Source organism: Lutra lutra, chromosome 15 (assembly GCF_902655055.1).
Source record: "Lutra lutra chromosome 15, mLutLut1.2, whole genome shotgun sequence".
Lineage (NCBI taxonomy): Eukaryota > Metazoa > Chordata > Mammalia > Carnivora > Mustelidae > Lutra > Lutra lutra.
The window spans coordinates 56,264,536-56,325,483 of record NC_062292.1 but is presented as its reverse complement, the minus strand read 5'-3'; the positions used below and the strand labels follow the sequence as shown (position 1 = coordinate 56,325,483).

The following is a 60,948-nucleotide window of genomic DNA, read 5'->3' as shown; positions in this document are numbered from 1 at the left end:
TGGGATAAATACAAAAATGCATCACTTGATATCTTAAGTGTATACCTTCCTTTATGATAACAAGTACCAGGTCATGGACTAATTTAACCTTGGATAGGTAATACCTGTAACACTCAAATGGGCTTGTAAATATACACCTCTCCGCTCCGCATAAGTTCAAGGGGAGCATGCAAGTATGTGCAAATGAGTGTTAGAAGGGAACTATTTTTATGATGAAAAGATGGGAAAAGGAAGGGATCCCTTTTTTAAAAGGAACAGATCACAGTTATTAAACAATTCCTTTATAAACTTGAGATCTTAGACTTAGTCTCAAAGAAATTTTGGAATTATATTCAACAGTCTTACTTTCTTTTGGTTTAACATCTAGATACTAAGCCACCTAATTTAATCATCTTTACCGGGAGCGACAAGGAACCAAATCTCCAAACAGAGGAGCATTCCGACGAGACCACCTGTAGCCTAATAACTCTCCCGTTTCCCTGGTCCGTCAAACCAAGCAGGAGAATTTAAGCTAATTCAAGTGTCAGGGAAAAGCTGGGGGCAGGGGGGAGAGTCTAAAACACGTCAAATATGCTTTTCTAAGAAATTACGCCTCACTGCATAAGTTAAACATGAGAATTTCCACCTCAGTAAATCTCTCATACAAAAATAACCTAACACTTATGTATGTTTTAGCATATAAAGGACATAATAGAAAAGCAGAGATTTGGTGTGTTTCTTAAATCTTACATAGCACAAGTTCTAAAAATGAAATCATCACGCTAAATCAGAAATACTATCATGTTAAATTACACTACACAGGTTTCACAATAGCTCACCAAAACAAATACCACAAATTCCCCTCACGAAAGTACAAACACACAGAATCAGTAAAGTTGGAAACCTGAAAAATATTAACTTCAGGGAGTTCATTTTAATTATGAAAAGCACTGCATTTCTAGAAACTGCTGATACTGCAACAAAATACCATATCCATGACCAACACGTAAACTTATAATGATCTGGGCAAAATGTGCATCTCGCTAGTTAAGCAGAAATACTCCTTTTACATGTTTGAGAAACAATGCTTAAAATCATACAAGGTTTGAAAAACTTAATTTAACAAAGTTTTCACGAAAAGAGGAAAACACCCAAGTTGGTAATAGTAAAAGTCTTTTGGCTTTCTTACAATGATAGCTTCACAGCCGCGTAACTCTGAGAGCACAGAGCATTTTGCTAGGAAAAATACAATGACTGTACACTGTGTTTCCTCTACAGTCTTATGTATCCGAGTCGCTCCAGACCCTGGCTCACTGGTTATCCACGTCATCACTCTCTTTGTCCCAGTCTTCATGGATGCTCCCATCATGAAATCATCACGTAAGATTGTCCATCCAGGGCCCTCTTCTGATTTCACTTCAGTCTGAGGACAATTACAGAAACAAAATATCAAAAGGCAATTTAATCATAAGGAAATAAAAAAGCCCAAGCTACAAAACTAACTTATCAACACTTAGTTTCAGAACAGGAATGAAAACAAGACAAATTATAGTTAATTTACACACTGTGATATAAGCACAATATGTAATAGAGCTATACGTTAATAAACTATTTTTAACCCCATAAAAATCATGGAAGCAAAAAAACCTTTTATTGGCAGGGGGAGAGAATATAGTAAAATCTAGGTTTGCTATCAATTTTTAAAATCTGGCAATCGAAAAGACTTAAATATTATTTAATGTTTATGGATGATTTATTAGAAAAATTCTGGCAAACTATTTTAAAACAAATAGAAATTTAACAAAGCCTTATCATACAAAATAAGAGAGAGAAAAGGAGACTAACTTGGTACGGTGTTAGGTTTTTATAGATGTTATCTCATTTAACATTTGATAAAAATGTGAACCAAATGTTCTTTATTTAGGTTATGATCTCACTGCCTGACCTAATCATGTAGTCAAAAGACTAATCACATGCTAAAATGATAAATAACTGAAGCAGGCAATAAACATAATAGGTAGTCAATTTTGCTTATTTATAGGATTTACATAAAACAATGACAGCCTAAAACAACGACAGCCTAAGAAGTACAAACTTGAATTTCATGGTACAACAGCACCACCTTGTGGTACTAATTAAGTAATACAATATATACGACCTCAAGTTCTGGGATTTCCTTCCTTCATTCCACGAATGTGCTTCAAGCACTGTTCTTAGTGTTGGAAATACATTCGTGAACAAAACAAAGTCCCTGTCTTCTGGGATCTAACAGTCTACACCTTTCTACTTAAACCATTCATAAATACAACGTTGGAAAAAACTCCCTAAGTATGCAAGAACCCATGATATTTGGCTAGAAAATAGTGTTTATCTTTACGAGAGCTATTAAACATATAAAAAGCAATTTTTTAAGAGAAAAGATATTAAAGACATTTCCTGGGTTACAAGAGATTACTTATCTAATTCTGCTGAAGCTATCTTTTATTTTAAAAACATAGCCCCCAACAGCCATTCTATTTAGGAAAAACAAGGACACTATTACAAAACAGGAAAAATATCCTATTGGATTTACCCCTGTCTTCCTGGGATCAAAAAATCAAGCAAAGTTTGTACCTAAATGTAAAGACTAGAGAGTATACAAATTGAGCAAAGATTTCAGAATTCTCTTAAGTCAAACAGCATGCTCTGTACTTTAACTAAACCAACACAAAAGAAAGAAAAAATATCGGTGTTTTTAGAAACCAACACTAAAACAACTGCAAAGCTTCTCATGCCCACACTGATAAGGGAGTGAGCAAGTAAGAAAGGAATGTGTAACTCTCCTCACGGAGCATGCTCACACCTTCCCATTCCTCATTTCTACAGTTCCACACCTACCTTCCTAAAACTCTTCTTGCTTCTGTTCGATTTCGTTACCTAACTGGATAAAGGCTATTTTTTTTTTAATTCAGCTCAAGATTTCTTTGCCAATCTTCTCACCTTAAGAGAAAAAGCTGTTCCCTTGAAGAGAACCACTTAGATGCAACCACAATCAAAACACATCTCCCACCACAGTAATCGTTCAAAATTTTCAAGTAAATTCTAAAAAGTATATGACTCCTGGTATAGGAGTTATATGCAAGTTATATGCAAGTTACTGACTAGTAAAGACTTAACCCTGACATTGATGTTCGTGTTTACACATGAACAGGCACAATCTCTGTGGTAAGCTTCATGTACAGTGTTACACCCAATGCGCTGTCAACATGCCCCAAACCACGGGAAGGCAGACCCCTCATGACTGAGCTCAGTGTAGACTGTTTCTACGTGAGAGCGCATCCTGACAGCCCACCCTCGGCAGGACTGTGGGCTACTCCTCTACTAGGCTGCATCATAAAAGCTGTTAGCACCCGAAAGAAAAGGAAGGAAGGAAGGAAGAAGAGTAGAACAGGGACAAAGCCTTAAACAGGTAGTTCAGAAAGAAAGAAAAGAACCATAGCGGACCAACGGAAAGAACTCGCTAATTAAAATGTTGAAAGCAACTGCCCAGCATGCTTTCTTGAAAGACAATTATGCAAACATATATTTCAGGCAAAGAGAACAATCATAGTAAACTCAAAGCATCTCTCAACGGTCCAATGCAAAGGAGTAACAATGAAGTAAAGCTTTGTTGGGGGATTTTGGTTGTACTGTTGCTTTTTTTTTTTCAGCAACTGACTGTCCTATATCAATAATTTTCCAAGTGTGGTCCCCAGACACTGATACTAGCATCAGTATCACTTGTTAGAGAATGAAAATCTCAGGCCCCATTCCAGACCTCCTGAATCAGAAACACTGGGGGCTGGAGCCCGGCAACCTCTTTTCATAAGTCATCCAGTGCTTCTGACACGGCTACAGTCTGAGAACCACCGGTCTATAAAAGAACAAATAAGTCGTAGTTCATTCTCTGCTACAAGACCAAGTACACGTTATAGCTGAAAGCGAAAAGATTTCAGATTCTGGAAATCCAATGTTAGGACACCTCACTAGATGTTTTTTAAGTCGCCATCATCCAAGCTCCCACATTACAGTGCTATTTTTATGTTGTGAAGCAAAAATAGGACAAAAACACTAGAAAACTTAGTACAAACAAGTATGGGTTAATGTATTTTAAAAAGCAGGTATTTTTATAATATTTGTCCTGATGGCAGTGCAAGAAACACTCTGTTTTAAAGGCAACAGGATGACCCTTTACTTTCTATGCCTACACTTGCTAAAGTAATACACAGCCAAGAAAAAAGGCGGGGGTGGGGGGAGTCCACATAAGGTGGCAGCTTGAACAAACACAACTAGTCCTGCTCAACTGCAAAACTCACTAAAACAACAGAAAAGTGCCTTGTTATTTTAAAGACATAATTCACAAGGAAAGATCTAGAGAGACACCAGTAACAGCGTGGAAGCGAGATGGGCCAGAAGACTGTCTCGTCAAAGCCAAGAAAGCGCACTCCTAAGACTGCAACTGTCAAGACGTGACAAACCCAGTTTACACAGCCGGATCTTCAAGAAATCAATCAACCAACCAACCAACGCCCCAGGAACTAGCATTCGCTGGGTACTTTGGGAATTGAGGATAGGAACGGAAGGATCAAAATAAAGACAACTGGGAGAACCTTATGTGAGAAGCGATCAGATCTCTGGATCCCTTTCCCCATTCCACACTAGCTGGGTGGAAGGCTGAAGCTTTACCCTCCGGAGAGGTAATGGGCTACGCACGGATGAAGGCGCAGGTGCAATACCAGAAACAGAGAATTACGTTATACCCCCTGCTCCCCAATAATGAGTCTCAAACCTCTTCTCACTTTGGGCTCCCAAGAACACTGGGAGGCAAATCTTTCCCTTCAGGCAGGAAATCAGGAACAGCCTAGAGAAAATCTGGCCAGTCGCTAATAAGAGCCCACAGAGAGACACCACACGAAGGCTCCTGTCACACGCGCAACACCCGCACGCTCACTTCATTGCCTCTTTGGAATTATTTGTTCTAAATCATGAACAGACGACTAAGGACTATCAGAAAGGAAAGAGAGGATAACACAAACATTTAGAAAGCAGCTTGTAGGAAAACAGAAGTGTTCAAAGAGAAGAAAATTTGGGGGAAATACCATTAATATACTCAAAGAGTTAGGAGATGATAGTGCATCCACACAAGTGGTTGCTATTTAAAAAGAAACATTAAGAGAATAACAAGGAGCTTGAAATTAAAAACATGATGGCGGAAACAACAACATCAATACAAGGGTGAGAAGCTAAAGCTGTGGAAATCAGCCAGAAAATAGAGTAAAAGAAACAAGTGATGGAAAACAGAAGTCGGATAACTGGAGGACCAGTCCAGGAGGTTCAACATACAAATAACAAGTATACAGAGAGAACACAAATATGGAGGGGAGGAAACCAATGAAATACTTCAAGAAAATTTCCCAAAAGTAAAGGACACACACTTCCAGAATAAAAAGAGCCCTCTGAAAACACAAAAGAAACAAAAGAAAACAAAACACAAAAGAAAAACCAAGCCACATCAAGGACATCATGTACAACTTCAGAATAATAGGTACTGAAAAAATATCCTGCAAGCTTTCCGAAAGAGAACAAACAAGTCACATACTTAGAGATGATCAGGAATTAAAACAGATACAGATTTTCCTATAAGCAACCCTATAAGCAAGAAAGCACGAGACACATTCTTTCAAAATGCTGAAGAATAATTCCCAACTTAAAATGCAATACTCAGATACACTGTTAGTCAAGTATGAGGAAAAAACAGAGGTACTTTCAGACTTGTAAGGTACCCAAAAGTTTACTTCTAATTAAGCCTATCTCAGGGAACTACTGAGAACGTCCTCCACAAAAAACGGAAGAGTAAACCAAGAAGACAAAGACACAGGATAGAAGAAGTAGGCAGTCCAACAGAAGAAAGAGAAGGGAAGTTCCAGAGTGACAGTAAATGGAGACTCGAGAATGGTAACTGAGCATCGGGCACACAGACATCTCAGAACATGGCATGATACCTTAACCTGACAAAAACACTGAAGATATGCTTCACCAAACAGTGGGAGTAAACAAGAAAGAAGAAATGTGATCCAGTAAATATGAAATCCAATCCAGAAGAAATTCCAAGGATCACAAAAATGTAAGTCCCAGGATGACAACTGTGAAGCAGCCCAAGGGGCAAGCAGCCCAGAAAAAGGAGAATGGGGCAGTCTAGGAGAGAACAGCTCAAAAATACATTACCTGAGGTAATTTGATTTTGAAAAACTAAATAAACTAAGGAAGTTACATATGAAAATCAAGGCGATTATTAACTTAAGGAAAAACAAATAGAAAGGAAAAAGTTAAGAATACAGAGAGGCATAAATGCCAATGTAACGAGCTAAAGGAGTAAAAAGTGGTTGGTCCTGGGGTAGGAGCCACAGAGAGTAGGCAGGATAGGGCAGAAACCTATTTATAATAATCCTTTGGCAAAATGCGACCTCTTAAACCACATGGATAAGTAAAAATTAATTTAAATGGGGAAAAACAGGACCAAGTAATGAAAAAACAACTATCCTTGATTAATTCCACAAATTCTAAGTTTTGCAAGCCTCCTCTAAGATCTTCCCAAAAAATCTCCCCCAAGACACTCTTTCAGTTTTACTATGATTCTGTTTCCCTTTCCAACTTATTGAAATGAAAAAATGTTAAAAACATGAATTATGCTAGGAAGTTATTATGTGCCAGTTTACATAATACTGCCTTATTTCTAATTCTCTTAAAATTCCTAGCCGGAAAGCAGCTGTCTTCCTCATCTTATAGAAGGAAACGAAGGCTCAAAGAAGTGAAGGAACTTGAACTCAATCAAGTTCAGTTAATAAACGGCTGAGTCACGCTCAAGAGCATATCCATGATTCCAAAGTCCAAGTTCTTTCCGTAATACTATACTGCTCTAAAACTTACTAAGAACACTATTATTACTAAATCGCCTGTTATAACCTACAAATTATACAGTACAATGAGTACTAAAATACACTGAAAATGACTGAATATGTTTAACACAATTTCTATAAAAGTCAGAGCTTGTGGGGGGCACGTGGATGGCTCCGTTGGTTAAGCATCTGCCTTCAGGTCAGGTCAGGAATCTAGGGTCCTGGCTCCCAAATCAGGCTCCCTGCTCATCTGCTTCATCCTGTCCCTCTGCTCCTGCTTTCTCTCACTCTCCCAAATAAATAAACAAAACCTTTAAAATAAATAAAGTCAGAACTGGGAAAATTATATTGCACAACAGATTTACATAATATCAATTTACTGTATCTTTTCCATAAAGATGATTTATCATTAGGTATAAAATTTTCTGAATACTTGGACCATCCACAAAGAAAGGTCGATCAGAGATTAATAAGAAAAGAAGGGGGCTGAGGGAAATTCCAAATGTGTCATTCACTGGAAACACTTGCCTACGGTGATTCCTAAACAGATTTCATTACATGTTAAGACATCATGAGAATTAGGTTTTTTTGGTTTGTTTGTAAAATGGAGGTAGTGATAATCTGATGCATTACTTTTATAAAAGGAATGAAAACCAACAGAGTTCTGGATCTGAATCACAGTTGACTATTGATTACAACACTGAAAATCAGAAAGCTCAGAGGTCCAGGTCTTCAAAAAATGAAAGATCCTTCCCTTAACCTTGGTACAGATATACTGCAAGATACAGGTAAACACACTACCCAGGTTAGCAACAGACAGGTGCTATCATCAGGCGGAAGTGGCAGGAAGGTTCAGCACAATCAAAACCAAGCAGGTTGTGCAGCCCGTCAGTGCCGCTGCAAAGCAGTACGAACTCAGTGACCTCCAGCAACCCGCACGGCAGCTCTCTGGGCCTACATCCACCAACAAGTAACACTGACGAAATGCAAAAGTTTAATGAAAACCACATGATACAAGGAAACAAAATAGTCCCTACCCTCACCGGCCTGCTTTTATACAAATATTTAATCAAGATCATACAGAAGCAGTCCTGTGTCAATTTTGAGGATGAAGACAACCTTAAAACTGTTAATCAGCTTCCATTTCAAGATTCAACATACGCTGGCAGCTACTGAAAAGAAAACTGAAAACAGAGGTTTGGAATTATTCATTAGTCTAATACCAAATAACTAAGAGCTTAACCTCATTTCAATTCTGAAGGGGAAAATTAAAGTCAAATCCTAAAACAATAAACAGTATAATCACATCTATATTTAGCAATGAGCAGGAATTGTGATTTCATTGCTTTCCCTGAGAATGTTCAGTTTCCATTTTAATTTAGTTTTCACCTGAATTAAAAAAGGTTCTTAACACATGAGCTAAATTCACCTTAATACCTTTATTGTTGCAAATTTTTTGTAAAGCTATTTATAGGTGTAGATAGTAATCACCCTTCCAGCTGATGAAAGCCTGTCTGAAAGTTCTGGCAGGGAAATGAAGGATGTATGGGAAATCCCTTTTATAAAAAGATTAATTCTGGTAGAAATCAACAGAAATGAAACACAGCCCCCGTATTTTTAGATCTGAATAAGAACATCTTTGGCTTTCTCAATAACGCCCAACATTAAAGCATCCCACGAACCATTAAGGTTATTTATTCATTTATCTGAAAGAGAAAGCAGAGACGATAACACACGGGGTGGGTGAGGGGGGAGAAGGTGCCTCCCTTCACTTTTCTATAATTCTGTCAGAGTTTTTATTTTTATTTCTTTTTTAAAGATTGTATTTCTTCCTTTGAGAGTGAGAAAGAGAGAGCACAAGCAGGGGGTAGAAGGGCAGAGGGAGAGGCAGACTCCTCTCTTAGCAGGGAGCCCGATGCAGGACTGGATCCCTGAGCCGAAGTTAGATGCTTAATCAAATGAGCCATCCAGGCACCCCAAGGATTGAAAATTTAATCAGAAAGTATTGAAATTTTCAAACTGGAATGTACAAGAGTTCTAGTGAGAACGTACAGATTCAAGGTTATATGGAAGATCCTGTAATCAGTACACACTCAACTTTCCTCTCATTCTCAATCAGGGAATAAAATAAATAAAATATTAAAATGGTTTTTAATATTTTATTTATTTGACAGAGCGAGAGAGCACAAGCAGGCAGAACAGCAGAGGGAGAGGGAGAAGCAGGCTCCCCATTGAGCAAGGAGCCCGATGCAGGACTCGATCCCAGGACTCTGGATCATAACCTGAGCCGAGGCAGTCGCTTAACAACCGAGCCACCCAGATGCCCTGATTCCCAAAGAATTCTTAATAAGCAATTCCTAATTGTTTTGATCAATCTGTGCCTTCTTCATTTCTTCACACACTTGTTTTAGTTTGTTTTAACTGTTTTACTAGGACGGCATTCCAGCAATAAGCCCATTTGGCTTTGTTTTTGTTAACTATTGTATAGTTTTCCAGATTCTTGTACAGTTTACAAACTTAAATGGGTAACCTGTAAGATCCAAACAAGCAAGAAAAGTATTCAGTAGGCTATCCAAGGAAAAAAGACCAAGATGCTAAAATTATGTCACCTTTAGATGTAGTCCCAAGCACATGTTAAACGTAGACAGTTCTCCAAGAAAACCTAATTCTATGTAGCTTTCTGAGATTCAGGCCTAATACTCCTAAAACTCTTTGGTGTTTTTTTCCCCATCTGCTGCACTATATTTTATTTTAATTTCAACGCTGTCCTGGATTTTACCATATACTCAATACATGCGATTGCTCAACGCGGTTCTCTCTGGCGGCTTCCATTCTAACTTGCTCTCTATATATTTAAATAGACAGAGTTAAGTTTGAGGAAACATTTAAGCAACCCAGATGTTCCTCATCGTTTATATCTCTTAAGAACTCTTAATAAGTTAAAGTTGACTGAACTGCCCAAAAGATAAATATAACACCTCAAGAAGCCTTTTGACAAAAGTGCTCTATTATTTTTAGACTCAATTAGGAACTTGAAACATTGAGAATACACTCTGCCAGTCAGACGCTTAAAGCATATCATTCTTCTTTTATCAACCTCGTTATATAGTATATAGATGAGAATTCAGACTTATAAACAACTTACTAGAGCTGTGAATTCATCTATGAAACAGACACTAATTTTTAATATCATAAATTTGTTAAAAAGCTTAAGTGAGAAAACATATGTAAAAGTTCTCTGTGAAACTATGAAATGTTACATAAACAAAACTTCTATCTAGTAAAAATATGCATGCTATCAATCTACCTAAGAAAATCAACAAAAAGATTAAAAATAAATAGATTGTCCTCACGAGAGATCCCTGGAAAAAGGGTGACTCCAGCTCTGGGCCACAGAAAATACAAGGTTAAGCCTGAGAGCTTGTGTTCCAGAAAGCAAGAAAGTACTCAAAGGAAAATGAGGTTATGTCAAAAGGGCACAAGAAACCAGTCTGCATTGGTTCCTGTCCTCACATTTGCGAACTTAAGCATTAAAAAAAAGCCTAACAAGGGATGCCTGGGTGGATCAGTTGGTTAAGCTGCTACCTTCAGCTCAAATCATGATCCCAGGATCCTGGGATCAAGTCCCACATCAGGCTCCTTGCTGAGCAAGGAGCCTGCTTCTCTCTCTGCCTCTGCCTGCCACTCTGCCTGCTGGTGCACGCTCTCGCGCGCGCTCTCTCTCTCTCTCTCTGATAAATAAATAAATAAATAAATAAATAAATAAATAAATAAATAAATAATCTTAAAAAAATAAAAAAAGGCATAATGATTCTAAAATACCAAACAACTAGACATTCCTACATCCATGAAATTAAACAAAGACACAAACAAAAAGGTGGGAGTGAGGGAGGAAGGTTAACTCGCCAGCACTGGAGAGGACTGCTAAGTCAACTCCTTACTCTGAAAAGCGGTCATTCAAAGGAAAGTTACATTAACCCCGTATTTTGGAACTTAAATTTAACCCTAGAAAAATAAATAGAAAATGAATGAGAAAAGCACCAGTTTGCAAATTTCAGTAATATTTAACTGTTTTGGACAAGGATCATCAATTGATGGTAATAGGCAAAATGTAGATGGGGAAAAGTTTATTTGCTCCTTTCAAATTATTCATCCCAGAAATTACTTTCTAAGTGTAGAGGAGAAAATGCACCTTTTTTTTTTTTTTTAAAGATTTTATTTATTTATTGACAGAGAGAAATCACAAGTAGGCAGAGAGGCAGGCAGAGAGAGAGGAGGAAGCAGGCTCCCTGCTGAGCAGAAAGCCCGATGTGGGGCTTGAACCCAGGACCTGGGATCATGACCTGAGCCAAAGGCAGCGGCTTAACCCACTGAGCCACCAGGCGCCCCAAAATGCACCTTTAATGAAGAAACATTTATTACCACTTTCACCACATGAAAAACCCTCATCACTAACATGGGACATTCTAATAATGTGTCTCCTGAAGTGAGAGCATACTACGGACACAGCATCTAAGTATTACACCTATGAAACAGTTTCTGCCACAAAAAAGTTTAACCTAAATCCTAACCTTTAGTCGTAACCGTCCACTCACAGTGAAAGGGCAAAGAGGAGCAAGTTCATAGACATGATGAAACAGTTAGATTCAGAACTGGACTCATTCTTCAAGACGGCTGGTTTAGTTATAAATGATCTTCTCAATTGTAGGATATGTCAATTTTATCTCAAGAAAGCTGTTTTAAAAAAAAGAATTCCCAGGACAGTATGGGTATTAGCACCTTCAAATAATCACCCCCAAACAAACAAAAACTAGATGGAGATGAAGACAGGCAGACAACTCTATAAAACAAACACACGGACAAGGGTCAACCATTATCACACCTAGGTGACAGAAACACTGGTCTTTCATACTTTCTTCCTGTTTGAAAATTCCCATTAAGCAACCGGGGAAAAACAAGGATCCTAAAATTTCTATTAGGCAAGCAATGATTAAATACAGGATGCATCTGATACCCAATAAATTTTAATTAAGTCCCTGATAAAAGAATAGAAAATCAATTCTAACAGTGAACTTATAAAGAATTCCTTAAATGAGTTCAATGAGTTTGTTTCATGATTCTGAAATGCTTACTACAGTAATAGTTTATCTTTCTTAACAGTTTTGAGAAATGAGATTTTAAAACCCGTAAGTCTCCACGCGCTGCTACACCTCTAATGAAGGGGCTGTGAGACCCAGGCAGACTCAGACTGCAAGTCCTCTCCCTCATCATTCTCCTTCGATCCTCAGGGGGTGACACTGCGCCTCATTAGCCAGCCCCACCTCTTCTAGCTCATCTAGGTGAGAAAAGGGAGACCCAGTTTCAGTTCTGCTCTTCTAACAAAGGACCTCAGATCTTTTTTTTTTTTTTTAAAGATTTTATTTATTTATTTGACAGAGAGAAATCACAAGTAAGCAGAGAGGCAGGCAGAGAGAGAGGAGGAAGCAGGCTCCCCGCTGAGCAGAAAGCCCGATGCGGGGCTCGAACCCAGGACCTGGGATCATGACCTGAGCCGAAGGCAGTGGCTTAACCCACTGAGCCACCCAGGCGCCCCACCTCAGATCTTTTTAAGGAGCAGGCACGGATGGCTGATTTGGAGCAATGTGGACTGGGTTTTAATCCAGATTCCACCAACTACTATCAAAGTGACCTGGGGTAAGTCACTTAATATTTCTGATTTTGCGTTTCTTACCTCTAAAATGAGAATTCTAGGGAGGCCTGGGTGGCTCAGTTGTTAAGCATCTGCCTTCGGCTCAGGTCATGATCCCAGGGTCCTGGGATCAAGTCCCACATCAGGCTCCTTACTCAATGGGGAGTCTGCTTCTCCCTCTCCCACTCCCCCTACTTGTGTTCCCTCTCTCGCTGTATCTCCTCTCTCTGGCAAATAAATAAAATCTTTAAAAAAAAAAAAAAAGAGAGGGGCTCCTGGGTGGCTCAGTGGGTTAAAGCCTCTGCCTTCCGCTCAGGGCATGATCCCAGGGTGCTGGGATTGAGCCCCGCATCGGGCTCCCTGCTAGGCGGAGAGCCCGCTTCCCTTCCTCTCTCTCTCTGCCTGCCTCTCTGCCTACTTGTGATCTCTGTCAAATAAATGAGTAAAATCTTAAAAAAAAAAAAAAAAGAATTCTAGTACTTCTTAAAATGTAACTATATAAAAACACCTCTCAAAGTACCGGGCACAAAGCAAACAGTACCAAGCCCCTTCCTAGTCCTTCTACCAACATTCCCACTTCCCAATGCCTTGAATCATCACATATATGCACAGAATCCCCAACTAGGGATATCTGAAATCTTCTAATGATGTTTCTACACACTAATCACAAAGATGAGAACATTCAAATACTGTAGTACGAAAGCAACCATTTAGAAACCAAACTCTCCTTCGTAAGTAAAATCTTTAAAGTAACAGAGTGTAAGTGTAGCTTAAAATGGGGAAGAGAAAGTGGGCAATCTCCAGGTCCCCAAAACCTAGGTTTATTATTACGTAACAATTTGCATCAATAGACTAGAGGCACCTAAAATGAGAATTTTCCTAATCTAAACATAATTTTCATTAAATTATTGGATATTTTTTGGATTATCCAGTAATTCATAAAGAGAAACAGGTTCTTTCCAAATTGGTTTCCAACTTTCATCTTTGACTACTATCTGTTAAGAAAAATAAGAACTAGGGGCTCCTGGGTGGCTCCGTGGGTTAAAGCCTCTGCCTTCAGCTCAGGTCATGATCCCAGGGTCCTGGGATCAAGCCCCACGTCGATCCTCTGCTCCACGGGGAGCCTGATTCCTCCTCTCTCTCTGCCTGCCTGTCTGCCTACTTGTGATCTCTGTCTGTCAAATAAATAAATAAAATCTTAAAAAAAAAAAAAAAGAAAAATAGGAACTAAATATAAGGAACACAAAATGAAAGTACCTGCAGACATTTACATAGCACTGTGCCAAGCACTATTCTAAGGACTCTACGTATACTAACTCCCTGAGTCTTAGAGTTCTCTCTATGAGGCAGTTGTTGCTCCCAGAATGATGATCTGAAACACTTAAGGAACGTGAGGCATCGCGTGGTACGTAACCCATCCGCAGTGTACTGCAGAACAAGCGTTTCGACCCAGGCCATCGGGTTCCAGGCCGTGGCCTCTGCTACTGTAGAACAGCTCACACATCCCTCATCAACATTCTCATCTGCCTACAGCTCAAGCAAAAACCACCAACCAGCTCTTATTTGTGATTTTCAGCAAGAAACAAAATACTCCCTTGATTTTGCAAATGCGTCATCTAAGTGTAAGCGCGTAGCGTAAGACTTACTTTGCACAGGACAATTATTAAAGAAAAAAAAAAAAAAAAGCCTGAACCTCACTGATGAGAATCCTATACACACTCCACTCCAGCAACTTCAAATAGAACATTTCTTCAAATAGGGCCAGGAGACGTGTGTCACCATCAGTAAATTTTATTTCAACAGTAACTAAAGGTGCTACAGAAGCCCCGTGATTAGTTCTTACGCGTCCCCCATACCCGTATTTCCCCCATGTCAAAATGCTGCACGCACCACGTTCCAAACATACGTTTGCTTCGATTACAACTGCTGTCCAAATCCAAAACCACGCAACATTGAAGCTAAACAGCCTATTTTAAAAGGATTTGAGAAACGGGCTTTAAGCTGTTCCCATCAACAGCAATGTGTACAATCATGCTCATTCTCATTTCAAACTTTGGAGTCTCTCTTTTGTCTAAACTCCAATCTATTTAGGCATTTTCAGTAAACAAACATTAAGCTGAATTATTTACAAAGTTAGAATTCCACACATTCCAGCCAGAGCTGCTTTCATGCGAGAGTAAAACACTGTTGCCGTGCAATGCAGAAGAGCAATTTAAGGACAGTATCGTTCTCTACCCCCTTGCCTGCCTTCCACTTCCCCAACACCAGTTAAAAACTAAATCCTGAAAACTGCGGGGGACCACCTAGGGAGCTGCATGCAGAGTCCCTCCATTCTTCGGGAGCAGGAACTCAGTAGGTCTCTGAACCCTACAGAACGCACAGTTTTCACAGGATAGAGCAGTGCAAAGCTAGGTTTAGTTACTAACATACCAAAGAAGCCAGGTATTTCAAAAGTATTCCCACCACTAAATACGCAGCTATGGAGGAACTGTGATGGCCATTACTGTGTTTGAGAAACAAAGCCCCTAACTTACCCCTATGTTTGACATTTCAAGTGCTCATTATCACAAAAATCAGGAAAAAAAAAAATTGTGTGTGTGTGTGTATCTATCTATATATTCCCCCCCCCCCCCCACTCCAGCAACTTTTTCCCCTGGGAATTTTTCACTGAAATTTGTTGTCCAGCAATCACTAAAAAAATTACTTTCTAACAGAAACTAGCTAACATTTTCCCTTACTATGAAATTATTATTGTGGCTTCATTATAACCAAAGGTGAATGTGATACATAGCAATTTCAAATAAATGAAAACCATGCAAGTCTGTAATTCAAGAGTTTGAATAACATACAGTCAAAGCCTTCCTAACAGCAGTCAATATATACTCTTTTGAGATTCAGATTTAAAATGCATCCTATGCATCATATTTCCTTCAGTCCCACCTTTAAGGAAATAGACAAATTCCAAGAAGTTTGACTGGATTTAGTCAACTTTCAATTAAAGAGCAAAAGAACAACCACGACTTTGGAAAGTAAGGAAAAAAAATAACGGCTCTACATTATTAAAATCTTGATCACTCAACATACCGGGAAAACATATCACTAGATTTGTACGTGTTCTGAACGGGATAAGGAAAGAGCTATTCCTGAGGGATAAAAAAGTGAAACTTTTTATGAGACCCTTTCTTACACAAAATATGAATTATTGTTGCTTCCTTAAACACAGCGTCCTAAATACAATTTAATCTTTTTAAAAACCACTCAAGGTCAACATCACGGAATCCGGCAATGTGCCTTCTTACATGCTGGTGTGTAGCTGGTATGGGCCTTCCACTTATTTGGTTTAGGAGTGGAGTGGAATTTACAGGTTCTGGATTATAGAATTCTCTCCAAATAACTGACAATTTTTTTGACAATTTTTTAAACCTAGAAACATTATGTGAAAAACTCTCTAAAATACATGATGCATCTTCCCTGACGAGGTAAACAGGTAAATTGTTTTAGGGCCCTACAGAGACCTACAGGACTTCTGAGTCTCTGCAGCAAGCGCTCACATACACTCTTCCCCCCTGGTCGCCCTCCCCTCTGTGTCCCATCTCCTCCACTGACCAAGTGCCTCGCCCCACACCTGCTGTTTTAACCCACTCCTTACTGTCATTCTCATTTCTGATTACAACTTCATCTCACGAAAGTCCTCCTCTCTTGGGGGGAGGGAGGTGAAACAGGGGGTGGGGGTTCAGCAGTGCACTTGTGATGAGCACCAGGTAATGCAGAGACGTGCTGAATCACGACACTGTACACCCGAAGCTGACATCATACTGTACATACACTATACTGGGATATAAAATAAAAGAAGCCTTCATCCCCCAAACATGTTCCATCTTTTAAAGGTTCAATTTTGGGAAAGCTGTCACCACTTCTGAATCTCCTAAGCTGTAAACCTCACAGTCATCACAATGGCCCCTCTCCCTGAACCCTCTGAATTACGTTAGTTCCAAATCAAATCAATCTATACCTTAAAACCACCTCTCTGACCTGGTTCTTTTCCAACAATCCCCACCCCACCACATCTTAGATCAGGTTTTCTCCTCTTGCTTATGGCAACAGCCTCCCACTAGTTGGTCTTCTGACATAGTCTTTCCATCCTTCAGCATTCTTTTCCTTAAAAATAACCAAATCTGATCAGGTCATTTACCTGATGAAAAATTACAACTGGCTCTCAAATGCCTAAGAAATAATGTCCAAACGCCTTACCAGAAGACTGAAGACTTAAAAATGTGACCTACTACTTCTCCTCAGGTTCCCTTTCCCAGCCTCCCACCAATCAGCAAACACCCAATATCCCAACCTCTACAAAAGAAGGACCAGGAAAGGAAATTACAAAGGATGTGAAAAATTGAGAGCTGGTAGGCTTTGTTTCCCTGTCGTAGCACAATGATTGCCCGTTGCTTTTCCTTGGATTACCACTAGTGAAAATGTCACTCACCATTCTCTGACATTTATTTCATTTCTTTTAAATGTTTTCAAAGATTCTGTTTCAAATAGGCTAATTTCAACAGCACTGAACACTTGTTCTAATTTATGACTTTCTTCATGGAATTCTTTAGCTTAAAGGTAAATATTTCAACAGAAATGCCACTCACTGGTGCTTCCTTTCCTGTTATCATCAGAATTCACATTATAAAATGAAAACGCTTCTTTAGATACTCAAAGCACCTTTACCCAAAGACTGGATTAGTCCAGTGAAGGAACCAGTACCTTCACTATGTTTGCTTCATGACTTTTTAAAACTAAAGTTAAGCGTCTCATACTCTCCTCAAGCACATTCCTGTTGAGAGTCATATTTTCTATGAACATCCTCCCATCATTTTTCCAACTTCACTACCTTCTCCTTTCATAAGCAACATACCATCTGTACTACCTGGAACATTTGCTCAAACAATTTTCAAGTAGTTTCTCTTCTAGTTTCCACATGAAATGTTTAGTGGACTGAGTCATTCCCAAGAATCAAACCTCCATCGAACTTAACATTTAGTACTTTACCCCAAATTTCTACTTTTTTGGTTAAGAATCACTCTTTTCTTAGGCTTTCTCACTTCCACTAACTGTTTTTTTTTGTTATGGCCCTATTTCACAAAGATATACATAAAATTAAAAAAAAAAAAAGTTAACTAAGTCCCTAATATTGATTTGACAAGATTTATTGTAATATGGCATGTCAGTGACTCGAGAAAACGGACATTACTGAGAAGGAGATATTGGGCAGTGAACTCACAAATAAGTGACTTACTTCCGCACATAAGTTTTACGATATAAGGAATTTAAAAGAAAAAATGTTAAATTTGTGAATGATAGATGTGTAATATGTACATTTATTAAAGTGATGTACATCACTGTACAAATGACCTGATTTCCTATGATGAAAGAGATGTGCAACTGCTATTAAGAAAAAAAAAAAAAAAGTTAACCCTTACTTATGTAACGGAAGAAACAGCTCATTTTTTAATAGACAAAAATACTTAGAATACTACTTTCCCTAAGTTCTAGTGAGGGTTTTTTGATTTACAGACATTAGCTATCATCTCTTCAGGTATTCTTTGCTTTTGTTTTACTTTGCGTTATGTGGGTTCAGCTCCAAGAAATAAAGTATAGTAATTAATGATTCAAATGTAATTTAATGTATCAGCCTGACATCTTTTAAAATACTTACATCTTTTCAAAATCTCTTGTCTTAAAAATGATGTTTAAAAAGCGATTATATCTTTTTGGCCTCTAACGCAGGCTTTCCCAACTACTTTATGCCAGAGATCATGATTGCATACAATAAAATTAAGACAAAATACGTAAGAAAAGTACTAAGGGCAACAATAGTATCCAAAATTTAATCTGGTATCTGATTATCTGAGATCTGATAATCTGATTATCAGCAGAATCAGATTAAAAATAATCTGATAAACAGCTAATGATGTGAAAAGCCGTCTTTGGAACATATAAAAACTTTGCTCCAATCCAGGCACCAAAAGCCTTTGAAGATTATGGTTTTTAAATGGAGGAAGCAGACTTTGAATAGCTGAAGTTGTAGCTCACAAAAATAGTAAATAATAGAAATGCAAAATGAAATAAATCAAATGTAGATATGTAGGGCACAATATATATGACCCTTAAAACAGACTTAGGAAATCACAGCTACGCAATGTATAAAGGCATGATTTAGTAATTCTGCTTACCAGGTTAAAAATAAATCAACACACTAGACAAATTTTTAAAAGATCATACACTGTCTTTTCTTCATTTTCTAAGAAACCATGTTAACCACAGATATGCCAGAACATGGATCTAAGTTTCTAAAAATCCTTAAAGGATAGAGATGATCGCAAAGCTGGTTTCCAAGAAGATGCAAATACAGACAAATACAGGAGAGGCGTATATCTGCCGTCAGTGGACATTTTCCTCTTTATAAGGCTAAAATTTTAGAAAAATGTTTACAAACAAGTAATTTTTAAATAGTCCACTTCAAAACATTAAAAATGACCACTTCAGATACTTAAAGATTTATTGTTTGTGAGATACTTTATAATTTAAGGCTCCCATTAATTCCATTAAAGCAATACGAAGTTACAGTAAGATTAACCTTTTTGCTTTTAAAATAAAAAGGAAGTCTTCCAATTAAACAGCAGACACACATTTATCTCTAATTCTTATGGAAAGCCCACTAAAATTAAAAGTATAAAAAGTGGGGCGCCTGGGTGGCTCAGTGGGTTGGGCCGCTGCCTTCGGCTCAGGTCATGATCTCGGAGTCCTGGGATCGAGCCCCGCATTGGGCTCTCTGCTCAGCAGGGAGCCTGCTTCCTCCTCTCTCTCTGCCTGCCTCTCTGCCTGCTTGTGATCTCTCTGTCAAATAAATAAATAAAATCTTTAAAAAAAAAAAAAGTATAAAAAGTTATAAACAAACAAGGAAATAAATGAAAACTGGTTAGAGCTGTGATAACCAGTTAGAGAGAAGGAAAGCTAACGTTTTAAGTGAGAAACTGGATCCATGCTCAGGAACTGGAGGCAAGAGGGGAGGCAGACGTGAGGGGTGTGTTAAAAATACAAGATTTCTGACAGTCTGTGTAAGAAGCAGACTCTTCATTTCCCTTTCTGACTTATGGAGGCAGGTGACCGACCCTACCATGGACATGTAGATTAGTCTCTGAAGACATTAAACCAGAAAAGGTTTAAACGCAGGAACGCTGATTAATATAAAGAGACAGCACTGAATAAACCTATGTACTGACACTGTTTGACTTGGGGCCACGTCGCCCCAACCTCTGCCTCTGCGGTTACTTTGCCTGCCACTTCTGTCTATCAAATCTCCCCTGTGCATCTCCTGTAAGGATACTTAACACGGGACTTAGAACGTACCCAGATAATCCGGGATACTCTCTTCACCTCAAGATCCTTAAGTTAATTTTATCTGCAAAGACCCCTCTAAATAAGGCACATTTTACAGGTTCTAGGAATTAGAACACAGGCTTATCATTTTAGGGGTCACTGTTCCATCTCCTACACATAATTCAGCCAACATATCAATTAAAAATGAAGATATGCTACACCCTTTTCCAGGAAGCTACTGGTAAATGTGACCTTATCAAAATGAGAGTGAAAGCCAAGAGAAAATAAGACAGTCCTAGAAACAGAGGCTACTGCAAAGGAAAGAAGTAAAGGGAATTCCCTGGGCAGTGATAAAGCAAACTCCAAGCGCACACCAGGATAAAGAACAACCAGTCTAGATTATAGCAAGACGAACATGGAGAAAATAGGACTGAGAAGGGTTTAGAAAAAAAAAAAAAAGAGGCAACTGTTAACTCTAGGAAAATAAAAACCATAGGAAAGCTAAGTTGAAGAATAAAGTATTATCGTACCTACTTTGTTCAGGAGTAAATGATGTTCACATTGAATACTGATCTAGCTGAAAGCGTTAATATGCTACATCAGAAGGACACAGTATGGGAGGTATGGCAGCAAAGGAAAGAATGACAATTCTCTGTTCTCCATAAAAGGTATCTAATATTGACAAAAAAAAAAAATAGTCTAAATATTATTTAACATACAGAGGTCAATACCACAACCAAGATCTAAGAACTGAAAATGTTTACCTTAGAAGGGAGCAAAGCAAGGGGCCAAGAGGGATGGGGAAGAGCACTGGCAATTTCTTTGAGTCACTGGTTCCCTTTTGAAACTGTGCTCCTATTGCTTTGAAAGTAAAATTCATTTATCGCCAAGAAAGGGAAAGGTTCTCAGAAAAGTGTCTTGTCCAGGATCATAACATAGTTAAGAAACATCTATCAAAATGCCTTAAAACTTCTTGTATCCACAGGAGTATGGAAATTCTTAAAAAGGGGTTCTTAAAAATAAATTCCCAAGTTTTGAGTGTTCCCAGGAATAAAAAAACAAAAACAAAACCAAAAACCAGACACAACTATTAATGTATGTTCATATAATGGATCCAACCTCTAGTTTATATTATTACAATCCCATCCAGCTTTCTTAATATAAAAGTACTGGCTCTTCTTTGTTTTTGAACATAAGACATTAATGTCACAACTACAAATAACAGGTATAACAGGGTAAAGGAGCTGAAGACATAGGAAGGTATTTCCTGACGGCTATCCTGATAGACAGCTATCTACAGTTGACATGTGGATGAACTCTTAATAGTAAAGATTTCATAGTATTAGGAATACAAGATACGAAGGCTGTGTTCTGACCCCTTAACCCCAGGAAAGGGACAACAGGAATTTCACCAAAGCTCTTCTCCCTGATTGTCTGAGAAGGGAAGGGGCATGGAAAAGGTGCAATAGCAATGGGGCTAGGAAAAGGTAAAATATGAGAAAAAAAGAAAATTTTATTTTCTACTTAATTAATATCCCTCTTTATCCATTTCATTAATCTACGTCTCATTTCTGAATCGTGTTTTGGCACACTACTCCCACCTTTCCCTTCCCTCCTTCTCTTTAACTGCTTTAAAGTCCACCTATTCCAAATAACCTACACAGGTTTACCGATCGATGTCCTAAATTAGCATGACCGTTACATCAAAATCCGCCCCCCCCAAACAGGGCACCCACTTAACTAACCTCTTACTGTACCTAATGATAATGTGCAGTCTAGACATACTAATTTAGAATTTTTTAATCTTATTTACTTGAAGTCATCTATCTGAACTGTAAGATTTTGAAAGATAGAAGGATAGCACCAGGTACAACTAGGCAAGCATTTTAGATATTAGTAACTGACCCAATCACAAATACCATAGTACTTTAATATTATTCAGATGCAAAACCAAGTCCAATAAAAAAAAGTAAGTCTGGTGGTTTTTCCCTAAATATGAAGCCAAAGTGAAAGCAACATTTTTAAAAGAAATGTGCCAAGATATTGTTAGTATGGGAGAAGAAGCTCTAGAAACAAATTACTTTTAGAGCAAACCCATTTCGGTTTGACAGTGAAATAGGAAAAAAAAAAAAAGTCAAAGGAAAAGTGTAAATGGTAAGAAAAAAAGGCAACAATGGTATAACTCATGAAAAAAATAATACCAAAGCAAAAACAAATGCCTCTATTAAAGTCGTTCTGAAATGAACAGAAAAAAGAAAAAGAGTTAAGTCTGTCTTTCTCCATCTTGCTATTAACTCCTCACGCAATGCTGCTGGATCGTTCTCTAACTTTTAGAGTAAAATGTCCCTCGTGAGAACACAGCAGGTTAGATTTTTTTTTAACTAAAAAGTAATCATCCCCAAACACAGTATTCATGTGTTTATAATTACTTCTGACATGTTAAAACAGCAGCATCAGTGAGCATCAGTATTATGTAAATATTGAAAAATAATTTGGAGGGGTCCCTGGGTGGCTCAGTCGGCTAAGCACCTGCCTTTGGCCCCGCATCGGGCTCCCTGCTCAGCCCGTTTCTCCCTCTCCTCCTTGCTGGTGCTCCCTCTAGCTATCTCTGTCGCCATCTCTGTCTCTCTCTTTCTCAAATAAAATCTTTGGGAAAAAAAAAATTAAATAAATAAATAAATAAAACCAATTTGGGTCCTTTAATATGCAAGAGAGACAAAGTTAAATAGCTTAGAAAACTTTTGTCAAATTTAGGCAAAACTGGCAGCTTAAAGAACTTGAAAAGTACCTCAGCTCTAGGTTAACATGACATTCCTATATGCTATTCTTCCCAGAGTTTCGACTGGCAAAGCAAAGACAAAACGCTTACAACGGAGACTCCAGATTGAAGCACTTTTTGTTGGCAATAGAAATTAAGCCATCAAACACACCAGTACTTTAATTAAAAAACAAAACCAAACAGAACAGCCCTTTTGTGAGTAAGGCAGATTTCAGAACTTTCACGCGGTACCTACTGGAGTCCGCAGGTCAACAGGACTGGAGAAGCAAAGTTATCAAGCCAAAGATCGTGAACAGGATTTATACTCTTCATCCTCCAACTAGTCAAACATCACCGAACAGCCTCAGTGCAAAGACTACCTTCCACTGTGTTCCCCAAAGCTCTGAACCTTCCTATTTTAGAAGTTAAACGCCATCACAATTACCTCTGTGGGCGAAGTTGCAAAGTGAAGCTGTATCCCTCGCTCAGGTTTCTGTTCTCCAAAATGCACAAAAAGCAGGATTTCAGGTAAGAGAGACCTGGTATCTCTCACAGACTGACGTGAATCCACTGGTCCCTGAGTTCTCAGAGCATCAGTATGTACGTCACCTCTAAATGGCAACTTCCATACTGAATAAATTATCATGAAACTTAAGAATACTAACTCTTAAATTTATAGTTTGCTTTTTCATCCCAAAACTTTAAGAACTAAAAGTCTGATGCACTGAGTCCTATATAAATGCTTTACCTGTTTGGCTTTCAAGTTCTTTCCAGTCGAACTTTTCTCACTTGTACTTGCATCCATCCCTCTCAGAACACGGATGAAATCTTTCTTGGAAACACTCGATATCAACTTAGCCCGTTTTCTAATAGAACTTCCAGCTTCTTTGACCTTTTCATCAACGCTCTTTTGGTGCTTCTGAACGGCGTTAAATAACTGTACCACACCCCTACAGAACATCAAATGACCAGAATAACATAGTTAAGTAACAGTTACACTAGAACACAAACTGTGAGGTTAAGAACAATGTGCTTTTACAGCTTAGGAAAGAGGCAAACATGTAATAGGCACTCAAATGAAAAGAGCTGAATCTAAAAAATGAACAAACGTTTCAATGAAAGAATATAAATTTCTGAATAGAGAATAAATATATATGGACTGATAGGATTTTTCTTTTCAGCTTTCATCTTTCTCAATCAACTTTTGTGCAATTAGAACTGAAAATTACTTTTTTTTTTAAAGATTTTATTTATTTATTTGACAGAGAGATCACAAGCAGGCAGAGAGGCAGGCAGAGAGAGAGGAGGAAGCAGGCTCCCCGCTGAGCAGAGAGCCCGATGCGGGGCTCGATCCCAGGACTCCGAGATCATGACCTGAGCTGAAGGCAGCGGCTTAACCCACTGAGCCACCCAGGCGCCCCTGAAAATTACTTTTAATGCAAATATCTATTCCTCAAAATATATTACATAATAATTACATCATGATATAATGGATAGAGAACATCCTCTACAGTTAGCTGTCTCACCCCGACACTACGAAAGATTTTCCAGATTTCAGTTTCTTCTATAAATGGAAAAAATAATACTCAAGTAGCTTAAAAAGAATTCAGTTATATTATCTGCAACTCTTATGATAAAAAACTAATTTTTTAAAAATTTGAGAGAGAGGGAGAGCACGCACACAGCAGACAGAGGGAGAAGCAGGCTCCCCTCCGAGCAGGGAGCCCAATGCGGGACTCCGTCCCACGACCCTGGGATCACGACTGAAGCCAGAGGCAGACACCTAACTGACTGAGCCACCTAGGCACCCTGATACAAAACTAATTTTACCCTGATATAAAACTAATTTTAAAGTCCTATTTTAAAATGAACTACTTATTTAAATATTTGTTCTATAGTTAAATTCATTCCAAGAAGGATTCTGAAGACTGAGACCTGTAGTGTCCATCACAGCAGCCATGAGCCACAGGGAGCTGCTGAGCCATGCAATGCGGCTGTCTCATCCAAACTGCACTATGCTTCAGGTTTAAAATAGGACTAAATTTGTAAGACTTAATATGAAAAAAGAGACTTCTAATATCTCAACAAAAACTTTTTTTTTTAAGATTTTATTTATTCATTTGACAGACAGAGATCACAAGTAGGCAGAGAGGCAGGCAGAGAGAGGAGGAAGCAGGCTCCCTGCTGAGCAGAGAGCCCAACGTGAGGCTCGATCCCAGGACCCTGAGATCATGACCTGAGCTGAAGGTAGAGGCTTTAACCCACGGAGCCACCCAGGCGCCCCTCACCAAAAACTTTTATATTGATTACATGATAAAATAAAAAATAATTTGAATGTTTTGGGTTCAATAAAATACATTGGTACAATTTATTTATTTATTTTTACCGTATTATCTAGATAGTATGTGGCTACAAAAAAGTTTTACATTATGTATGTGGCTCCCATTATATTTCTACTGGACAATACCGATTCAAACCATTACTATCCTTTCAAGCTCCACAATTCTGTCACCGGGAGAGGCACTCTGCCATGTACCTGGAGTACCCCTGCGTGTTCCTGCTACGTTTTTTAAGGATGTGAGGCCCTGATTATTTTTTACACCAGGCATTTCTGCGAGTTGAGTTTGTAGGGTGCAACCTTGAGACATGAGGTAACGTCTCCCCCCAGACAAAGAGCAGGCTTGTTACCATTCACCATAAAAGCGGTGGATTCCCAAGTCGAGTGTTCTTCTGTAACACAACCCATTGCCCGCTCACGCATCCTTACACGGCACCTGTGTTACCAATGAGGGACAAAGGGAACCAGTGGAAATGTGATGCTCTGGCTACTTTGCCAAGAGGAATAAAGTCCTTTGTCTCTGACCCAAAAGTCTCTTCTCTTCTGGCAGTAACCAGGAAACTAACAGGCTAGCTTATTAGCTTGTAAGGAGGATAAAATTCCATACCCTTCAGAGCACAGCTGGGGCCAAAGTGAGGAAAGGGAGGTGCATGTTATTAATTTAATTCTCAGAGAAATCCTGCAGGGTAGATATTAATAGTCCACTGCTTTTATAGGTAAATAAAATGAAGTAAAAATTAGGTAGCATGCCCAAGGACACAGGTAGTAAGTCAGTGCTGGGGTTTGAACCTAGCAGTCTGGCTCTATCTATGTCACTCTAGAACACCTATGTGGATTAAAAGATGACCCAATAATATAGGTAACTAGAAAATCAAAAATAGTTCCACTAAGTAGAACTGCTGTATTTTTCAAGTAGCAGCTCACATGTTCTCTCCTCTGTGCAATCTTCCCCAACGCCCCTGACAATCTCCTGCTGTAAGCTCCCAACACACAGGACATGCCTCTAGTCTCAGAGACTTTATTCCCACAGGTGAGTTGACAAGGGCCACCTGGCAGCCACCAGATTCTATTTATCTTTGGACATGGAGGACATCAATGTTTGGTGCCAATGGTAAAAAAAAAAAAATGCAGAATGAAAGGACAGCATGAAGCTATTGTAATACATAATTGGTGATGCCCTAAGTATAATGTAAGATAACAACAATAATCACCTATAGTCATAAATTCAGATAACCATCGTAAGAGAAATGCATGTCTAATTACACTGTTCTCCTGACTACAGAAACAGTGTGATTTGCACTAGGTTCAGACCAAATATACACTGAGGACGTTATATGCTTGCCTCATGAGACCTGTAAAATCTTTCGTTGAATTCAGGATTAAATAGGCAGGTTTTGATATAAATCACTTGGCTGAGAAGCAGAGCTTAAGATCAGGTCGAGTCAGAAATGGATCACCATCAAAGCTTTCGTATACTCACTTTTTAAAGGGCAGAACCGTCTTACCTTGTTGCAATTCTCTGAAGATTTCTCTCTGTTTCTTTGTCTTTGACAACATCTGGCTTTACTCTGCACATCATTTCCCATTCCCGCTTCTTATCAAGCTGTGTTATAAATATTGTGATGTGAAAGACTATTAGGCATTTTTGAAAGTGCAGCGAACTTTGATATGATACTCTGTGCAAGGACAAAGGTAATAAATCATTCTGGCTTAGTGTGTCACAGAACTGAAAAAACCCCACACTTTTAGGGGTTCAGCTCAGGGGGCCTGTGGTTAGCACTCTGCATGTCATGTGAGAAGCACAAAGTGAGTTTCTGTCAGGCTCTCTGACAGCGGGGGCCTGGACAGCTGCCAGGATACTGAGGCAAGAAGGACAAGGTAGGATGTGAGAGAGCCATATGCTTGACCTGCCACCACCAGATCATCAGAGGGAAGCATTAGAAAGACCCCAAACTACGGTCTTTGATAATCACAAGTTTAAATACTGTTTATTTTCTCAGAAACTGTCTTTCTCAGCAAACAGAATAATTAAAAATTTGCATCAGCTTTTAAAATAATAGCATTGTATCCAGTAGTGCTCTGGTCCAAGGCACCTGACTTGACACCCCAATACACTGCATTGGTATATACTGCTGTCTCAGGCCAACATATCACCTACAATCAAATATATGGAATGTAATGAACTGATCACCAGGATGTTAGTAAGCATCAAAGGCAGTAATAAGAATCTATGGGGGAAAAAAATCTCCTTTTATCGATTGCTTTTCTGCATCCATCTAACCTCTTATTTTTGTATTAATGAAAATGTCTAATCATAGTTAAATCAAATTGTGCTCACCATAGATTAGCCTGATTTCTTTCTAAAAAGAATAGATTTCTCCCCAAATAAGATAATTTACTTTAACTGTTATGAAATTCACTATCAGATTATGGCAGAAATTTAGAAATCTTACTTTTAAGTTTAAAACAGTTAATTCTTATTTGTAGTACCCACGGCATGCACAATCCCAAAATAGTTTTTAACTGTTTGAAGTATAATTTTAAACTTATGATGAGAAATAAGTACTAGATATTCCAGAAACTGATATGTAACAGTAAAAAACAATGATAATCTGCACAGACTCTACTCAGAAATACATAATAAGAGCATTTGTAGAGACTGTGCCCTTTTTCTTGTATCAACGTGTTTTCATCCATTATGTGAACAGTATCATCTCCAGCACTCAAAGGACTGGCCTAGAGTTGAGTTAGAAACTCATTTTTTCTTGACTTCAAAATGTTCTTACTTTCACTAGAACACTGGGACTAGAGGTAATTAAGGATTCTAATATTTGTAAAGCTTCCTTCAGCTTTTGCCAGATAGTAATGATTCAAATTTTCAGTTGAAAAGCTATCAATAAGATTTAGAGAAAAAATTTATCTTAAAGTAAAAAGAATACTGAAGAGCACAGTATGCTCTGTTTCTAAAAGCAACACTTAAAAAGTTCCATCATTATACAGCTTTTACAGAGTACTAGTATTTGGAACAAAGAAAATAATTCACCTTGAAACAAGATAAGGGGATGATGAACTTAAAAGAAATATATTCCTTAAAAGGAAATATATGCCAATCTAAATCTACTTTTCTTTTGTTTCATTTTCCTTTCATTTTACCTATAAAGTACCTCTTGGAAATTAATACTTTTATATTGTCAGTATGATTGCAGAAAGTTATTTTCGCAGAAAATAGTATTTATTTCACTAACCAAGTATTTTAGACACAGAAATACTTCATTGAGTACACGGGATTTAAAAACCTTACTATTTCTCTTTATTTTTATAATACACAACAGCAAAATGAAGTCCAACTTTTGGCCTTGAATCAGCAGACTGTCCTAGTTAAATGAGCGATTTAACAAAAGGTATAATGAATTTGAGTTTATCTAGCAGTCAAACAGTCCATTTCTGGAACTGCAACCAATCCCTGACAAGGATATCTTCACAGATTCATATTACAAAATAGGTTTTTAGCAAAAAGTAACTAACATGATTCTGTTGGTTCAGAATCTAATAATGTTAGCATACAGACAGCTAAACTGAATGAAATATTTAGACCCAGGAATCACTGCCACATGAATAATTTATTTGACTTTAAAAGGTCAAGTTTCTCAGGAGTTTAATTTCTATTTCTTTGCTTAGATGATCAAAAAATGAACATGCTCAATGGAGTAATTTAGACTAGGTTTCTGTACAAATGCTTGGTTATTCACCCCTATGTAAAAAGCAAGTTAAAGGGGCGCCTGGGTGGCTCCGTGGGTTAAAGCCTCTGCCTTCAGCTCAGGTCATGATCCCAGGGTTCTGGGATCGAGCCCCACATTGGGCTCTCTGCTCATCGGGGAGCCTGCTTCCTCCTCTCTCTCTCTGCCTGCCTCTCTGCCTGCTTGTGATCTCTGTCTGTCAAATAAACAAATAAAATCTTAAAAAAAAAAAAAAAAAAGGCAAGTTAAAAAACTGGACTGTTAAGTGGACCAACACTGCCAGGAACAAGTTGGTACAGATAGGAACTAGACTAGACTAGACAAACAATCTAATCTACAAAACAACTGGTAAGACACACCTGTTTTCTCTTCTCTAGTCTCTCTTGCTTTAACTTTTCTTTTTCCTTTTCCAGCTCTCTGTTTTTGACCAGAATAGTGGATTTACTTTTAGGAGTTTTCTTGTTAAGAATTTTAGCCATGGCATCCGCCCAGCCCACATTAGTTCCAACACTAGCTTCGGCTGTATGTTCATTTCCATTGCCACAGGGTTCAACTTCATCTTCATTGTCAGCTTCCACTGCTTCATCATCTGTAGAAAAGTGATCCTTTTCTGATTCACAACTTCCTACAGAACCTAAGAGTAGAAACAAATTAAACTTTAACACTGGAGGAACAGGTTGTCAAAGCCGCGCCAGATCCCCAGAACCCGTCATAAAGCTGACAGTTCTCCATCTGTCTCCATTTGCGCAAGAGAGGGCTTTGTAAGTCCCAAAGCTGCAGTCATAGCAGAGAGCAAAAGGTCCCTCCATCCTACTGCCATCAAACCCCAAAGACCTGGCCCCACCACGCTGGGCTTCAGCACCCAGGACCCAGGCAGCAGAAGCAAATCCAAAAGCCCACACCACCTTCTGTTTCCTATTGCAGATGCCGACATGGGAGCAGTGTAGAGTGTGTTCAAGTCCATGGGCCTTACTTGTGTCATTGAACTACTTAAAGAGACTAATGAAAATTATTTTTAAAACGATTAACAAAAAACTTTAATCCATCAAGATGATGGAACAATGTTTCCATGGTACAGAGAAGTTAGATTAACTTCTCTGGGGATTTGACCCAGATATTTAAAATTCTGAATTAGTGGGTAGGAAAGTCTAAAAAACAAAACAAAACAGAACAAAACAACCAACCTCCTTTCATAGAATTTGCATATAACATTATAAAATTAGATGTTTAACATTTCCAAAAAATGATCTAATATAAAGTAATATCTGCCCAAGATACTGAAGACTCAATTGCACTGCTGGATGACCAAATGACAGTATCAAGTTCTGAGCTGTAGACACAAAAGTGTACTGTTGGAATTGTATCTTGCACAACCTCCGAAAGAAGCATATACAGGTTATTTGCCAGCTAGTTCATCTTATAAGGTTCAAAGAGCTGGGATCAGCGGCTTGGCAGAAGTAAGAGTCTAGTTGGTGGCCTTACTTGAAAACTAACTCATTGAGAAGCTTTTACAGTTTATGTTTTGTGGCCTTTCTCAACTTCTGAAGTTCACCGAACTTTACTAACAAGAGCACAAGCAGCCAGCACAGTCTGCAGACATCTATGTGATCCACAGCCTTCTGGACAGCTTCTGTTTTCTGTTCTTCAGAAGCCAGTGGAACTTACTAGGAAATACTTCAAAAGAGAAAATCATCCAAGAGCTTGGTAACTCAGAATGTTCCTTAATAAGCAGAAGAGGAGTGAACAAAGCATGGCATTTCAGGAAGTGTGCGCTGGGTCCATGTGCGCATACAAAGCCTAGCATCACAACCAGAACTTCTCCTTCTACCTGAGAAGTTGGATTGTCTTTTGTTGTTACTTCAAAATAATGTGCCTAGGGGCGCCTGGGTGGCTCAGTGGGTTAAGCCGCTGCCTTCGGCTCAGGTCATGATCTCAGGGTTCTGGGATCGAGTCCCGCATCGGGCTCTCTGCTCAGCAAGAAGCCTGCTTCCCTCTCTCTCTCTGCCTGCCTCTCTGTCTACTTGTGATCTCTCTCTCTGTCAAATAAATAAATAAAATCTTTAAAAAAAAAAAAAATAATGTGCCTAACTCCTCAGCTCTAAGACCCCCTTTCTTAAGTCATTTCAAGAAAATGTGCATATTCTGATTTCAGATAACATCTTAGCCTTCTTTCCCCCTTTTAATTCAGCTTATTGCCATGACCAAAATGAAAGGAGCTGAATGTACAGCGGCCTGTTAATGTCTGAGTGATCCTCTCTCGTCTCTCGACCCTAAGCCATGAAGTAAGAGAGAACTGCCAGAAAGGTCCCACTTAGCTAATCATTATAACACCTGCAGTTTTGCTATTACTTTTGCACAATGCCTTAAGTGTTGGGAATTCATGAAATGCAAAAGATGTAAAAATAAATACTTAATACACTTAAGATAAAAATTTATAATCTTCGAAAACAGCAAATAAAAATATAAACAAAACATTTTACAGATGTAGAAAAAATGAACCTCAAACAGTTAAGGAAAAGTATCTTCAAAGTGTGCCAGTGTTATCAGAAAGTAAAGGAAATAATAAAGGAACTTATTAGTAATTCCACTGCCGTAATGTGCTGCATATTTCGCTTTTTTTTTTTTTAAGGATTTTATTTATTTATTTGTCAGAGAGAGAGCACAAGCAGGGGGAACAGCAGGCAGAGGGAGAGGCAAGCGGAGGGAGAAGCAGGCTCCCCGCCCAGCAAGGAGCCCGACATGGGACTTGCTCCCAGGACCCCAGGACTATGACCCAAGCCAAAGGCAGACGCCCAACTGACTGAGCCACCCAGGTGTCCCTACACATTTCTCAATAAAGAGAAAAAAAGTTTTAAATAGAGACTCATTTGCCACATATTTAATTTGAAGCCTTCTCTACATGCTGCACGCTGGGTAAATTTAAGAAATCTGAGGACACGGGATTCTAGGCTTTGACATGCACATACAGGTGATTTAAGAACTTTATTATTTACGAAGTATTTTTAAAAGTATCTAGATTTTGCCAAACAAAAGCTGTTAGCACCATCATTCAATTCAATGAAACTAAGTGTCTACTTATACACCAGATTTCAGAGTCACACAATTTTTCCCTCAGAAGCAACTGCTGGGACCACTGTTCCTAGAAAGTACACTGAGAAGCAAAGTTTGAAGAATGTAATTACCTGAAAAATAAAGATGTTAATATTATACATGTTTTATTCCTCAGAGCCAGTAGCCTTTCATAGGTATTAATAACAAAATACACAATTATCTGACAAGTGCTTTTTCTAATAAGAATTTATTTAAACGTAAAGAGGCAGAAAGGGCTTAAATGTCTATGTGAATGAAGAATACTTGGGTGATTAAAAACAGAAGGTTTTACCGCCCCGGGTAACATGTCAAAACTACAATACTGACATCTAGTGTTTTGTCCTGATGCATTCGCACACAGATAGCAACAATCTGACCTTCTCAGTTGCACTGCAAAGGCTGCCACAAGACTTTAGGACTGTACGAGCTATTCCAATTCTCTGCTTACAAACTTTGGCTCTTTTTCTTGCTATGTTTCTTATCCAGATTGACTACCACAGTATGCCTATTATAGGCATACAATAAATCCGTGAAAAGCCTTTAACACCATTTTATACAACATGTATAAACCAATTTAACAAATTCAAAAAGAATCCACTAAATTGATCATTTTTATTTGTCTTTTTTTTTTTTTTTTAAGAAGTTCTAGCTCAGAGGTGTCTGGCATTCACTACAAATGGAAATGATCATGTTTTATATAAATAAAAAAATGCCAATGTAATAAGGTCCTCCAGCATACTAAAAACCAGGATTTACTCCTAGGATACCAAAGATAAAACCAATCAGAAAGCAGAACTGGTTCTTAAAATTTTACTGTATCCTATGAAGATGAGATTTTTTTTTTAAAGATTTTATTTATTTATTTGTCAGAAAGAGAGTGAGAGAAAGCAACACAAGCAGGCAGAGAGGCAGGCAGAGGCGGAGAGAGAGGCAGGCTCCCCGCTGAGCAAGGAGCCTGATGTGGGACTCGATCCCAGGAACCTGGGATCATGACCTGAGCCGAAGGCAGCGGCTTAACCCACTGAGCCACCCGGGCGTCCCTGAAGATGAGATTTTTTTTTTTTAGATTTATTTATTTATTTATTTGACAGAGATCACAAGTAGGCAGAGAAGCAGGCAGAGAGAGATAGGAGGAAGCAGACTCTCCGCTGAGCAGAGAGCCCGATGCGGGGCTCGATCCCAGGACCCTGGGATCACGACCCAAGCCAAAGGCAGAGGCTTTAACCCACTGAGCCACCCAGGCGCCCCTGAAGATGAGATTTTTAAAAAATTTTTAACTAACTGACTTTAACAACACAAGTTAAGTGCATATATCTAGGGGCACCAGATAAGTAAAAAATTCCTTTGAAGCCTTCTGTTATCTTTAACATTAAACCCTAAGTTTGCATTCTATTTTTAGAATCTGGAAATTAAGGAAGGGCTACAAAGAACACTTACTGGAAGCAATAACTAAAGGTTCCAATATAACTTGCCGCACTTATGGAAATGTTCTATTATCAAAGCTGCCTACTAGCCGCTGGGCATCAGAGGCTACTGAGTACTTCAAATGCAGCCAGTACAACCGAGGAACTTGATTTTTCACTTTGATAACTTTAAATTTAAAAAGCTCCATGTGGGGGCACGTGGATGGCTCAGTCAGTTAAATGGCTGACTCTTGATCTCAGGGTCTTGAGTTCTAGCCCCACAGTAGGCTTCACGCTGGTTGTGGAGCCTATTTAAAAAAAAAAAAAAAAAAAGCCACAGGCAGCGAGTGGCTACCAGCTACCACACTGGCACACTGGCAGGGCAGGGTTAAACTTCCAAGGTTCTGAGGTAGACACAGGCATTTCCCAACTCCCGCTGCCTTTTCTCCAAACTTCCAGCTCCCTTTCAAATTTACCATCTGTCCCTGATCCCAGATATGGTTAGCTGTTGGCTAGAAAGTGGGATAAAGTTTTAAGACTCACAGTCCTTCAATATTTACTGCGCACTCATGAACGATGGTGAAGGGGAAAACAAAAAAATCTAAGTCTCGGTTTCTCTCCTTGAAGAGGTCATATGTTTAGCAGGATAGATAAATCAGTTAACCAATCACAAAATTGGTTTTACAATATGCAAAATTCTAAGTGCTCTTCTTAAAAAAAAAAAAAAAAAAAGGCAACAAAGAAAGGGTGACTGTTTGGGGGTATTTTTTATTATTTATATTAAAGTTGCTTCCTAGGTAAAGCAAGGGTTTGAATGACAAGAGACAGGAGGAGGCCAAAGAAGTAAGATTCCACAACCCAGGTGAACTGCAAAAGGCAGGGGGTATGATCACTAAATCTAGAACAGAAACTCCCTAGATCTGACTGAGTCAATGCCCTGCATAAAAATTAAAATTACGATAATCATCATCATGATGGGCATTCCAGGCCGAATAAACCAGTATGTCCAAAGGCATGGGAATATGAAAGGTGAGATGTTTATGAAATGACAAGAAGTTCAGACTGGCTGAAACTGGATCTAAAAACTGGATAGTAAGAACTGAGTCTAAAAAGCTGGCTGGTTTATAAAAGAGCTGGTCTGATTTAATACCCAAGAAATAAAATACGCACATTAACCCCCAAATTAAAACCAAGTGGTTTAAAATTACAACGCTATAGGTATGTGTTTCCAGTAAGAGGCCAAACTGCTAGTGCTTTTCTCTCTTGGTACTTACCTTAGGCCTTTACTTTTAAAGTTTCTCTATTGGATTAAGAAGGTTGTTCTTTTAAAATACAAATACCATCTGGGAGCATTACGGTTATTGGTTAACATTTAACTTACCCCACACCTTCAGAATTACTCTAAATCAAAAAGAATTCCTCATAAAAACTTGGTAGAGATCAGCTAGTAATAGTAAAGAGTACGAACACAGAAGTCAGGCTGCCTGAATTCAATCTTACCTCCAGATACAAAATCCCCATCTGTAAAAATAGCAATAAAATAGTATTGACTTCATTGTGGTTTTGTGATACTTAAATGAGTTAATATATATTAACGTTCTTAAAAGAGTGCCTAGCCCATAGTAAACATTTAAGTGCTGATTACATACTACACACAGAGACACACACGATAAGAATTTTAATGTGGTTGTGGAGGAGAAATGAACAAGGAAGGAATACGTCTGGTAGCTGGACTCTCCAAGATGTGGGAGGTGCTGGATGGGAAGCTTTAGATGACCAGCTAGTTACAGCACAAGGGTGAAGAGCTCAGATTATAAAATCAGACAGACGTGGCATTATGTCTTAGTCCACTACTTTCCAACAGTATTAACTTGGGTGAGTTACCGGACTCTGCTTTGTCTCAATTTCCTTGTAGCAAAATAGGCATGAAAAATAGTTATCTACCTCACTGGGTTGTTACCATGATTAAATCAGGTAACACATGAAAAGCACTTAACACAGACCTGGTACATGGTAGACATGAAATAAATAATGGAGAGTAACCAGTGGACAGACAAGAATGCTGAGAACCTGGAAGACAGACCAGGGATGGGAGATCACAAAAGACTAAAGAAAGATGCCAAAAAAAGAGTGGGTAAAAGGGATTTCACTTCCACTGTAACTTTGTCTGCCGTCTGGGCTAGAGCCTATAGCGCACGTGACGGGGGAATCAAGTGTAGGCAGGCTACCTTGGACTTGACTTTAGAAGTCGTCAATGTCACTGCACTACAACTTGTTTCTCTTTTGTAAAGTAAGCTCTACATCCAGTGTGGGGCTTAAATACATGACCCCAAGATCAAGGGTGCCACGCTCTACCGACAGAGCCAGCAAGGTGCCCCATGTCCCACAACTTCTCAAAGTACTCTAAAATATTGAGTAGTAACTAGCTAACAAGCATTCAGAGCAAGCTACCGTTTAAAGCACTCTTCAGGCACTATCATTTAATCCTCACAACACTCCGTGGGTTGCTCTTATTGTTCTACCTACACAGGTGACAATTCTAAAGCTTAAGAAAAGTAAAAAAGAAAGTAAGTCCAAAGTCACAAAGTTAACAGAGCAGAGCAATAGCGCTGTTTGGCTTCTGAAGCACTAGAAAGCTTTGACTCGAATCTTCAACTTAGACTAACATGTACTGAATGAATGCAGAAAATATTCATTAAATAGTTAAAGAAAGTGTGAATTAAAAAGAAATGTTTCTGTAAGCCTCAGTGAACCAGAACAGCCCATTCCTCATCTCCATTCTGATTTTGCCTAACAATGCACATTGCCCTAGTTATCATTTTTTCTGCTCAGGCCACGTTATCTTTCCTGCCCATTACTACTAAATTTAGAGTATTCTGGGGTGTCTGGGTGGCACAATAGGTTGAATGTTCAAGTCTTGGTTTCAGGTGAGGTTGTGATTTCACGGTTTTAAGATGGATCCTCAGGTCAGGCTCCACATTTCGTGCAGAATGTGCTCGAGATTCTCTCTCCCTCTGTCCCTCCTGCTTGTGCTTTCTCTCTCTCTTAAATAAATGTATCTTTTCTTAAAAAGATTTTATTTATTTATTTGACAGACAGAGATCACAAGTAGGCAGAGAGGCAGGCACAGAGCGAGGAGGAAGCAGGCTCCCCGCTGAGCAGCGAGCCCAATATGGGGCTCCATCCCAGGACCCTGGGATCATGACCCGAGGTGAAGGCAGAGGCTTTAACCCGCTGAGCCACCCAGGTGCCCCTATCTTTTTTTTTTTTTTAAAGATTTTATTTGACACAGAGAGAGAGCCTGAGCACAAGCAAGGGCAGCAGCAGCAGCAGGCTCCCTGCCGAGCAGAGAGCCCAACACGAGGCTTGATCCCAGAACCTTGGGATCACAACCTAAGCCGAAGTCAGACACTTAACTGACTAAGCCACACAGGCACTCCTAAATAATTACATCTTTAAAAAAATAAAAATAAAAAATAAATTTAGAATATTCAAAATTGATGTTTTAAATTTTTTTCTAAAAGGCATTTAGTTTTGAAAAAAATGAAGTCATCCCAACTTTTCATGAAAATAATCGAAATGAAAAAGTGCCGCTCTGAGACAAATTAAAAGATGTGATTACATGTGCCGTCTAGACAAGCCAAAGCACAAAGCCTGAAAGTGATCTCCTTCCTGAGTCTGTCCTATAAAGTGCTAAACCATTCAAGTGCCTATGATATATTTCATTTCTTAGACATGTTCCTTTGCTATTTTAAGTAACTTAAATGATGAAAGAGGCCATAAGCTACAGTTTGATAAAAAGCACATTTATCTGCTGGGTTATTATTATATCTAAAATACAGCTTTGTAGTTTATCAAAAATGAAGCAATAGCTCCTAGGACCTTCTAAACTGGATTGTTATCAAATCTTACGTTAGAAGCATATGGCCATTTTTCATGTGTGTGAACAGAACAATTCAGAAAACATGAAATTATCATTCTTCTCTACCAGTTTATAGTCCTACAGGCACGTGCTATGAGAGAAGGGTTGATCACATCATGGCACTGGATAATGACCAAGGCTTTTTCCACCTGGGCTGATTTACGGACTACAGAAGATTGTTTTTTTAAAGACTACAAGCTTAAGTATAAAGTTAGCATTGTGTCTAAAGCTTCAAGCTGCATCAATTCAATCAATCTGAGTAATTCAAGGATAACTCAGAGGTAGAGGTTATCAACTTCTTCTCTACAATACTTGATACCATCAACCAGTTTTTCCTTCCTCACCTGAGTTGATTTATTGACTAGGGAGGCTATGTGCGCTTGTATGTGTTTTAAGAATACAAACGTTAGGGGCACCTGGGTGGCTCAGTAGGTTAAATGTCTGCCTTCCGCTCAGGTTATGCACCATCCCAGGGTCCTAGGATCAAGCCCCACATCAGGCTTTCTGCGCATTGGGGAGCCTGCTTCTCCTTCTCCCTGCCGCACCCACTGCTTGCACGCTCTTTCTCTCTGTCAAATAAATGAACAAAATCTTAAGAACCAATTATATATTGTATCAAAACCTGCAACAAGGTATCAGTTCAATAAATCTGAGCAGTTCAATACTGACTGAGATAGGGGTGTCATCATCCCCCTTCATAATGCCCGATATTTATCTGTTACTTAAAATGCTGACTGTAGCATTTTACCTTCCACATTTCTCTGATTTGTGATCACTTGTGATATTATTATGACCAAATTTCAAACCCTACTGAAGAGTATTACAATTTACTAAAATTCAGTCTGAACCATTTCACTATCATGTAAGTTTGAATTATATACAAGTTCTGTTAATTTTACCCTCAACAATACCTTAATACATGAGAAAAATGTAAAAATCACATTAAGAGCAGTTTCCAATTTATTCAATGATTAAACGGACATCGAGTACTATACCATGTATCAAGTTCTACGCCAAATTCTGATACAGCGTTAGAAGCTGACAAAGTTTTTCTTAACAGAACTAGGAAATTTCCTTCTTTAAAAATTCATTTATTTGTCTGAGAGAGAGAGAGAGAGCTCATAAGCAGGGGGAGTGGAAGTCAGAGAGGCAGGCCCTCTGCTGACCAAGGAGCCCGATGTGGGGTGGCATCCCAGGACCCTGGATCACGACCTGATTCGAAGGCAGACACAACCGACTGAACCAACAAGGCGTGCTAAGAACTAGGAAATTTCTGCGAAGTCTGACAAACCGTACTTGAGAGTCTTACACTCATAAAGGCATCATTTTCTATCTTTCTTATATAATGTGTCAAAATAAATTAAAGCAAGGAGGAAAAGTTCAAACAATGCATGGGTTTAACCTGTGTGTTTTCTATGAAATGTAAGTAGTATTTTGCTGAAAGAATTTGCTCTCAAATGTTCATATGATAAGGTACATCCCTATCAATTTTTAGGATCCAATTAAAATTCAAAGAGAAGCCTCTAATTCAATTTCCTGATAAAACAAGCCAGTACACTTCACTGTAATAATAAGCTTATAATTTGCACACTGATTCACTGATGTGTTTGAAACAGATTTAATCTTCTGCCTTTATAGTTTCTCAGCATCCATTCTCTGAAATTTTCTGAAAACTTATTAGTTCTGCCAAGGCCACATGTACACAAATTCTGAACTACAAAAGCTGTTTCTGCTGGTCACCTTTCCAGAAATAACTGATTTCATAAGAGGAAAATAGCAGATTCTGATATTCTGAATTAAACAAAAGGAGGATGTCCCATCTTATAACCAACGGACCTACATTATTGAATTTATTAAATAAGAGGCCCTTTATAATTTATCTGTCACAGAGGTACAGTTTAAATCCTGAAGGAAAATGTGGATAGAGAAAACTAAGTCAAAACCTAAAGGATACAGATAAGAAAGTAAAGAGAAAAAGGGTAGGGATCAAGAGTTCAGGTGCTATAGCCAAACTTCAGTAATGGCTGTGTCATTTATCAACTTGCTGATCAGCGTATGTATTGGGTGAGCAAATCATAACCGTTTTGGACCTCAGCTTCCCATAAGTAAAATGAGAATAACAGCATCTATCTCATAGGGTTGTTGTCAGAATCAAAAGAAATGGCACACATATCAATGAGGAGCTTAGAACAGTACACGGAACATACAAAAGCTCAAAAGATATAGCTATTATTATCCAATTCCTCTAGAGCACACCCAAAATTTATGGTGTTATGGGTTTTTTTGTAAGTTGGTTATTTTGAAAACTGAATGTTTTCCTTCTGAAAAACATTTCAAGTGGAGCCCTTCTGTCTCTTCACAGTCCTGTACTGGGGCCAGCTCTACCACAGTTTTGCCACTGCCCACCAACGGTTCTGGCATTCTCTGTCAATTGCCATACAGTCGGCAGTGGTATTTATAAACAGGTGTCCCTCTCCTCCTTAAAAGTTCTCAACTGTTCCCTACTGCCTACAAAAGGAGAAGCCAATCTCCTTCATATGGCACACAAGACTCTTTAGAATCTGGCTTTATCCTCTGTTCCGGTTTCACTTCTATAACTTCTTTGGAAGCTACAGCCACAGCAGACAATTCGCTGTGTCCTAAACAGCCCATGCACTTTAAGAGACTGCATGCCACTGTATGTGCTTTTCCCTGTATGTCTGAGAAAACTGTCTTCTTCACCCCCAAACAAAAAATTATTCACCCCTCCACGGCCTAGATGAAATGCCACCTCATTCATTTATTCAGCAAGAAAATTTACTCAACACTCAATACTAAATTTACTCAATACTAAAAACTAAAAAGGAAGGCCCTATGAAAGTAAATAAGACATAGTTCCAGCATCTGGGGAATCTGTAAGATGAAAGACACGTTAAAATAAAATAGTAACATAGCATACTATGAGTAATACGCATAAGACAGAAGAAAGCGATGCCCAAGCTGGGTTCTACAAGATATGGATTTCTGTTTCCATTCTTACCATTTTAACTGGACCATAATTGTAATAACTACTTTTACAGCCATGCAAGCATTTGAAAAATAATCTAGGCAGTGAAGCCAACAAGTGATGAAACTCTTGTGTGGGAGCCCGTTTGATGTGTTAAATCTCAAGGATATCAATGTGGCTAGATTACAGTTAGTAGTTAGTAGGAGGCAGAGTAGAAAAGCATGAGACCAAAAAACGACCTGAGGTACATCATACAGTCTACGGATTCTGGATGTTATTCTGAGATGCGAAGCCACTGGACCCCATCTTGAGCAGGTAACTCTCACATGATCTAAGCTATGATCACAAAGCATCTTTCCTTCCTTTAACAAGCGTCTCTGAGAGATCAGTTGATACTTTTGTTCTACTTTAACCACATCCTCTTCTTTCATTTATTGGTATCAGGTCTCTAACTCCCAGAGTCACGCACCTACCACACAAGAAAAGTCACGTACACCACCCATCTTCCTCTTAGCTTTTTTGGCCTTTTGCTCCTCGTTCCCTAAGAAACCTTTCCCACCCTTGTCATTTTAAATAACCCCCCACCTCATTCTGCCTTCTATCATTGTAACCTTTTTGCTGTTGTCAGCAGCACCAGTTTCATCCCTTTTAATCAATAACAGTGACGGTGAAAAATGCCTAGTCAAAGAATGTAGAAGTTCAAAGCGTCCCTTCCCTAAACACCACCTCCAACCATTCTCACTGAGCCAAAGTCGCACCTTCCATGACCCCCAAAATGAAACTAGCCCCAAAGTCAATCGCATTCTCTACTTTCCGCGAATCCAACCCGGCCTTTTTTTCAGCAGCCAACGCTTAATCCTAGTAGGTTACCTCCACTGTCGGCAGCGTCTTTGCCCTCATCTTCCAACTCCGAAGCTACTGCCCTGGCTACCATTTTCATCTTCTTCTTCTTCTTCAGCGAATTTTTCAGCTTTTTCCCTGCACCCACACGTGAGCCGCTCACGGCCGCGGCCATGTTTCCTCTCCGGAAGCGCCCGTAAGAGTTGCGACCGGTGCTCACAAAAGGACCTCGGCCTTTAGTTCCGGCGACACAAGGTTCCGGGGCGGGGCCATTTAGCCCGGAGTTCCGGGGCTGGAGCCTCAGACTGTGAATCGGCGGGAGGTCTGCGTGGTCGGAGTCTTCACCAGAGTCCGCTCCAGAGGCGGAGAGATTAGTGAATGTACGTTCTCCGATGACTCTTCTTCCAGCTCGCCCTTGCCCTTGGACAGCTGCTGCAAGCCGGAGCGGTCCCCTTTGATGGTCTCGCTATGGCCGCTTCCCTTCCGGGCCGCCTTTCTGGATGTAGGTTTCGGGAGCTCCTGCAAGGTCCCTGACCCGCCCTGCAGCCGGGAGGCTGAGAAAGCGAGCGCTGCGTCTGTACTGACAATACGGGAATGTCATCCTCTCTCCCCGAGTACCAAAGTACCAAAGAGTCACAACGCAACACACAAGATCTTTCTCAAGCACTTGATCACGCAAACGCCCTCTGATTAACCCTTTCCTGGCTTCCAGTCGCAAAGCGGAGAGAGCGTCGCTTTCTTCCGCTGAACCTAGCAGGCTCTGGCCGCGCCAGGCCGACCTGGTGTGCGGATCTCGGGCTTCCACGCGGTGCTCCTGTCCCCCAGGGCAGCCTCTCCCTGAGGCAACCCTTCGGGCAGCTACCGCAATCTGGCCCTACCATTTTCCTCCTAAATTGTTGACTCCTTGAAAGTAGGACCAGATCTCATTCATCGTTCCACCCCTGAGGCTGGCAAAGCTGGTCCAGAGCAGGAGATCAAAAAATAATCTTGGAAGGAGTGAATTAATGAATGACAATAAGCTATTAACGAAGTTAGTAAGTCAGACTCCTAATACAGCAAAACTTTACATCATGTTCTGTCGGCCGGACGAATTCCAAAGGCTTTCCTTAAGCTTGATGTTTTCCTGGTAGAATGTTTCTTGGTTTTTAATAACCTAAAATCTGTAAGAGAGTACGGATTTCTCAATCCCACACATTCCAGCTGCTGTTGGGGAGGGGGTTTATATTTACATAAGCCAAACTCAGTACATTTTAGTATATGTGCTGCCAAAGCGAGCGCAACTCAGTATATTTTAAAACAAAACAACTGTCTTGTTTTTAACAGTGCAGGAAAAGTTACATTCCAAATACAATCAGTAAAGATCAAATTCCAGCTTTTGAAAAGTGCAATTCATGTCAATGCAAGAAGTATGTCTGGGGATGCCCCTTGGGGCAGGGGCCTGGATTCTCCCAGTCCAGCTCAGTGTCCATCATCCCTCACCACTTAGTGTTGAATCTGTGTCCTGCTGACTTTCCTACCTAACCTTTGTTTTGGCCTAGTGTTCTACACTGAGTTCAAAAACAAAGTTGGGAAAGCGTTGAAGAAAACCGTAGAGAAGAAATAAATGTTAGAGAGAAAAATGATGACAGTGGCAAGAAGGCTCTCTGGCATAGAAGGTACCATTTGTTAATATTACTGAAGATCAGGAGTGGTATTCTGAGCATTTTACATCTTAATATGATGGCTAATTTTGGAGAGTCTGTGTGGCTTAGTCCGTTAAGTGTAGGGCTCTTGGTAGCGATTCAGATCATGACCTCAGAGGGGTGAGATTCAGCCCAGGCTCAGGCTCTGCTTGGGATACTTTATCTTTCCCTCTGTCACTCCCCCACTCCACCCACTTCTCCCTCTTAAAAAAAAAAAAAAAAAGATGGCTTATTCATAAGTAGGCAGTTACTATGTTTAGCTGTAATTTAAGAAATTGCTGGAAAGGTAGAATTGGTTGATTATCATTCATTCATTTTTTTCTTTTTTAAAATAGGTTCCAGATTTTCATGCAGAAATCTGATTTTCAGAAAGGGATTGCTACTGTTAAGTGGGAGATTCCTGTGTTAACGCACTTAATCTTCACAGTAGGCCAGTGTGGTAGGTACTATTGTTCCTATCATAAAGATGAGGGAGCTGAGGCACACCAGAGATGGAGTACTTGGTCAAGGTGACAGCCAGCAAGTGGCAGAATCATGTTCAATCCTAAGTAGTCTGCTCCAGCGTCTGTTCAACCACTGAGCTATATTGCCTACTCAGACTGTTGCCCTTGACATTTAACACATATGTGCTGAGAACAGACAGTGGAAATTTCTGGCAAGCACTGGAATGCATAAATTAGAAAAAAAGAAATCTATGCCCTTACAATGAACTAAGATAATTGAAAGTTTTGCAAGTAGAATGTCCAGGAATTGTGGAAATAACCAAAGTCACCTAGATATTTATATGAGCATTTGTTTTTAAGAGTGGGAGGGACGAGGGGCAGAGGGAGAGAGAGAGAGAGGGAGAGAGAGAATCCTAAGCAGGCTCCATGTTCAGCATGAAGCCCAATATGGAGCTGGATCTCACGACCCTTAGATCATGACCTGAGCTGAAATCAAGACTCTGATGCTTAAGTGACTGAGCAACCCCGGTGCCTCTATACGAGCATTTGTATAAACATACCCATGATAGCTGTCAGTTTATAACCTCTCAATGTCACATTCACCCTTTTTGGCTGCTCTGTGAAAAAATGGGTGGATCCTTTAAATGGTCTCCTTTTGCCTACCAACAGGTTGTTAAGCTTTGTCAGTAGAGGGCACTAGAATGACATTGTAAGAAGGAGCAGCCAGCTTCCTGCTTCTAGTGTGTGTCTTCCTAGAGACTCCTGCCATAGCTTCTCTCGCCCTAAACTCCTCTAGCACAGGTAGCCTCCGCTTTCTGCAATGCACAGTGCTCAGTAGCACCCAGCGGCCAGCAGCTCTCCCTGGCCAACTCCCTTATGCAGTCTCATAGCAGAGCACTTCTAGCACGCATGCTCTTCATTTCTGACCAGCCCATCCCTTGTCACTGCAACGCTCGGTTGTAGTTAACCACTCTTTTTCTTAAACTTTCCTGTTCAAATTACTAAGGCGTTTCCATCTCCTGATTGGTCCCGACTGATACAAAGCTAGAATGAGGGAAGTGATGAAAATATTGTCAGCACCCACATACAGTCCCTGCCTACCTACAGCACTATTAGAAAGTTCCTTGGAGGATTATTCAATTCTGGAAGAATCAGGGGAACTAAAACAAGGATTCCTTGTTAAAACACCAATACTTATAGGAGGATAACAAAAACAATAAATTCTTCTGGATGGTTTGTTGCAGCTTGACTGATGTGAGTACACTGAAGAACTCTAAACTAACGGATATGGAACAGATAAGAGGTCAGGGTCATTGTACAGTGCATCCAGAGCAAGGTTGCTGCTTTTTGGCAAGGTCTGAATGCAAAAATGATTAGGCAGGGGCTCTGGAAAGAGATTCTGGTTAAGTGATAGTGCATGGGTTCTCTGCATAGGGAGAAATCCATGAAGGGAGACTGTAAAAAGGAAGAGGATATCTTAGTGAATATCAGAGTTGCCATTTGGGAAGGCATAAGAAAGAGGGACCAGGGGCGCCTGGGTGGCTCAGTGGGTTAAAGCCTCTGCCTTCGGCTCAGGTCATGATCCCAGGGTCCTGGGCTCGAGGCCCGCATCGGGCTCTCTGCTCAGCGGAGAGCCTGCTTCCTCCTCTCTCTCTGCCTGCCTCTCTGCCTACTTGTGATCTCTCTCTGTCAAATAAATAAATGAAATCCTTTTAAAAAATAAAACAATCAACAATCTGAGGCCTCTTGAATTAAAAAAAAAAGAAAAGAAAAGAAAAGAAAGAGAGACCAGGATAAAGTTATAAGAAGGACAGTCGTGGGATAAATTTCCCCAGAGAAGAGATTGTCTCCGGTGTTAAATTCTATTGCAGTCTCAGAGGAAAAGAAAACACAAGCATTTAGTGACGTGTCACTTTAATGAGAGATATAAATGAAAACTTTTAAAAGCTGAAGTGGTATACCATACTCCTGAAAGAGAGATCAAGTATTCTGAAGATATTTATTTATGCCAACCAAAATTCCATTGGAATTAACTTTGGGAGAGGAGAGACAGAGACTGATGTCTAGATAAAATAATTATTTTTTTAAGATTTATTTATTTATTTGAGAGTGAGGGAGTCGGGGAAGACAGAGGGAGAGAATCTCAAGCAGACTCCCCACTGAGCATGGAGCCCTGGGGGGCTGAGACAGCAGAATATTAGTGTTTTAACAATTTGCAGAGAAAATAAAGAAGCTCATATCTTACACTAAAATGAAGTCCAGAATTTAATATTGAAACACAATGTAGAAAAAGAGAAAAAAATACCTGACTTATCGGGATTGTAGAAACAACTCATCCAACTTTAAAAATCAGTGAGGGTGAGTTCTGAAAACAATTCATACCTCACATCATATACAAAATGGATTCAAAGTGAAATAGACAAACATTACAACCACAAAGTTTCTATCAGAAAGCAGAGGAGCAAACCATTGTGAAAAAGCTACATACAGTATGATCCTAACGTCATGATATTCTGGAAAAGACAAAACTATGAAGACAGTGGTCTCCAGGAGTTGGAGAATGGGCATGGTGGAGGGAGATGAATAGAACACGGGAGATTTTTAAGGCAGTGAGAATACTCTGTCTAATGTCATAAAGATGGATATATGTCATTATATATTTACCCAAATCCATACACTGTATAACATCAAAAATGAAGAGCTGTAATGTGATCTATGGCCTTTGGTTGATTTTGATGTGTCCATGTAGTTCATCAGTTGTAACAAATGTAGCATTCTGTTGCCAGCGAGTTGATAATAGAGGAGGCTATGCATGTGTGGGAAAGGGGGTATAAGGGAACTCTGTACATTTTCCTCAGGTTTGCTGTGAGCCCAAAACTGCTCTAAAAATAAAGTCAATTTGAAAGAAAAGAAAAAGAGAAGAAAAAAAAGGAAGGAAGGAAGGAAGAAGAAGGAAGGAAGGAAAGAAGGAAGGAGGGAAGGAAAGAAGGAAGGAAGGAAGGAAGAAAGGAAGGAGGTGGCAAGCCGCACACTTGGAGAAAATATTTAAAAAACATATGTCTGGTAAAGGGTTGTGCCCAGAATATATAAAGAACTCTCAAAACTCCATCTTAAAAAAAAAAAGTTTTTAAAATGGGAAAAGATTTAAACTGACACTTCATCAAAGAAGATACACCAATAACAAATGAACACATGAGGTGTTCAGCATCATGAGTCACTAAAGAAATGTAAATTAAAGCCCCAATGAACACATACCTTTCAGAGTGACTAACATTAAGAAGACTGACCATACCAAATATTGGTGAAAATGTGGAGCGACTGGAAATCTCATACACTGTTTAGGAGAATGTAAAATGATCAACTACTTGGAAAACAAGTTGGCAGTTTCTTAACCTTTAATAATGTCATTGAGCTACTAAATCACCAAAGGCAAAAACCCACAGTGTGGACTGAATTGTGTTCCCCAAAGTTCGTAGGTTGAAGCCCTACTGCAATGTGACTCTGTTTGGAGATAGGGGCTTAAAAGGGATAATTTAAGTTAAATGAGATAGGATGGGTGGGTCTCAATCCAATAGGAATGGTGTTTTTAGAGGAAGAGACACCAGGAAGGCATGTACACGGAGAAAAGGCCATGTGAGGACACATGAGAAGGTGGTCAGCTATAAGCCAAAGAGAGAAGCCTCAGGAGAAACCAACCTTGTAGCCTCCAGAACAGTGAGAAAATAAATGTATGTTGTCTAAGCCCCCCAATTTGTGGTATTTTGTCATGACAGACTTAGAAAACTAGTACTGGCATCCTGTATCTGTCCTTCCTATTACTATTAGTAACATAACTTAGGTCATCATTTTGGTCAGTTTGTAATAAGTCAGGTTTTCTGTTCCTTGCTTCCAAAAATCTTTGCTCTCAATGCACTATGTGACTTTTGTCAGCTTGCTTTACCTTTAACAAGGTAAAGGTATTTCAGTATTCTCAGGCTTAAAGATGAGGGGATTGGACTAAATAAACTTAAAAAATCTTTTCAGCCTACATTTCTAGGCTATTGTGGAAGAAATTTCTAAGTAGACTTTGTTTTCCCAAAGCATTTCCCCTTGATTGAAAATCCATAATTCAAGATTAAAATGCAAAGATATCTGATAGCATTAATAATATAACATTAGTGCCAATAATATAATGTTGTTTTTTTTTTTTTTTTGAACTCTGCTGTTATTTTCAAGTAGTAACAGAATGGAGAGAATATAAAGATGAACATAAATTTTTGTGGGTTGACAGGTTATGAACACAGCTAAGTGGGTAACCTTCCTTTGTGGGAAATGAGGACTCACAGATTTTAGATGCCTGTGAATGTATGGCGTTCTGTGTCTCCTCTGGATATTGACCCTTAGGACAGAAGAAATTACTAGTAATAATCTGTCATGTGAGTCTTAAGACTTTTGAAATCCATTAGAGCAAGTAACTAGAACCCCATTTTCTCACAGACCAGGGAATTTTGCTCTCTTAAGGAAATGTGAAACCACCTCCAAAGTTCAAGTATTCTATCCTTTTGTTCATACAGCTGTTTCTGAATCTTACAGTCTTCATTTTTAAGGAGACATGTTTTTGAATCCTTGGGAACATCCTTAAAAAGACGACAGCTCTCCTCTTTATCTTTACTTCCTCTAGCACTGAACTTCTGCTTATGATATAATTAAGACCCAGGCAGTAGCCTCGTTATTCCTAACCAGACTGAGGCAATGTTTGATTGCCTCTTTAGAAACATCCCTGTAAACAAGAAAGGGACAAATTACATCATCTGGTTGGCGTTAAACAACAGAACATGTGAGTACTGGCAGGAGTAATACGGTTTATTTCATTTGAACAAATTACTCTTGAATTCCTGGTCTCAGAGCCTGCATTAGTGAGACAGGGACTATCATGTATCAAGGAGACATATTCCACCTTGCATAAAACCTTTCCATTAAAAATTCACCTCGCTATGGAAGTTAACAGTCTCCTAGGCAGTATTCATCAACAGTGACAAGATTTGCCCAGCATTTCTGAATGATCAAGCAAACACAAGAGAAAAGTGGGCCACTTTGATCCTTTCAGACTTTTACATTCTCATTTCTGCTAAGAAACTGTGTCCTGATTGTATACAAGGAAGTTCTTTCTCATTATAACAGTTGAACCTGGCCTAGGTGTCCCTAGTAGACCAGTGACACAGCTGAAAGAGGCCTTAAGAGCTGGGTCTTTTTCTTTCATCCTTCCAAAGTTGAACAGCCACGTCATCCAAGAGAGGTGACTATTTGTGCAAAGGTAAAGTCCCAGGGTTAAGGGTTCCTCGACATATCATTTTATTCATCAAATTTTTAATGAGCCCTTACGATGTGCCATGTTGTGCATTAGGCACTAGGGATTTCTAATGAGATGAACAAGACCCTTGTTCCTATGATGCTTACCTTCTATGTGAAGGAAACATAAGTAATAATCAAATGAAAAATAAAATAAATAGCTGTAGCTAGTGATAAGTGTCAGGAAGATAATAAAACGTGGTAATGTAATAGAGAATGGTTTGGAATATGGGGATGCCTAAAGTGAGATGGGATAAATTAGAGCTGAGATATGAATGGTGTCATTGAGATGGCCTTGTGACAATCTGGGAGAAATATTTTCTAAGGAAGGCAGCAAGCTCCTTCGAGAAACAGAAGCCAGCCGGAGTTGAGCATAGTGAGCAGGAGAGGTGTGGCACATGCTGAAGTAACAGGGGTAAGAAGGGGCCAGATTAAGCATATCCATATAGGTCAGGCAAACATTCAACTTTATCCCAAGAGAAATGAGGAGCCATGATACAATTTTTTAAAGAAAGATTTTATTATTCATTTGAGAGAGAGAGAGATCATGAGCAGGGGGAAGGGCAGAAGCAGAGAGATAAGAAGACTTCCCACTGAGTGGGGAGCCCCATATGGAGCTCAATCCTGGGACCCTGAGATCATGACCTAAGCTAAAGGCAGATGTTTAACTAACGGAGCCACCTAGGTCTCCCATCATGGTACCATTCTGACACTGCAATAATAGGATCTGAGCTCATTTCTCAATGACCATTTTAGTTCTGTTGGAAACTGTCGGGGTCAGAGTATAAAAGCTCAGACCAGTTAGGAGATTACTGTAAATTTTATGTGAGAGATCATAGTGGCTTAGAATAGGGAGGAAATAAACTTAAATGACATATTAAGAATATATTTTAGATGTGCAAGCGTACAGCTGTTGATGGACTGGATGAACCCATGAAGTAAAGGAATAAAATATTATGCCTAGATTTTTTTACTCAACAGCTAGGTGGATGATAATGCCATTTGCTGATATGGGGAAGGCTGGGGAAGACCAGCTTTGTGGGAAAGATTGTTTCTATATGGACTTGTCAGGTTTAAGATCTTGACGTCTAGGTAAAAATGTTGACTAAGTAGCTGGATCTCAAGACAGAGGCCAGGGCTTGAGATTTGGGTTATAAAATTTGACAACAACATCTTAGTGATTTTTAATGCTCAGGAATGAATGAGGTTTTCCAGGAAGAAGAGAAAAAGGAGGCCCTTTCCAGTTGGCAGGAACTCTGGTATTTAGAGGTAAGGAGGGAGTGCATGGAAATGAATAGCCAGGAAGTAGACAGAATTAGGAAATTAGGAAAGCAAGAGAGGAAAGAATTTCAAAAAGGAAGCAAGCATCATCTTTGTTAGATACTGTTGTGAGGTCAAGCTAAGTGTGGTCAGGAATGTGTCTATTAGATATTTCAAAGGAGGTGATTTTGAGGGAATTTGTCAAGAGGTCAGTGGAATAACTGGGAAAAAAGCCCTGGCAGAGGGGGCTAGCAAATAAAGAGTCCAGTTTCCAGCTAAATGGCAGACCATATGTGCAGAGAAATGCCTCCTGGTATGGAGCACCTAAAAATAATTGCTTACATGTTTTTTTAGATGCTTAGTAACTACTTATTAAGTGAATAAATGAATGACTTCAGGTTCTCCTAGGTGTCCCCAAATAAACACCATCCAATGTTCTAGATCCTTTTTGGCAACCCTCATGATTTCATTAAATGCTCAGGTCTAGGGGCGCCTGGGTTAAGCCTCTGCCTTCGGCTCAGGTCATGATCTTAGGCTCCTGGGATCAAGTCCTGCATTGGGCTCTCTGCTCAGTAGGGAGCCTGCTTTCCCCCCACCCCCCCACCTGCTGCTCTGCCTACTTGTGATCTCTCTCTTTCTGTCAAATAAATAAATAAAATCTTAAAAAAAAAAAAAAGCTCAGGTCTAGAGTTAAATTTGCTTTCCATCTCTTTGGGCAGCGGATTTAGATCACTTTTGGGGTGGATAGGAGTGGGTTGAGATAGAAGATCTTCTTCCTACTAAGAGTCAAGTTCTATTCCAGAATAAGGAAATCCAAATCTCTGGGGATAGGGGGTCAGCACTGGTATTTTTTAAAAACACCCCCCCCCCAGTTGATTCAGATGCACAGTGAGAGTGAGAGCCACAGTTTGATGTGGAAGCAGAAATAACCAATGATTGGCATTCGTGGTCGGGTAGCAGGTGCTAATACCCCTACTGAATATGGTGCTGAGATTGGGGGGTGGGGTGACATCATTAGATGAGGAGGGAGCAGGCATTTCAGGAAGATTTGTTTTTAAAAGAGGAGAAGCTAGAGTGGCAAAGAGGTACATGAAGAACTCTTGGACTACTTCAGGTACAGATGAAAAAAGAAAACCAGCATTCCTGAGAAACTTCTAAGGTCAGCCAAGTTCCAATTAAACAAGGATGTGGAAAGAATCCTGAGAGAAGAGGTTAAAGACGTACAGAGTTTGCTGATGACAGCTTCTGGTTGATATAGTGCAGAGTAAAAGGGTTTGAAAGGACAGGGAGTAGAGAAACTGAATCAGTAAAGGGATCTTCCAAGAAGCACTGGACAAGTGTCTGGGTGAAAAGGGATGATCCAGACGTGACAACTGAGGGAAACAAGGAGATGAATAATGATGGCGTTCAACTGATCATCAGTTATGGCAGGTGAGCAAAAGTCAGATGCATCCCCAAGTCCAGTCTTTCGCAGATCTGAGCTCACTGTACAAGTATGAAATCCCATGACTGTCGAAGAAGGATGATCCCAACTGGGAAAGTTGGTCTGATGGTATGACAGTGACTTTTCCACATGGTATGGGCTTCCTGTGCTACAGCCTGGGAGTAATCCATCTCCCCTGGGTCCCAGTTCCCAAGAAACTCTTCCCTTCTTTGTTATTCTTAGAAGTATTTCTTATTTTTCCCAACACCCCAGGACACACAGTCTCTTAGAATAAATGCATGATTTTCCAAAGACTTGAGGATTAACAAATTTCAAACATCTTGCTTACACCCTGCGGGAGTCCCAGGGTCAATATAAATACAAAAGCCTCGTTGTCTGGCCACAGCTGGAAAAGAAGGAGGGAGTAGAGAACAAAACACAAATTAATGTCTTAAAATTACACTCTATGCTCACCTTACAGGAAATAGTTAGTTCAGACAAATGTTAACTGAGAACCACAGTTATCATAAGGAATCTCCATAGTTCAGCTGAGACCTGAAATTATCTTTTTTATATTAACTTATTTTATCCAGTCATAAAATACTTTGAGCTACATTTTTTAATGCCAGATGGTATTCTATATGTTTAAGATACAGCTAAGAACAAGACAAACAAAGGATTCTTCTACTAGACATTATATATTTTTGGGAGTGGATAGACAAAAAAAAATCCTATTGATCAACCAAGAAGTAAACTAGAAAAATTTCAGGTAATGATCCTTTTAGGGATCCTCTTATGGTACTTTTACCACGTATGAAAAATGCTGCCATTTGCCTTCTTTCTAGAACCTTACTAAAGTCTCGCCTCAAATGAATAGGTCTAGGCAAGTCTTGCCCATTCTCTCCCTCTTTTATGTTTTTTATGATATTGTTTATGTACACTAATATGTGACCAATTCTAGATGCACCCATTCTAGTTTTTGAATGCTCGTAATTTTATAAACCTGTGTTACCACCACAATCTTCAGGATATAGAATAATCTTCCTATACTAAAGTTCCCTTGTGTCCCTCAGCCCACCACCAGCCCCTGGCAACAGCTGATACACTTTCTGACACAGAGTGTTGCCTTTTCTAGAATTTCTTATGAACAGAATTATACTGTATGCAGACTTTTACGTGTTCTGTTTTTATTGACGCTGTAGTTGTCATTTCATTAACACCATCCCATTGATTCAGGAAAGATAACCACGTTCAGTTTCATCTGCAAAGACACAATGTTTGTAAACCAGTTCTTCGGAAGCCACCCACCCCCCATTTTTGTTAATTGCACAATAAAGCCCTGTAGATGAATCCTCAGATAAGCCTAAGTACTCTGAGACTGACGGTAGGGTTCTTGAGGTTCGTGCTTCTTTTTTTTTTTTTTTAAAGATTTTATTTATTTATTTGACAGAGAGAGATCACAAGCAGGCAGAGAGGCAGGCAGAGAGACAGGAGGAAGCAGGCTCCCTGCTGAGCAGAGAGCCCGAGGCGGGACTCGATCCCAGGACTCCGAGATCATGACCTGAGCCGAAGGCAGCGGCTTAACCCACTGAGCCACCCAGGCGCCCCTAGGTTCGTGCTTCTTATTAGCCCTACTGTGTCTCAAAATCCCTCTCCCCCCACCAAAATGAAGAGAGAATTTGAATAATGCTTAGCTAAATTTGAATAATGCTTAGCTAAAGCATTCAATTCTTTGGCACAACAAGATAAATTCATCATGATCTCTGGGTCCTAGACCTGAGCCCTGCCTCAGGCTCCCTGCTCAGTGGGGAGTCTGCTTCTCTCTCCTCCCTCTTCATCCCTGCCCAGGTTTATGCGCTCTCTCTCTCTCTTAAATAAATAAAACCTCAAAAAAAGAAAAAAGATACATTTATTTATATTTAAATATAATGTGGATCATAGCCATGTGTACTACTTCTCTACTAAACATTATGACATGAGGATTTTTGTCATGAGATTTTCCACCATTTCACTGCAGTACCACTAGCACTGAAACCTTCTTTCTCTTCAGCACCTGGGGATGCTAAGCACTGAGCACTAATGTTGTTACCCTACAGATTTTTCAGTGATTTATTTCTTATTGAATTTATGGGTATTGGTTAAAACTTGCTGGGATCAAAACACAGGCTCAGCCTATGGCCCAGTGCACCATTCCGCACTCAGTCTTCTTTGTCTAAGAAAACCGGGATTCTGTTTTCTGAATCTCTGCTGCTTCACAGACGGGTACTAACAGGAAGCTTGGTGTTTAAACAGTGGAGAGATTTGTCTAACCTACCAATCTTGGTCTGAATTCTTGATGCCTCGTGGTGTGAGAAAGACATTTCTATTTTCAGAATGATCCTGGATCTGGACAGAAAATGATCACTATATGTAGTGAGTCAGGTGAGGGAGCCCCCAAATTGCAAAAGAGATTAAGGAACAAATCGACCAATAGACAAATGGTTCATTCTGGCAAAGGAGTTTATTTTCCTGTTGCCTCTCATGGCCATATGAAGTCATAGAGGGTTAAAAACAAAAAAAGACAGGTAATCTTGGGATTCTATTTCTTTTTAACCATAGAATTTTAATGCTTGACAAGGCCTTCAATAAGAGACTCAGGTTGGTTGAGATACTGCCAAGGCCACACAGAAGGAGGAGCTGTCCAGCATTCAGGTGCTAGACTGACTCCCAGCTCCGTGTTCTTCCTTCTGCACCCTGTTACTTCCCCATGGTTAGCAAGGTTGCCTTTTTCAGTCTCTAATGAAACACTAACTCTCTATTTCCTTGTACTCCACTACCTTGAGGAGTTGTTGTGGTGTTGATAGAACTTTTCTTAAAAAAAAAAAAATGGGTATGGTCATGTATTTGATCAAGCCCCGTTATAGTCACTATCAAAAGAAATCAAAAAGTGGTCATTATTATAACAAATACTTCTGAAGTAAGCTACAGCAAGCACATTGCCTACTTGCTTTTATAATTTTTCTTTCCAGATTTTTTTGATTTTGTCATTTCAAATGGACTTACTCATATCAAAGTGGAAAACATGACGTTTAATTTCCTTAAGAAGGCAACTAGACCACATTGGGCTTTCACTTTGCCAAACTCATTGAACTAGGACCTTGTCATTGCATGGGAGAAAAAACATAAATGGATGAAGAATGTTAAGACTTGCAATAAAACTTAGTAGCTAGCCTCACCTCCAAAATAGAAGGTATCTCCCTGAAGCAAATCTCCATGACATGAGATCAGATTCAGATGTCTTAATCCAAATGTTTACATATAGCTCTAGCTTGAACTGTACCACTGGTTTTATTATGTGTATTTACACACAGACTTTTTTTTTTTTTTTTTTTTTTATGTTGTATCTTGATTTTATTTTTTTTTTTTTAATTTTTTTTTATTTTTTCAGCATAACAGTATTTATTATTTTTGCACCACACCCAGTGCTCCATGCAATCTGTGCCCTCCACAATACCCACCACCTGGTGCCCCAACCTCCCACCCCCCACCCCTTCAAAATTCCAGATCGTTTTTCAGAGTCCATAGTCTCTCATGGTTCACCTCCCCTTCCAATTTCCCTCAACTCCCCTCTCCATCTCCCCTTGTCCTCCATGCTATTTGTTATGCTCCACAAATAAGTGAAACCATATGATAATTGACTCTCTCTGCTTGACTTATTTCACTCAGCATAATCTCTTCCAGTCCCGTCCATGTTGCTACAAAACTTGGGTATTCATCCTTTCTTTCTTTTTTTTTTTTTTTTTTTTTTTACAGCTTTATAAACATATATTTTTATCCCCAGGGGTACAGGTATGCGAATCGCCAGGTTTACACACTTCACAACCATAGCACATACCCTCCCCAATATCCATAACCCCACGCCCTCTCCCAACCCCCTCCCCCCACCAACCCTCAGTTTGTTTTGTGAGATTAAGAGTCACTTATGGTTTGTCTCCCTCCCAATCCCATCTTGTTTCATTTATTCTTCTCCTACCCCCTCAACCCCCCATGTTGCATCTCCTCTCCCTCATATCAGGGAGATCATATGATAGTTGTCTTTCTCCGATTGACTTATTTCGCTAAGCATGATACCCTCTAGTTCCATCCACGTTGTCGCAAATGGCAAGATTTCATTTCTTTTGATGGCTGCATAGTATTCCATTGTGTATATATACCACATCTTCTTTATCCATTCGTCTGTAGATGGACATCTAGGTTCTTTCCATAGTTTGGCTATTGTAGACATTGCTGCTATAAACATTCGGGTGCATGTGCCCCTTCGGATCACTATGTTTGTATCTTTAGGGTAAATACCCAGCAGTGCAATTGCTGGGTCATAGGGTAGTTCTATTTTCAACATTTTGAGGAACCTCCATGCTGTTTTCCAGAGTGGTTGCACCAGCTTGCATTCCCACCAACAGTGTAGGAGGGTTCCCCTTTCTCCGCATCCTCGCCAGCATCTGTCATTTCCTGACTTGTTCATTTTAGCCATTCTGACTGGTGTGAGGTGATATCTCATGGTGGTTTTGATTTGTATTTCCCTGATGCCGAGTGATATGGAGCACTTTTTCATGTGTCTGTTGGCCATCTGGATGTCTTCTTTGCAGAAATGTCTGTTCATGTCCTCTGCCCATTTCTTGATTGGATTATTTGTTCTTTGGGTGTTGAGTTTGCTAAGTTCTTTATAGATTTTGGACACTAGCCCTTTATCTGATATGTCATTTGCAAATATCTTCTCCCATTCTGTCAGTTGTCTTTTGGTTTTGTTCACTGTTTCCTTTGCTGTGCAAAAGCTTTTGATCTTGATAAAATCCCAAAAGTTCATTTTTGCCCTTGCTTCCCTTGCCTTTGGTGATGTTCCTAGGAAGATGTTGCTGCGGCTGACGTCGAAGAGGTTGCTGCCTGTGTTCTCCTCGAGGATTTTGATGGATTCCTTTCTCACATTGAGATCCTTCATCCATTTTGAGTCTATTTTCGTGTGTGGTGTAAGGAAATGATCCAATTTCATTTTTCTGCATGTGGCTGTCCAATTTTCCCAACACCATTTATTGAAGAGGCTGTCTTTGTTCCATTGGACATTCTTTCCTGCTTTGTCGAAGATGAGTTGACCATAGAGTTGAGGGTCCATTTCTGGGCTCTCTATTCTGTTCCATTGATCTATGTGTCTGTTTTTGTGCCAGTACCATGCTGTCTTGATGATGACAGCTTTGTAATAGAGCTTGAAGTCCGGAATTGTGATGCCACCAACTTTGGCTTTCTTTTTCAATATTCCTTTGGCTATTCGAGGTCTTTTCTGGTTCCATATAAATTTTAGGATTATTTGTTCCATTTCTTTGAAAAAAATGGATGTTACTTTGATAGGAATTGCATTAAATGTGTAGATTGCTTTAGGTAGCATAGACATTTTCACAATATTTATTCTTCCAATCCAGGAGCATGGAACATTTTTCCATTTCTTTGTGTCTTCCTTAATTTCTTTCATGAGTACTTTATAGTTTTCTGAGTATAGATTCTTAGTCTCTTGGTTAGGTTTATTCCTAGGTATCTTATAGTTTTGGGTGCAATTGTAAATGGGATGGACTCCTTAATTTCTCTTTCTTCTGTCTTGTTGTTGGTGTAGAGAAATGCAACTGATTTCTGTGCATTGATTTTATATCCTGACACTTTACTGAATTCCTGAACAAGTTCTAGCAGTTTTGGAGTGGAGTCTTTTGGGTTTTCCACATAGAGTATCATATCATCTGCGAAGAGTGATAGTTTGACTTCTTCTTTGCCGATTTGGATGCCTTTAATTTCCTTTTGTTGTCTGATTGCTGAGGCTAGGACTTCTAGTACTATGTTGAATAGCAGTGGTGATAACGGACATCCCTGCCGTGTTCCTGACCTTAGCGGAAAAGCTTTCAGTTTTTCTCCATTGAGAATGATATTTGCGGTGGGTTTTTCATAGATGGCTTTGATAATATTGAGGTATGTGCCGTCTATCCCTACACTTTGAAGAGTTTTGATCAGGAAGGGATGCTGTACTTTGTCAAATGCTTTTTCAGCATCTATGGAGAGTATCATATGGTTCTTGTTCTTTCTTTTATTAATGTGTTGTATCACATTGATTGATTTGCGGATGTTGAACCAGCCTTGCAGCCCTGGAATAAATCCCACTTGGTCGTGGTGAATAATCCTTTTAACGTACTGTTGAATCCTATTGGCTAGTATTTTGGCGAGAATTTTTGCATCTGTGTTCATCAAGGATATTGGTCTGTAGTTCTCTTTTTTGTTGGGATCCTTGTCTGGTTTTGGGATCAAGGTGATGCTGGCCTCATAAAATGAGTTTGGAAGTTTTCCTTCTATTGCTATTTTTTGGAACAGTTTCAGGAGAATAGGAATTAGTTCTTCTTTAAATGTTTGGTAGAATTCCCCCGGGAAGCCATCTGGCCCTGGGCTTTTGTTTGTTTGGAGATTTTTGATGACTGTTTCAATCTCCTTACTGCTTATGGGTCGGTTCAGGCTTTCTATTTCTTCCTGGTTCAGTTGTGGTAGTTTATATGTCTCTAGGAATGCATCCATTTCTTCCAGATTGTCAAATTTGTTGGCGTAGAGTTGCTCATAGTATGTTCTTATTATTGTCTGTATTTCTTTGGTGTTCGTTGTGATCTCTCCTCTTTCATTCATGATTTTATTTATTTGGGTCCTTTCTCTTTTCTTTTTGATAAGTCTGGCCAGGGGTTTATCAATCTTATTAATTCTTTCAAAGAACCAGCTCCTCGTTTCGTTGATTTGTTCTATTGTTTTTTTGGTTTCTATTTCATTGATTTCTGCTCTGATCTTTATGATTTCTCTTCTCCTGCTGGGTTTAGGGTTTCTTCTTGTTCTTTCTCCAGCTCCTTTAGGTGTAGGGTTAGGTTGTGTACCTGAGATCTTTCTTGTTTCTTGAGAAAGGCTTGTACCGCTATATATTTTCCTCTCAGGACTGCCTTTGTTGTGTCCCACAGATTTTGAACCGTTGTGTTTTCATTATCATTTGTTTCCATAAATTTTTTCAATTCTTCTTTAATTTCCTGGTTGACCCATTCATTCTTTAGAAGGATGCTGTTTAGTCTCCATGTATTTGGGTTCTTTCCAAATTTCCTCTTGTGATTGAGTTCTAGCTTTAGAGCATTGTGGTCTGAAAATATGCAGGGAATGATCCCAATCTTTTGATACCGGTTGAGACTTGATTTAGGACCAAGAATGTGATCTATTCTGGAGAATGTTCCATGTGCACTAGAGAAGAATGTGTATTCTGTTGCTTTGGGATGAAATGTTCTGAATATATCTGTGATGTCCATCTGGTCCAGTGTGTCATTTAAGGCCTTGATTTCCTTGTTGATCTTTTGCTTGGATGATCTGTCCATTTCAGTGAGGGGAGTGTTAAAATCCCCTACTATTATTGTATTCTTGTCGATGTGTTTCTTTGATTTTGTTATTAATTGGTTTATATAGTTGGCTGCTCCCACGTTAGGGGCATAGATATTTAAAATTGTTAGATCTTCTTGTTGGACAGTTCCTTTGAGTATGATATAGTGTCCTTCCTCATCTCTTATTATAGTCTTTGGCTTAAAATCTAATTGATCTGCTATAAGGATTGCCACTCCTGCTTTCTTCTGATGTCCATTAGCATGGTAAATTCTTTTCCACCCCCTCACTTTAAACCTGGAGGTGTCTTCGGGTTTAAGATGAGTTTCTTGTAGGCAACATATAGATGGGTTTTGTTTTTTTATCCATTCTGATACCCTGTGTCTTTTGATTGGGGCATTTAGCCCATTAACATTCAGGGTAAGTATTGAGAGATATGAATTTAGTGCCATTGTATTGCCTGTAAGGTGACTGTTATTGTATATTGTCTCTGTTTCTTTCTGATCTACTACTTTGAGGGTCTCTCTTTGCTTAGAGGACCCCTTTCAATATTTCCTGTAGAGCTGGTTTGGTATTTGCAAATTCTTTCAGTTTTTGTTTGTCCTGGAAGCTTTTAATCTCTCCGTCTATTTTCAATGATAGCCTAGCTGGATATAGTATTCTTGGCTGCATGTTTTTCTCATTTAGTACTCTGAATATATCATGCCAGCTCTTTCTGGCCTGCCAGGTCTCTGTAGATAAGTCTGCTGCCAATCTAATATTTTTACCATTGTACGTTACAGACTTCTTTTCCCGGGCTGCTTTCAGGATCTTTTCTTTGTCACTAAGACTTGTCAATTTTACTATTAGGTGACGGGGTGTGGACCTATTCGTATTGATTTTGAGGGGGGTTCTCTGAACCTCCTGAATTTTGATGCTTGTTCCCTTTGCCATATTGGGGAAATTCTCTCTAATAATTCTCTCCAATATACCTTCTGCTCCCCTCTCTGTTTCCTCTTCTTCTGGAATCCCAATTATTCTAATGTTGTTTCGTCTTATGGTGTCACTTATCTCTCGAATTCTCCCCTCGTGGTCCAGTAGCTGTTTGTCCCTCTTTTGCTCAGCTTCTTTATTCTCTGTCATTTGGTCTTCTATATCGCTAATTCTTTCTTCTGCCTCATTTATCCTAGCAGTGAGAGCCTCCATTTTTGATTGCACCTCATTAATAGCTTTTTTGATTTCAACTTGGTTAGATTTTAGTTCTTTTATTTCTCCAGAAAGGGCTTTTATATCTCCTGAGAGGGTTGCTTTAATATCTTCCATGCCTTTTTCAAGCCCGGCTAGAACCTTGAGAATCGTCATTCTGAACTCTATATCTGACATATTACCAATGTCTGTATTGATTAGGTCCCTAGCCTTTGGTACTGCCTCTTGTTCTTTTTTTGTTGTGAATTTTTCCGCCTTGTCATTTTGTCCAGATAAGAGTTATGAAGGAGCAAGTAAAATACTAAAAGGGTGGCAACAACCCCAGGAAAATATGCTTTAGCGAAATCAGAAGAGATCCCGAATTGTGAGGGGGGAGAAAGGGGAAAAAAGGGGTTCAGAAAGAAAGAAAAAAAAAAAAAAAAAAAAGAAACTATTAAAAAAAAGAAAGCCGATAAAGAAAAAATATAAAAAGAGGAAAAAAATATATATATTAGATAAATTATTTAAAAAACGTTAAAAAAAGAAAACGGTAAAAGTTAAAAAAAATTCAGCAGAAGAAGAGAAAAAGAAAAAAAATTGAAAAAGAAAAAAAAATTAAATTAACTGCAAGGCTAAAAAATCATGGGGAGAAAGCCATGAGTTCCGTGCTTTGCTTTCTTCTCCTCTGGAATTCCGCCGCTCTCCTTGGTAGGTGAACTTGGTCCTGGCTGGGTTTCCCGTTGATCTTCTGGGGGAGGGGCCCGTTGTAGTGATTCTCAAGCGTCTTTGCCCCAGGCGGAGTTGCACCGCCCTTACCCGGGCCGCGCTGAGTCATCCGCTGGGGTTCGCTTTCGGGAGCTTTTGTTCCCTGAGCGCTTTCCGTAGAGTCCGGAGGACGGGACTAAAGATGGCGGCCTCCCGGTCTCCGGCCCGGAGGAGCCGAGAGCCCGGGGCCCCACTCCTCAGTGCGCCCTCAGAGAACAGCGCCCAAAGACTCCCGCCACCCTGGCCTCCGGCCAGCGCTCCGAGCTGACCGAGCCTGAGACCGGTTCAAGGCGACCCCGAGCTGAGAGTCACTCCTCGGCTCTGTCTCTGCAGCCGGCTTCCCCGTTCTAATACCGGCAAGCTCTGTGACACTCAGACACCCCCGATCCTTCTGCGACCCTGCGGGACCTGAGGCCGCGCTGACCCCGCCTGGGCTTCCAGTTAAGCCT

General features: G+C 39.5%; 1 protein-coding gene across 1 annotated transcript; it reads right to left on the bottom strand.

Annotated features, from left to right (window-relative positions):
- Window positions 1–1,274: 1,274 nt before the first annotated feature.
- RRP15 (ribosomal RNA processing 15 homolog) lies at window positions 1,275–41,261 on the bottom strand. Its single transcript, XM_047704482.1, is given in 6 exon segments — window positions 1,275–1,330; window positions 1,333–1,402; window positions 23,460–23,661; window positions 26,555–26,652; window positions 29,146–29,420; window positions 41,058–41,261. Coding segments are annotated over 6 exon segments (831 nt in total). The 5' UTR covers window positions 41,203–41,261; the 3' UTR covers window positions 1,275–1,289.
- Between the last annotated feature and the right edge of the window lie 19,687 nt (window positions 41,262–60,948).